General features: G+C 39.1%; 1 protein-coding gene across 1 annotated transcript; it reads left to right on the top strand.

Annotated features, from left to right (window-relative positions):
* The first annotated feature begins 33387 nt into the window (after positions 1-33387).
* Positions 33388-68108, top strand: klhdc8a (kelch domain containing 8A). Its single transcript, XM_020931024.2, has 10 exons — positions 33388-33447; positions 35873-35923; positions 40657-40752; positions 45971-46344; positions 47535-47745; positions 50769-50933; positions 52066-52284; positions 64953-65054; positions 65514-65662; positions 67647-68108. The coding sequence occupies exons 4-10, from the start codon at positions 46180-46182 to the stop codon at positions 67698-67700; spliced, it is 1065 nt and encodes a 354-aa protein (XP_020786683.2). The 5' UTR covers positions 33388-33447; positions 35873-35923; positions 40657-40752; positions 45971-46179; the 3' UTR covers positions 67701-68108.
* The last annotated feature ends 3981 nt before the right edge of the window (positions 68109-72089 follow it).

Raw genomic sequence — 72089 nt, 5'->3', positions numbered from 1 at the left:
GTCTAAAGCCATTGGGTACGGAGTGGGAGATCTGCACGCCGAGGATTGTAGCAGGATTAGATGAGTATAAGGGATGCAGACGAGGGATGAAAGCGCACCACTGGGATTTTTAATAGCATATATGTACACACACGCAGGAGCAGCTACAGCCTGGCGTATACCCCGAGGCGCTGTGGGTTTGTGCCAGGAGGCAGACTGGTGTGGAGCGCAGCTAATTGCCCCCACATGAGTCAGTCTCCATCCCAAAGAAACCCACGCGTAGGCAAACACACATCCACGCACCAGTACCCACGACACTTAATGTTGGCCCTCTGTTGTTGTCACCAGTTTTATACCCTGGCTTCCTCATTGGCACACACACACACATTTGCATGGAGTCCCCAGCCAGGCCTTCTGCTGCTGCTGCTGCTGCTACTGGGGCTGCTGACTCAGAATGGTATTTAATGAAGCTCTCACTTTCACCTCGTGGATCCTAATCTCAGGGCTCCGTGGCGATGGGCTGTACCAGCACGCTAACAAAAAGTGTTAACGCTTGGAGTTTATGAAGCCTCCAGACTTGTTTTAATCGTGTGCATGTGAGCAGCAGGCTCCAGTGTAGTTAACTAGCATCTCATTTCCAACTCCTACAATCAGAGATGAGGGCAATGCTGCTTTCAAGGGTAACAAACTATTAGTTACATCTTAGTTCATTGTTGCGAGAATAAAATTGTCCAAAAGCTCAGTCCTTGTTCCTGTCCCCATTTTCTTCATGATTGGTGCTTAGTGCTACTTAGTCTGCAGAGTTCTGAGAGTTCCAGAAGTGTCCCATTTTAGAGACAAACCATGGCTCAAATACCATTAGCATATCCAAGACATATTTTTAGAACTCAAGTGGGTAGTGCCGAATATGTTTTACTAACAAATAAATTATGAATCAGAGATTAGACTTGAATAACTGTAGGGAAGTTATTGACTTGTTTTCTCCATATTGGGAAAGAAAAACATGTGGCTAATGCTGGGTGAAAGTACCTTGTCACTTTGTTTTCTCAGTTGAGTGACAGCGCTCGATAGATGGCCGTCCCTACCGCAGCTAGCTTACGTGTGTGTATGGATTGACCTATTGACTGAACCACGCTAAGTTTCTCTGCATTTAGTTCTTTGCTCACAGCGATGCCAAACGTGACAGACAGGCTCACACAGACACACACAGCACCCCAAGGAGGATATCGACAGCTGCCTGCTACACATTGTACTGGACATCTCAAAAGCTGACACATTGAGATCTAAAGTTAATTGGCTCCGAGCTTTAAAATGTGTTTCAGACTGACTTGACAGTGACGGCAACAGTAATATTAGTCTTACTTTCTGGATATATTCCCAGAGTGTGAAGGCTGTAATCGACTAAAGGTATACTTGGTCAACTAAAGGCATGCCCAGTTTATCGATTATTCAAGTAGGGCTGTGACATGCAGTGGTGGAACAAAATGAAGTAAAAATACTGTATAAATTGTAGGTATCTATACTTTATTTAAATATATTTTCCAGTGGACACTACATTTGAGAGCAGATATTTGTACTTTCTACTCCACTACATTTTTTAATTGGACTGAAAAGTAAAATATATATTTTTTAAATTATTGTCTGATACCTGCAGAAAAGCCTGAGGGTTTATTTTTAACACGTTCATAATCTAAGCAAATGAAAAAAAAAAAAAAAAAAACAGCGGGGAAAAAAGATAAATTCAGTTGTTTATTTCAGCACAAATTAAAATCACTACATTTAATGTTTAATTAGATCTCAAAATCCTGTTAAGTACATTTTTAAACAGGTACTTTAATACTTTTACTTAAGTCATTTTTTTTATCTGATACTTTTATTTGAGTATTGTTTTGCTCTGGTATCTGTACTTTTACTTAAGTAACAAAATTGAGTACTTCTTCCACCGCTGGTTACATCTGACTGGCAAAAGCTGTCCATTATGTATACAGAGAAGTGCTAGTAAAGAGTGTCTTCATAAATAAAGATTACACTGTCTAGTCTCTCCCAAATGTCACTCCATGCTTTCTCCTTGGTGCTGTGCATATAAAATACTTAGCTGACCATTAAAAAGTTTGGTCGACTGTCCATCAACTGATCCATTGACTAAAGCCCTAATCTCCATACACAGGTACTTAAGATGATGTAAACATTATCCCAGTCTGTTGTGCACTAACTAACCAGCAGCTTGCAGAGTGGGTGTGGAGAGCTGACCAAAGAAAATGCCCACGTCTCTCATCTATTTATAGAAATAGCAAATCTTGTGTATTAATAGAATTTTGGAACGTGGATGTGGCACAGAGTGTGTTTCAGAAGTAACACCATTAGCTCGCTCAAATTGAAAAATGTGTTTGTTTTTTGGTGTTCATTAGTGTGATGACTCATTATAACAAAGTGAATAGGTCTGATTGGCTGGGCTGTTAGAAGAAAAGTGGGGGGTGTATAATAAAACTATTTCTTTTAATTAAGTAAAAAGGAAAGGTAATTTAAGGGAGAACCAACAAACATAAATTACATATAGGTATGTGATAAAAACTAAAAGCCTGTCACATTAAAAACAAATTATGAAAACTGCTGAGACGTTTACATTAAAACTAAATGAATGTTGTGCATACATATTCTTGTACAATACATTCAAGTAGCTAGAAGTTTATTTAACGTCAGCCTTTTAATCATGAACCCTCCAGACATTGTGATAGTCCATTCTAGTCTAGTGCAGTCTATTCTGGGTATGCTTCTGCTGTAGGGAGTATTATACCTCTGATGATGTAGACCAATATAAGAAAGTCTGAGCTGGCAGTGTGGGACTACCTATGGAATACTAACATTATTGTATTAATCTATGAAAGCAAAAAAAAGCCATACCAAAGGTTTTAAAATGTTGTAAAGTTTAGTGTCTCTAACTCTTCTCCTACAATCTTTTGTGTGTCCCTGCAGGTCTGCTGGATGGTCCACCTCCCATAAGGCATGCCCTTCACCTGTGCCTGTTTCTGTGGCCTCAATGGCTTCTGCCGCGGACGAAGGAAGAAGAGGAAGGAAGCACTGGAGGAGGAAGAGGAAGAGGGTGAGGAGCTGGGACGATATAGGGACCAGGAGACCCAAGTGTGAAGATGTCCATGTGCCTTTGGGCAAGCCTTAAAGCTTTAAATTCTCATGTACTTTAATGTGTGACTTACAGACTGACAGTTAGAAAAATCCTAGCCATACATGTTAATAATATAGTAATATAATGAATGGTGCTATGTAAGTTAATTGTTAAAGCTCCCATATTATGCTAAATCAACTTTTATAAGCTTTTAAGCATGCCATGTCATTTTTAAATGGATTGAATACCGCCATGATAACACCTTCTAAACTAATTGCTTTTTCACCATTCGAAAGATAGAATATTTTATTGTTAATTACTATGGAAAGGTGCTAGCTGTTCATCCCTCTGAAACCCATCGATAAGGCATTTCTTCTTTTTCGCATTACATTGCTAATAGTTATGCTGCTAATTATTTTAAATGTATTTCTAAAAGTATACAGGCCTGTAGTCCAAAAGAACATGGATCAAAAAAAGATAGACCAAAGCCAAATTATTTAGAAGCAATGCATAATATGGGGACTTTAAACCAAACTTCCAATGTTGATTTGTTTTCAAAGTATTATTTTATATCTGATGTCTGCAGTGTGAGAGCTATTCCTACAGTAGTACCAGAGCGTCAAAGTCATACCATGTGAACCTTTAGCTCAGCTCAGAGCCATTCCTTCTCCATATAAACTGTCTCTTTCTTGTCAACTGCAAACTTTGCCATTACTGATGAGAAATATAGTTGATGTCTACTAAATTAATTCTGGCCACAGCTCGTGCACTGTACGATAGAAATCCAGAAATCCATTATTCCAACCAGTCACACCTCGAAGCCCTGTTTAGCCCCAACCCCATTTGCAGCTCTATGGACACTGAAATGGAACTAACGCGGCCCCTCTTCGCCCTATACCTACCTGCCTGCCGGTGTCAGATCAACTTAGAGCTAACTTCAGCCGAGTGGGAAAGTGTGTTGTAATTTCCAAAGTCACCCATGGAGTGCCGAAGCCCATCTCAGCTTTCACGCTGCGCTGGGCTCCATCTAAAGGCTGAGCAGCTGTCCAATCGGCGACTGAGCTGGAGTGTGAAGATAGGAGTCAGGGGTCAGGATGAGCAACAGGCCGGGGAAGAGCGGCCCCTCCCAAGGCGTCGCAGCATCTTTGTCTCATTTATGCGCAGACAAGTAATTAGAGGCACAGACCGTCAGCTAATGTCCCAGTCAGTCTAAGTGTTGCATAGTTAAGCAGAGGTCTCGTCATATACCCACAGCTCTGAGGAAACTTAATGATGTAAGAGATTTGTAACAGATCTGGGGATTGCATGGCGTTTCGTAAATACAAAAATGTATCAGGGACAAGATTACAAACTGAAGAAATAATGAAAAATAAAGCAATGATCTCACCATATGGAAACTAATTGTTGCTTATTGGTGATTTTGCAATGAATTATCCCAAAGTTAATTCACAATTGTTAAACCCAATCATATCTATTAGTGATTAGACCCAAGAATTGACGGTTATTTCAACAAAAATCTGCATTTGAATGATATGAATTTTAACTACCCCCTATCTGTATTAAATATTCTTGGCCAAGGATGTTGTAATGTCATCTGAAACCGAGCAATATCCAATATGAGCATGAGCAGATTCCAGGAGTGTCCACAAATGCCGTGCACTTCCAGCTGTCACCTGTTTGAGTGTCCACCTTTGCTAGCACACTCATTTCCTCTTTCAGTAACAATAGACCCTGAAAGCTAAAACAAGTGGTTGATATCCTTCAAGCAGTTATCGAGCAGTGTCTTCAGAATGCACATGTAGAAGACAAAGCCCCTCCCCCTCACACACACGCACACACACGCAGGTCTCATTAGTGTGTGTGATTATGCATGGCACGTCCAGTCAGCCAGTGGAGATGTAATTAACCTTTTCCAGCAGGAAACAGATGCCTGCGTGTCACACACTCTGTCTTTCTGCGCAGCACACACAAACAGCGCCACACACACGTCTGCTGTCAGGGAGACAAAGACGACGTCACGGTGTCACAGAAACAAAGGCCTGAATGCGACGCCTGCTCCTCTCTGATAATCCTCTCACGCATATTTACATTCCGAGCTCATGATAAGGGTGGGTGCACGTCGATGCGCTCCCCAACGCGCATATCCATCTCACCCTCTGCCGCTGTCTCCACCGCCTTCTCCGGAATCCTGCACCAAACTTCTTCTAACAAGTTACAGCCTACAATACCTCAAATTTAACAAACTTGCAACTTTTTGAGAAATGCAAACATGATGGAAAAGTTTGTGGTTGTAATATTATGGATGTGTAACACAACCAGGTGGATGAAAATTCAACATCACTAAAAATAGGGTTGTTTCAATATCCAAACCATTAAGTGATGAACCTACTGCCAAAATATATATTCTCCAATTTGATCTCAATCTTAATGCTCCAATACAAATGAATAAGAAATGATAATTTAATAATGCCCAAGCAGTATGGTATAACTTCTAATAACCAACACATCAATTTCAGACATAATTCAATGTGTTATCTGGGAATACTGGCAGCATAAAGCAGTAATGCAATTTTTCCCATTGTACTGGATATCAGTGCATTGTATAGTATCCGCATGGCAGCACAGATTAGCTCCACTCTCTCTGATTCTGAATACGGAGGATTTCTTGAGGCGTTCAAAAAGCTGCTTTTTGACAGATCCAAGAGTGTGCGTGCATGCGTGTGACTGTGTGTGCATATCGCGGTGTGTGCACTCCATAGATTGTCTGTTTACTCATTAATCCGCTACAAGCAGCGAAATGAGACAAAGCTAAAGCCATTTCACAGTATAGAGCACCTATTATGATTCAGGGTGTTACGGCTAGGCTCTAATGAGGAGAGGAGAATGAGGGGAGGGAGGATGCGAGGAAGAGAGGAAAGACGGTAATGAGAGCTGCAGCTAATGCTAGACGGCGTGCTAATTGGCTACAGTGGATAACTTTCTGAGCCGGAGCGGAGAAGAGAACAGCCTGATCTGTTGCCGTTACAGTCGTTTAGCACTCCCTCCATTTCACCTCTTTAATGAGAGGAATATTCGCTCCAGTAATGGCCAAAGACTTTAAATTGCTAACAATTTGTTGCTCGCTCAAACTCTGCTCAGAGATGATCGAATTTGGGGGGGCTGATGGGATGATGGTGTTGGCAGGAGGTAGGCGGTGTGTTTTCCCTCAAGCGCCACGAGCCAGTACTTTATGGATCACGGCAATTTTCAGGGAATAGTAACTCAAGGACAAACAGCTAAAAATAGAAGGGGTGTGTTCGCGACTGGTGGTAGCGAGGAGGTGGAGGAAGGCGGGGACGTGCGGGGGACTACAGAAAACGAGTCCTGTCGCATTAGATTTGGGTCAGAAAACGAGAGAAAGAGTCAGCCAAGCAGAGAGTGTGAGAGCGTTGAGGAGATTCATCAGTGGTTCTCCGTCGCTTTCATCTGCTCCACGCTGCCCCCCTCCCTCACTCCCCGAGCCCTGTCCTCCCCTCACTCATCCGCACACACCTGCAGGAGGCAAAGGTCCAGAGAGCCAGGGGAGGAAACTAACCACTGGAAAAGTCGAAAAATACATGGAGCAAAATACTATATTATTGTATTATTCATATGCTATTTCGTCTGAAGGCTCTGTGCAGCGTAATGAGAGCATACACATCCCAGCGGGGAGCCCACTGTAACAAAGCTCGAGTTTGACTTGTAGATTTACTCAAAAGGGGTCGGCTTCAGTTCAAAAAGCAGAAAAGTTGCGCATTTTACAAAAAATTGCCGCCATTAATTTGTCTTCTGTTTTAAGCTAAACCATGTGCAACTCTTTAATGTTTGTGTGCTAATTATGAAGCTAAAGGTGGGTAGCCATTAGCAAAGCTTAACGTAGAGGGGAAGGAAAGAGCAGACGTGGCTGTGTTCGCAGTTCAGACAAACGCCCACTAGCCTCTCTGATGCTCGCTAATTAGCACATCCTATCATATCAGGCTAATCCTTAAAAGTTTGGAATAAGCCAGGCTAGCATTTTTCATCTACTAATTGCTTTGTGCATTTATACCATCAGGTTAAAAGATTTTAAGGAACAAACAATATAATTTACGTGGCTATAGGTAATTGAAATACGCTCCCATTTAAGCAACACCAAACTCTATACTGCATCAAAATGAAGCCTCTAAATCACTATTTGAATAACATTTTGAGGGAGATCCTTCACAGCCTATCCATCTAATCTACCTTGTGTGCAAATGTTTCTACTCTGCTCCGTAATATATTGAAGGTGGAATAGTTGAAGGAAGCCTGCAGGTGTTGACGCCATCTCACTTGGCTGTCTTATTTCTTGTCAGTCCTCATGCATCAACTCACCATTCCTCCATTCCTCTCTCCTGCCTCCCCCACATCTGCTCACTTGCCTTAATGACGGCTAAAGTGATGGTCCCACCCAGGCTAATTAAGAAAACCAAGATGGAGAACGCTGATAGACTGGCAATGGGAGATCTGGAGGAGCGGGCCAATGCCAAACGCACCATTTAGTCTCCAAGCATCTGAATGGGGGAAAAAGATACAAACAAGATATATAGTGTAATTGAGATGCTAATGGTTGTTGTCAGGAGCACCTGACGGGGTCAAGTTAAATCAGTCTGGGTGAAAGAAGGATGGTGAAAAAAACCAATTGGAGTCAGGATCTTAGATAGTAAAAAGCAGCGTCCATGCCAACCGCACCTGATTGCCAATTTGTGCCAGTCTCCAGACGTCACCTGTCAATGCTAGCGACACTTGGACTCACAAACAGGTCTGATTGTGCTAAGCTGTTGAAAACACCCATCCGCATTCAATCACGGACTGCTGTCAAGCCTCCTACACCTCCTGATTGTGTACATCTTGGCTCCTAACAAGGTGTCCGCCGAGCAGGCCTGAAACCGTGTGATTGGAAGATAAAAACTGCCCATGTTAAATATCTAATTCTTCCACACATCTCTGGGAAAATAAGCTGCAGCGCTGATTAGATTGCCGACTGCTGTGCCAACCTCGGGCTGACGCCATGCTCATTACGCACACCCACCCGCAAAACTCCCAACCCCAACCGATCCCATCTTGCCTCATGTTCACCTGCCAAGCCCCCTCCGCTCTATTTGTGATTGAAAAGCAATTCTGACACCCTCGAGACTTAGGGTCGATGCCTGAGGAGTGATGAAATTAAGTCGTGTAAAATTTATTTATAAATCGCTGGTAAAGCCGCACCTGGCAATTTAGCATGCTGACAGCTCTGAACAGCACTGCGGCATAACTGATTGGAATTTAAGAGCCCCAGTATGAAATTCTGTAAATGGGGGAGGTGACGCGACGGAGAGGTCTGGGGACAGGGAGCAAGCAAGGACAATGATTTCTTCTCATCTGCTTCAAGAGTGTGTCTTGTTAAAGTTTAATTGATTGTACCATTGTAATTTACTTATCTTTAATGAAAGTATTAAGATAGCATTTCAACCTGGAGTGGTTTAAACAGATGAGCAAATGTTGGTCAGACCCTGGCAGATAGTTGCCAACAGATATGCTGATAGGAGAAGAAAATTATCTAATGTAATTGTGAATAAGAAAAGGAAGATGATGAAGTTGAAGTGGCTGAATGTTTTGCTGCAGAGGTAGAAATAAAAAAGGCTGGAAAAGGTTGCTGGAGTAATGATTTTGACCGTGACAATGCCAGTAGGCTGGAATTGACCTGCTATAGGATTTTCAAGGATAATTTATAGTACTCATTAATAAAACATCGTCCCAAATAATTTTCCATAAACTTAATAAATATGCTGCTGACTAGACAGTAACTATTTTAACATCAGCCAACAATCTGTTTTGTAGTTTACAAACCTCAGATGCCAGCCAACTCTTTTCCTCTTTTTTCATGCAAGCAGCTTCCCCTGAGTTTTAAAACAGAATTTCTAACAGGCTGAAGGTTTTCTAAATGCTTTGCAAGTCCAAAAAGGAACGTTGGAAGGCCCACATGAACTCTGATTTGAAAACATACTTCGTCCTTCATATCTGGCTGGAAAATAGTGAGATTTCTTCAAGAACACAACAAATAAGTTTCCGGCTCATTACAAACAAGAAACATGTCTGAATCTTTGCAGGGTAGACGTATTGTGATCGATTTCATAAATATAGGGGCTTTATAACAATTTATTGTTGAAAAGAGACATTTAAAAATATTACCAGACAGCAGCAGTAATAAAAAACGTGTATCTTGGACATCTGGAGCTTGTCCAGCATTCGTAGGCTGAGGTGAAGCGTGTGTGGACACTGTATTTTCTCTTTGGCTTCTCCAGTATTCTCCATAACTTTATTGAAAGCGCCCCAGGCCATCTTCCACTTTGAGATGCTCGGGTAATTGTGTTTTGTATGTACTGTGAGAAACAATAGCTGTATATTGAGTTGCATTGTGCACAGAAACTTTTATAATAGAAGCTGGTAAACAGGTCAGATGTCCACATATCTCATGCCATATAAGCGTCATCAATAACAGATAAATCAATGGGAGCAGTTTTCCTGGAGTCGTTCTTCTTCATTGTGGCCCACCCTTTGCTCTTTCACACTGGCAGACACAGTGTTTTAGTGTGCCCGGTCGATACGGAGCAGTAGTATTGAGCCGTGGCCGTGGCCTAAATGAGAGTTTGATTTCTCGGGGGTATCGGCCGCTGTAACCATGGCGCTGTCGCCATTGGAGGCCTCTTGGACCAACGCACATTGATGAAGTGCAGGCGTGCATGGTGGGAGCACATGCTTTAAACACCTTTTGATTTAGTTGTGCTCAAGAACAATCATTTTCATTAGGGGCTGATAGCATTCATTAAGAAGAGTTCAGGCAGGCCACTAATGAGCAGATCTGCTCTCCAACACTCTCCTTGAAAAACAACCCGCCGTGACATGGATAAGACCAAACAACACAGCTCTGGTCCTCGTCAGGCCCCAGAGCCCTGTGCAGATAAAAAATACACTTCTACTCTAGATTGAAAATGACATCCAGACAGTTGAAATGTCTATATTTCAAAAACTTACTACTTACGACTACCTCTGAAAATGTTTAATCTTATAATCTTTAAGCTGATCTTGGTTCACCTAGGGTTGCCAGTACATTTAAACATGTATTATTGTTATTGTTAATACAAATTAATTAATTAATTAATTTGTTATTTTTATTTTTTTATCATTTCTTTTACATTAGATTCCTTTCATGTCACATCCACGTATTGTGACTTGTGAGTGAACATTACTATGAGAGTATATGATGTCGGTCGGGGTAAAATGGCTCTGACCATCCTGATTGACAAATGCTACAATGGTGCTCCCTTCAAATTTAAATAAGAGGTTTTTTCTTCCTGTGTCTGCAAATCATTGCTAGTAAAAAGTCCAACAGTGTCTTGATGATATCGACATTACACTGACGTCTTAAGACAAAAGCACTAGTACCGCTGTCTCAAAAGACAATAAGATTACAGCCATTAACTGAGAACAGCTTTTGTTTGCACTTAGGGCTGAGTAATTGGTCCCTTGAGACCAATGTGGACTAGGTTAACACAGGTGTGCATAAAATATATTTTGTTCTTAATGATACAAGGATATTTTGGGAGGTGATATCTCCTGCATTTGAAAGGCATGTCAGACAATTAGCTTCTATGATTGCCATAATTGTCTGTGACATTCTTTATGGTTATGGTTCCAGACCCCTCTGCAACAGAAAAGGGAGCCACTTGTAATTTACTAAATATTTTAACTTAGTTCTCTCAGTTATACCAACTTTTATTCTTTTTTCAATGGCCCAAAACCACCTCTGTAACAGGCCTTTTGGCTGTCATAACTGCAAATAGACACTTGAGTTCTGAGGCGATCATAGCTTTTATGGAGCTTTTGAGATTGTGCAAAGCAACAGTGTTCGATCCATTGCACCAACAAAGCCCCAGAGAGGATGACAGACCACTCAGCACTTTCCACATGAGCATTAATGCACCGTCACCGCCAGAGCCGTCAGGTCCGGTTAACTTGACAGGTAGCATTTAGCAATTTCTTTCCCCCTCTGCGTATTCTGCTCGTACTACAGCACACAAACAGCCACTTTAGAGCGCCGTATCAGGTCCTTACCAATGTTTTCATTATTCATAGCATTTGTGGGAGCGCGGGTAAAGAGGAGAATGAAGGACCTCTGACAGCAGCGCGTTGACGAACAGCCAGACTTAGTGGGATCCATAAACATGAGGTTAGGGAGCATCGCAGCGGGGCTCAGAGAGGTGTGTGAAAAACAGCTGGAGAAGCACAGATATACGGCTTCAGAAAGGTTGTCTCCCATTGACAAGCTCTCACTCCGTTCAGGAAACCCAGCAATCAATGGTGGGGCACAGCAGGACCTGGCAACATGTGCACGACCCGTAGAGTTGTGTGTGTGCATGTGTGTATGTGTGTATGTGTGTGTGAGAGAGAGCGAGAGAGAGAAGAGCCTGTTTGAGATGCAGAGCACGTCCAGAATCCTAGGGAGCTCCTTTCGCTGCAAAGCCTCATTAAAGAGACACTCGCCTTAAAGCAAGGATATAGTGCCGACCACACACACATACATACACACGCACACACACACACGCGCACGCACACACGCACGGGCTGACTGTAGCACGTGCACAGGCAAATAGGAATGTGAGACTAAATGAACACAGAAAATAAAAACACAGCCAACACTTCAATTTCTTTTTCCATTCTCTCTCATTCTACTGCAGATGAATACAGTCTAATTCACCCTCCGTCTGCCCCACCCCCTTTATCACACTAATATTATATTCATGTATATTTGATTGTGTCAACTCTGTAGAGATCGGCGCTGCTGCTGTATCTCGTGTGCCTTTTAAAAATGCATCTATGAATAAATAATGCCTGTATCTGCTGATTGAAAAAGCCATATTGCCAGAAAGCCATGATGAAATGATAATGTAATATCTGCCCCTGTGTTGAATAAAGCAGAACTGCCTCTATCTTTCCTGTCTTGATGGAGCTGGGCACCTCCACCTGGCATTGCCTGATGACATTCCCATGTACGCTGTGCACTATTGTGAGAGTGGTTTAATAAACACGCCTCTTTCTATACCTCTGTGTGTGTGTGTGTGCTTGTTTGGACATATTAATAAAGAGAAACAGGCCTCTTCCCAAAGCGCCTCCTCCGCTAATTGACAGTGATAGCAGCGGCTCGTCTCCTGGGCTGCTGCTCGGAGCTTAATAAAGATGCATTACTCCGAGTCTGGGAAAGTGATGCAGAACGTGTGTCCCCCCTCTCCTCACCCCCATCCCCCCACACCGCTGATTAAACTGATAAACTACACCAAACCGGCTCCGAGGGGGAACACAGGAGAAGAGGAGGAGGACGAGGGGAGACACAGAGTGGCAGAGGAATCCCATTAGAGCGGCTTCACGCCTAATGAATAAAATGCTAATTTGGATATTGCCTGCTTAATTTCACAAATTCTTAATTGGCGTGACATTTGGAGTTAAAAGCTCTGGCCCCGCTCTGACCTGCAGTGTCACTCTGTAAATACGAGCCACACACCATTAACGGCATTCACACACTCCTTATTAGCATAGCAACAGTGAGCTGACCATCGGCAAGGGAGACCGTCACCCTGGCAACCACACCTGACCGGTCCAACTGTGGAGAGCAGAGGACCAGAAGGAGCTCACCTCTGTCGCCCTCCTGGAGCTACAGCACCAAGTAAACTCAAACAAACTTAGCAAATCCATATGCTGACTTATATAGTATGAAACCTGACCTTCCCGTATGAGCAAATAAGACAAACACTACTAGTTTATTAGCTCTGTTCCAATACACTCTTAACTTCTCATTACACTTAACCCTAGTAGGGAGCAGCTACAGGGTTCACAGCACCCCTCTCGACATGGCAGCTGGATGACACTATGCATGCTGTGTTTGGTTCAGGCTTCACCCAGTACCTACACTTTGATCTTGTGCTAGGCTAACAAATCCTCCTGACATCCCACCTGTGCCTCAGGTTCAGTGAGCTAGCCCATTATAGACCCTAGCCTCTCACACCCTAGTGAACCATGCTACAGATTGTTTATGGTTCAGTTGTTTAATTACACAACCAAAACTGTTGATTAGTATTTTTAAGAATTATATGTGAAGCAAAATGTTTAATATAATCCAAATACCTCCAATTTAAAGGTCGTATATTACACAAAATACATTTTGAGAGCTTTAGCCATGTTATATTGCTGTTACCTCATACACATATTATACATACGTGAGTTTTGTTTCATTTACATTTACTTGAATAATCCTGGTTTATTTGTCTGTCTACATCCCAAAAGCTCAAAATGCTCTGTTCCACCTTTTGATGTGATGAAGCTGTGCTGTACTTTTTACCTTTAGTTCAATAAACATTGGCAATTCCAGAGCTGAAATTATCCAAATGACTCCAGTGAAGGTGTATGGGCTTTAAAAACACAGTGGAGCACTTACTTATTATCACATGACATCACAAGGTGGGTCTTTTCTCTTTGAGAGAAGAACTTAACCTAAATTTGCAGCATTTGTGTGTTATATGTGTGAATGAAACAAAACTCCAAGTATGTTTTTAATGAGGAAACCACATCATAACACGGATCAAAAAATAGCATAATATAGGCTCAAGATGTTTGTGAAATCCCTCAATTGTCTAGGTAGGATCCATTGCAAAGGAGAAATTCACTTTTGTCCAGCTGACAGAATTGAATTTCTCCTTAGCTAAGTAATATAGGCTCTTTAAACAAATCAATCAGGCACTGGTGAGAAACAGTCAAACTGAACAATTTCTTCTACAGGCATTTACTAAAGTTAAAATAATAATATAATTAGACAATTCAGGTGCATTTGATCTTACATTTTAAGAGCAAGTGGTTCTAAAAAAGCTAGATTTGGTGCATCAGCTCATTCACTCGCTTACTCATGTCTCCAAATATTGATTCTAACAGCCAAGACACTGTGTTAGTCACAATGGCAGCAGGAGGTTCAGACTGTAGTGGCCAGCTGGTCCACCATAGGCATCTTTTAAATAGATTTCACCCCAGCACACACACATCACCCATACTGGTTTGGGAGAGGACTATATATAATCCAAACAGCCATGCTCAATAGCACAATGCCAAAAATAGAGCCTTTAGTGAAGCAGATGGAGAAGTGTCAACATCTCTCCATCATTTGGACTGGAGAGCTCACACTTTCTCAAATGCATATGTCTGACTCTGCACAGATGGATAGCTCGTACTGGCATTTATAGCACCTGCCAGTGTCTATCTATTCACACACACACAATTGCACACTTGGATGTATGGGAACAGTGGAGGCGGTAATGCTCAACTTAATTAGAAAGTAATGTATCAAACTGCCTTTTCTGTGCACCTCCACTAGCAGGGGGGTTAATTGTGTGGGCCGAGTGGTGAAGTCCATGGCTGTTTGTGTTAACTCAATACAGAAGCTCAGGCAATGTATGGGAGAGTCTAATAATAGCTGAATACACAGATTGGAAAAGCCTCTGCGCCTGTGTTATCTCCCTCATATTTACAGCAGAAAATGAATAATATTTTCCAATATTGTAATACTGAAATATTAGAAGTCCAAATTGCGGTTCATTGCCCACTGATGTGGCCGCCTTCTGGTGGCACTGGGGCTCCTCTGCAATTAATCTTTCTTTAATCAAGAGAAAGTGAATCACTTTTTGACCCCATCATGACCAGTTCTTAAAAGGTGAGTATGTAGTGTTTTTATATCTAAACCTGCATATTTATTTATTATTGATATTATTATTATTTTAGATTTTTTGTTGGGGACACATAGTTTTGTTCATTCTCTGTAAATATGGACCATGTTTTATGAGATTCAGATCAAAAAAAGTTCTTTGGTCATAGAATCTGGCAGCCCAAATGCAAAATGACAACGTAACCAAAAATAAGTTGAGGGCATTCGATTTTGATAAACAATTTAAAGCATTTCTCAAGGTTACATTCTACTGAACAAATCAAATAAATGTATTGTTTTGCAGAAGCTGCACACTAAAAGGTTGTTAAGATACTATAAATCACCATAATTATCTCATAAAAGTCTGTAGATTTTAAAGAATTATATTTTGTCATTGAAAGAGCCACCATGGCGCTCACCCCAGCCTCCCAACATGCTGTTAAAGTGCAGAGTTACTAGAATAAAGTTTGGAGGAGGGAGACAGAGTGAGTACAATGTGCAAAAGTGAAAAGTGAGTTTGCTGTAACCATGCAGTGTACTTTTTCTTCTCTTTTGTGTGCAACGCTGTGCCAAGCCTCTGCTGGCCGCACAAAGACACAAGTGTTTAATGAGCATATCGATCAGTGTTTCTCACACCTTCATTTCCCCCACAGAGAGAGGGGGCAGCGGAGGGACGGGGGGCGCGAAGAAAAGCACGAAAAGAAAAGCAATGAAGAGACGAGAAAGCTTTAGAAGAGCTTTAGACTCAACGTGGAGCTTTTTTCAGCAAAGACCGCAGGGGAGTGGGCTTTGTGCCTGTAAAATTCAATTTACCTTTTCACAGATGGTCTATACTGCGGCTGGTATTGAGGTGAGCTCTAAGCCTTTTGGGTGTGTGTACTGTATTTACACAGTGAATATGCATGTGTGCGCAGAGGGCCTCCCTGGTGTGAAGCACTGGATTCTGGGAGAGTTTTGTCTCGCTCCACTCACTTCTGCATCACATTACCTCTGCACTTGCGCCCAGCTCCAGGAAGGTGAACAGAGCAAGAGAAACACCAAAGACTATAATGAGATGGTGTAGCTACTTCTCCAACTAATAAGTGTTCGCTTGTAGCAATGTATTGATACAGTGGAGAGGCAAATTCACATTAGTGGTAGGCAAAGTAAGAGTCGCCATGTAACTGGGAGATCAGTCATGCCTTGTACTCTTTTACACCTGCTATCATTACAGTCTCGGTTGTAAAGGATTGTTTTGAATAACACAAGTTCAGTTATTATTGGTTTATTTTGTTAGGACAGCATATGCTAATGAACACACATATCCAAAACTGGATGACCAAGCATAGCCCAGTATCTGGAGGTAGTTCCCCGGGGCTGCACTGTGAAGCTCGTTGCTCCTGACAGGTTGCCATGGCGGCATTGAAGGATGGGTCAAATGCAAAGGACAAACAGGAACAGGAACAGTGTAATTTAACTTTAGCTTCACACGCTGTAAACATGCCAGATTGTAGCCTGGGCTTTATTTCTATTCGGTTTCACTTTGTAGAAACCGTCTGACCTCGCAGTGTTAGAATTCGTTCGCTCGACGGTAGGCGGGTACTTTTTTCATTTAACCAATCGCGGCTATTTGGTCATGACGTATGTAATGTGCCACTAACGGGGCTAACTGGTATATTAAGCTTTTCCCAAATCCCGTAGGAAGAAAGGCAATAGCATCTTTCAACTTGATAAAATTCAACTAGCATTCTCTTTATTCCGGCTTTAAATCCTCAATCTCGGGAATCGTTGACAACACAGAATATATGGCTCTTTGCTGATTGGCTGGTGCCTGAACTCACACTTCTGGCATTTTTGCGAACTGTATTCTGATTCCTGACCTAGTCACTGGAGATAAATGAAATTGAGTGGAGGCACTAGGTGGCGCCAGCCTGACTAAGCATGATCTGGGAGTATAACCCTTATTTTGTTTTATTTGTCTTTCTTCGTCAAGTGTCCATCAGTTTTTTATATATTTTTTTCTGTTTTTTGTTGTATCACTATCTTGTGTAATCAGACACATTTGCTATCGGATAAGTGACACTTAGACTTGAGTGTTTTTGCCCAGAGACGACACTTCATAACTAAATCCACCAATGATAGGCACTGAAGCAGTTTATTCAAGGTTGAGAATAGTTAAATTGCTTTGGATAAAAAAGAAACAATGACATAAATCCATATCCACAAAGCATTTGCCACCATCTTCCCAATCAATGTTTGTCCAGTCTCCAGTTCTGGGGTTCCAACACTGTCAATTATTATAACAACACATGAAAGCAGTTTACTTCCTTCAAAACCCCTTTCTTTTTAATATGGATATTGAAGGCCCAATTACTATTAACGTCAATCTTCATAGACAGAAAGTGGCCATATGGCTGTTTTCGCAGTGCATCACCATCTTGCAAATAGAAATTGATCAGTCCAGGTGCTCTTTTAATAGCCGCAGTTTGTGTTTATTTCGCACAGGGATAATAAAAACAGACTATATCTCTGAGAAAAAGAGGGAAAGGTTGAGGTAAAACAGGTCTACCAGGCTAGCGTGACATCTGAAATGTAGGTAGTGCTAGCCTGGGACACGTGTGGAGAAAACAAGCATGTATGTAGCTGTGATAGCGCTGTCAGCTTCGGTTAGCATCACCACACCTCCAATCTGACTTTGTTTGTGTATATTTATGCTGCACCTGACACGCTGCACTATTCTTACAGGCTTTTTAATGAGCGGGAAAATTCTGGGCATGGAACGCTGGAGTCTTTGCAAACTCCAATCTGAAGTCTTCAAGCTACAATTTACAGTGACACTCCTCCTCGTATTGCTGAACGTAAAAAACACTGCAGCTCCACACACAGCAATGCTTGGTGTGACATTTCAGAGGGAGAAAATGGGAGTTAGCGGCATTGGTAGGTTGAAAGTGTGTAACAAGCTCAGTGGGGGTGTGCTGGGGCTGTCATGGCTCTACCTATCTGCTGTTCCTCACTCATCTGTCACAACATGCAACTGTTACTACTGAGAGCTCACGCCTCTTTAAAAGACAAGTAAACAGGCTGGAATGATGAATTTTAGTCATTTCTTTGGAGAGAACATGAACTTCATTTGAACATACTTTGCTTCTCTCTAGTTGATCATTTATTAAAGGCCTGTTGCATTATTGTTTTTACTCAGTTAGGCTGGATTGAAGGTCTTATATTATGCAAAATTGACAATAACGTTATTACCTCCTCAAAAACATAGCAAGAATCGCATTTTGTTTCATTCACACATGTTGGAGTAACCCTTTATTATTAGTCTGTCTACATCTCCGTAGCTGAAAATGCTCTCTTCCACCTTGTGATGTCATTTAGTTTTCAAATCAACAGCTACCTTTTAACTTAAAAAAAGATAAAGATTGGCAATTCCAGGGATGAAATTATCCAAATGATTCTGGTCAAGGTATATGGAGGTTAAAAACATAGTGCAGTGCTTCCTGTATTACCAAATGACATCACCAGGTGAAACAGAGTGTTTTCTGTTTGAGAGAAGAACGACGCAGCCTAAATATGTAGGGGTTTGTGTGTTCAGTGTGTGAAACAAAACACAACTCTGGGTATGTTTTTGAAACAACATTAAAACATAGATTAGAAAATTGCATAATATAGGCCTCTTAAGCCTTTATTGCCCATGTACTGGTTCTCTGCATTTGACTTTCGGAGCAGCATGTCAGGAGAAGTAGGCACCACTACACACACGCACACAGGCATACACACACGCACACACACACAGACACACACAGACACACACACAGGGAGAAACATGCACCACTTTGGACCTGCCAAACCAAATACATGTTCTCTGTGTATTCTTGGTATTGGGGCTTTGCCCTATATCACCTTTCAGTCAACTTTCTGCTCTCACTTCTCAACCCTTGCAGAAAAAAATCAGCTATACAAGGTGAGTCTTAAATAGCAGAGCACATTCAAGATTTTATCATCACAAATAGACTTAGACAAACGTTATTGATCCACAAGGGAAATTATTTGGACACAGTAGCTCAGACATCAGAATATATTAGAATAACAAAGAGCAGCAATGTAAATGGTAATAATACGTTCATAATAAGTAGCAAAAATAGAAAGAGGCTGGTGTCAAATAAAGCATAATTATACAGATGTATACAAGTAAAAATAAAATATAGAAATATAGTAGTACAAAGTGTATTGCATCTGTTTACAAGAGGTGGGTAAGGAGAAACAGTGCAAAGATGAAATAGTGATCGAAATTCTATATACACTTAAAACTGTCATGGAATAAAAAATATACAATAATATCCAGTGTTGCAACACAGAAAGAACAGTGGAGGTGTAAACTCTGGACAAAAGTAAAATGGATATCATCCCAGACACTGCTGAGAGAAAAAAAAAAAAACAGCTTCTCCTCTATTTTTAGCGTCTGATGGTTTTAGACAAACATGTGAAAACACAGACAGATAGAGCTAAAACTACTCAGGCTTGTTTTTATTCATATAAATGATGGAAAATTTTGATAGATGAACCCTCATGCCATGTCACCTTTGGCCCATGCTCTGGTTAATTTTTTATAAAATAACTACACGCTGTGTGGGCAGAGCACTGCATAGCTCAGCAAGAAACTGTCAAATACACCAGTGTTATACATTTGTTATTAGCTGTAGTTGAAAATTGACAACCACTGATGCAGTTATAAAGGGAGATTAAGTCCCATGATGGCGCTAAGGTAGGTCAGACAAATTAATGATCTGTTCTCAGACAACAGGGAGTGGATTGGGTTAAATCCCAGACGACAGGTGAAACACAGGGTTTCCCCAAATTCACCAAGAGGCTATTTTTGACTGCATAAAATAGGCTCCACAGTCTGGGATACTGAGAAGAACTATTACTGTTCTGGTTACACAATACCCAGGGAACCAGGTCGTGTCTGGTTATGCTTGCACGAAGTGATGAAAGGGAGGCAGTCAGGACCATATGCACATTTACATCTCAAACAGGCGAGGAAGATAGATCCCTGGAGTTAAGCGGTGTATAATCTATTTACATTATGTCTGCAAACAACATGGCATCATTTCAGAGTATATTTTTAAACCAACAATACTTCTAATTTAACCTCTGAAATGTGACTCTTGTTTGCAATAAGTCTCTTATCATTGTCTTACAAAGGTAAGGAGACTGCTCGGTAGCAGAGTGCAGCTTTGTTGTACATAAACAGTGAGGCATGTTATTAATGCTATTTCAACAAACTGCAACATCTAAAACCACAGTGCACTGATACATTGCTATTTATATTTCTTATGTATTTATTTATTTATTTTTGATACATGGATGAGTGCAGACAAAGTGAGTGTTTCCTGTTTCTCCTAAAACACAAGACTCATTTGTACTTAAATAATCTAAATAGACTAAATATTCCTTAGAGAAAAATGCATGAATTAAATGTCAGTCCGTCAAACATAAGTATGCCATAATTATTATTTATACATTCTAAACTGAGAGCTGAAATATGCAAGGCACAGATTAACTCAGTGGGGTCCCTCAGTAAACGGAGGTAAGGAGAGTGCAAATGAGTTGCTCAGAAGAAAGTGCATTAAATAGTGAATATGTTTCAGTGTTCTCATTCAGCCATTCACACCATGTACAAAATCATATGTATGGTTACTGTTAGAAATGAAACACATTGTCCTACTGCATCTGTGAACACTAGAAAAACTGGGAAAGTTGCAGAAAAATAGCAGGGCTTCAGTGAGAGGAGCACAGCATGCACTATGGAGGATGTTATTAGTGGAGCAGGGACCCCTGCTGGCACACTGCAGTACTACAGTGTTTCTTATATTAAGTCTCAGAGGCTGATGCCGCCAAACTGATTAAAATTCTTCAATAAGACAATGAAAAGCATGGATTTGATGAGATAAACCTGCCATTATCTGAGTCTCCATCAGAGTTGTGTGTGTATGTGTGAGTGTGAATAGTCTGAGCTTCCTCTTATCAGGAGTCTGCTGCAGCCTGGCCTGTCTGCTCTCCAGGCTGACAGCCGCTGGGGATCTCCACAGACAGACAGTGTTTTCTCACAGATATCCCACATCAGGGCTGAGGGAGGCTCCCCTGGGACACACCAGAGCACCATGGGTGACTGCGTCACAGCAGCAGCACAGCCGGAAGCCTTCTCATCTGTAAAGTTGAAGGTCAAGGAACTTAAGTCTTGTCAAGTAGTCTGGACCTACACAGATTGTTGTGATGTGACTAACATGACAACTGTTAAACTTGAGAAAGACAAACACAAGTAAATCAATACGCAGCAATATCCTTCTGCAGCATCAAAGTCTGTTTAAAAAATTAAATGTCAAATCAGTTGTGACATTCAGTTATCTTACAATGGGAATTTCACCTGCAGCACACAAAAGAGCATATTATTAGAATGAAGTATCCCCTGACAACAGGTAGACACAGCAGACTCCACTTGTCTTTCAAGTTACACTTAGAGTATATTATTAATTTGTTTATGTTATGCATATTATTATTGCTTACTGCTTGAGGATACTTTAAATGTCATTTTAAAGAATGTTTTTTTTGTGGTGTGTAGAAGATTCTACAACTGGGTTAGGTCATTTTTTCACATCACACTACAGCCACATGAAAGACATGTGATAATGATGCTGCGCTCTCACCAGAGGCTGACAGAGGGAGGCTTCTATGTCTTTCCAGTTCTGATGCAATGTCTCATTCATTACCAGCCTATTGCATCTATTGGATATCTTTTTTTCCCCCCTATTTTTAGACCCTGAGGGAAATACATCAGAAATGGTTGAAATTGAAATTATTTTTGACTTCAAAGGCAGTGTGCATTGTGTGCTATACAACCACGTGACTTTAATGTGATAAAATGTTGCTACTCCCAGTGGAAGTAGGTGTGCAGTGATAGGAATATTCCCAGATGCTTGATTTCCCTTTTTCTTTTTATCGTCTGTCTGGAGTACGGTGTGTAGCCCATTCTTGCACCCTCATCTCTGTTTGCTCTGATAACAAGCACAGAGGCACACAGGGGCTGCCCACAGAGACATCCAGAGAGACACAAGCAGCAAAACAGAAGGAGGAGAAGAGAGGAGGAATGCTGTGTTTCCATTGAGACTTGTTGTGTTCCACTTTGTCATAATGGCCTATTTGTGCAGCACTACAATCTCTCTCCAACACGCAGTCGTCTCTGATGCCGAGTTTATTTTAAACAATGCAGCGTATGCTTCCCCAGACATAATGATGCACACTCGTGCCTTTGTTTCAGCGTGCGCGCATGGATGTGCATGTGAGCCCATTTTTCCTACTATGTAGGAGGCCAGCTCCCGCGCCTCTCATCTGTCAGCTCAGTGGGGTTGCTATGGGAACGACAGAGGGCCAACGCGAGTAATGAAGATGCTCCCAATTGTTGAGGGGTGACCTTGGAAAAATCAGAACTACCTTGTTTCTGGGTGAGACGACAGCAACAGAGGCTAGAGACTTATTTGGAAATGGTACAGGTTGTTGCCAAACATTCTTCATGAAAAGAGTCCATTTGGTCATTTTCAAAATGAAACAATTCTTTGTGGTTTAAATATGACAAAAATCATGTAACACAAACAAACAGAACCAGTATTTTTTGGTTCTTACATTCTTTAACCAGTGCTTCTGGGACAACATGTAAAGAGCCTTTCCAATAATCAGACGTGAATCTTGGACAGGAGGACGCAGTTTGTGTCACTGTAATCCAACATTCATCCCTTAGTGTCCCAAAGTAAAAAAGGTTTCAGATGTAGTCCTCTGATTAGGGCTTCTAATCAGAGTCTTTGTCAATTCTAACGCAAACACAGAACTTGAGCTGGATGTATGAATATTGATGTAGGAAATCGGATTCATGGGAGAAAATCCCATGCAAAATAAGCTAACTTGACACATAAAGACCCCACATTGTGCAGGAATCGAACCTGAAACCATTTTGAGACTTTTGTGTACTTTCGATAAGGCTGTACTGTGAAATGTAAATCTGTTTACTTAACTCACTTCTAAGAGGAGGTTGCTCAGAGAAACCCTGTGTTAATCACTGATGGAAAGAGGATGGATGATCCAAGTGGTGTCTGGCAATTTACTGCCATTAACTGAACAAGTAAAGCCGGAGACAACAGCTGTATTTCTCAGTGCCAAACCATCTCTAATAACTCTAAGTGCTACATGCTAATTCAAGTGAGAGTGAAAGGAAGTGAGGTCAGAGAGGGCACTTGTTTGTCTGTAAATGTCAGATAACCTGTATTTAGCTCTGCTCCTTTCTCTTCATAGCCTCATTCTGGTTGACCCCACGCTTGACCCCGGCTCGTGTCAGCGCACATGGGTCTGTTACTTCGGCACCAATCAATTTGGGCACGTGTATTGATTGCTTTGCTCTTGGCTCACCTACCCACTTTGTTTACGTGTTTGTAGTGATTAGGCTGGCCCCAGTGCGACACAGCTCATCATCAGAGCTACTCAATGGAAATAAGGCACATGGGAGCCAAATGTAAAGCTCAGGTAAACACTTTTTTGTTCAGGGCTGGGGGGCTGAAGAAAATGTGTTTAAATACATAAATGTAATGAGTGGTATGCTAGTAAAATATTAATAACAAAGAATCAGTATTGTGACATTTTAAACAGTGGCTACGTTAAAGTCATAGACATAGAGTATATAAATGGATGTAGCAAAACCGCTAGCTGCCGCGTTCCCAATTGGAAGTGAATATGGAGGCGTTTCCGGCTCCATTGATTCTGACTCCATTTGACTTTATAATGAAACATGCCACCCTTCTTTTTGTAACTGCTGCAATGAGCCTAGTCATTTTGATCTTAAAATGTTTGTATTAACCCACTCTACATGATCCTGGGGTTTTTATTTCACTTTTTTGTCATTAGATGAATTTTTATTCTTAATGTGGAACATTGCTCCAAATTCTCTCCTACAACTGGAGCCGAACACTGTGGGTGACATTACACTCTCTTAGTCCATTTCTTTATACAGTCTATGGTTAACATGCACACAAATAATGACTTCTTTATTGATCAGATTGTTGAAATGCCATCAGTTATTTTATTTATTTATTTAATTTGTATTTTTTTGTATTATTATTTTAATATTGACAGTGCATATCAATGATCAGTGATCTGTTACATTGTAAATATGCCATGTACAACCAAGAGTATAACAAATATCCATCTGTTGTCCCACAGAAGACAGAAGAATTACATTTACAGTTACATCTCATGTGAGTAATCTGATTCCTTTCTGACTGTTTACACCTGAGCAAGTTTTGACAAGGGAAATTATGCAACAAATGCTAAACTCATGTGGCAAAGACAAGAGTTTACCTCATTGTACTTTGTCTTCCAAATACAACATTTTAAAATTTGTTTCTTAACAGAAACACATAAGCAGGTGTTTCTGGTGATTTTGGAGATTGTTTTGGATTTCAGTACTCAGGTTTGGACAGCTAATTCTCTAGGCACACAAAATATTAAACCAGAACCAATCAGTCCATAATTACCTTACCTGGCCAGCCAGAACTGCACGCTTTGACTAAACTCTACAAAGACTAGTGATCTGAGGCTATATCCTAACCCACTGTTTTCACAGAGCATGATTGGCACATGCTCTGTTCATGTCAAAAACAATCATGGCTGCTTACATATAAAAAAGGGGGGAGAAACAGCATTAATTTTCCCAGAGTCAACAACTGAAGCACCAAAATGTTACTTATCTCAGATAAAATAAGTTATATATTTTATATTTCTGAATGTTAGGAGAATATCCTAGAGGAGATGTTTTCCACATTTGAGTTACATGTGATACAAATTAATAGCTGTGGTTGAAGGCTCAAGGTAGGACAGAGGTTTTTCACGCTTTATGGGTTCTATGGCTTTCCTGGATTCAAACAGAATATATAGATGGGACTGGCTGGTCAGGCAAACAATTACCACTATCAGACAGAGGCAAGAGTGAATGTAAAGTGTCTTGTCTAAGGACACAACGTCAGTATTGCTAACCTTTTTACAAAAAGCAGCAGTCAAAATCCCCATACTTGCCAAATACAACTATGCTTTACAAATAAACAACTATTTATACCACAACAGAAGCGACAATAAGAGTGGAGTCTACGGGAGGATGCGAGGGGATGTGGGTATGAGGAAATGAAAGTCAGAGCCGTGAAATCACATGACGCCTTGTGCTCGGCATGGGGAGGATTACAGCACATCCATGTCCAGCGGTGCGGCAGAGAGGAGGCTCCCCCAGGAACAGCCCAGCGCTCCTCCAAATGAAATATCCAGTCGGGGGGAGAGAGGAGATAGTGCAGGGCTGATATGGGGGATAGAGGGAAAGGTGGTAAAATGTTTCAGTCAAAACTGTGTGAAATAAAATTCTAACTTCAAAAAACTGACTATTAAAGATCCTTTAATACACAAAATTGACTCTTGTGTGCTTTTTGCCATGTTATAATGTTGTTCTCATCAAAAACATGCCTGGAGTTGTGTTTTGTTTCATTCACACATTTTAGCAATCCCTTCTTTTTAGTCAGTCGACATAACCAAATCTTAAAATACTCTTTATGATGTCACATAGTGGTAGTTTTCAAGTTAACAGCTACCTTTTACCTTTAGGTCAGCAGAGAATGGCAATACCAGGGCTAAAATGATCAAAATTATTCTAGTAAAGGTTTATGGAATTTAAAAACACAGAGGAGCACTTTGTATTACCAGATAGCAGTAGTGTTTAACATGTGTGAATGAAACAAAACACAACTCCAGGTATGTTTTTGATGAAGAAACGACATTATAACATAGATCAGAAAATAGTGTAACATGGGCCCTTTAAATATGGACATTATTACATCTCTAATTTTCCAACTTTTATGAGTATCTAAATGGATAGCAGTTTCTATGACTTTTAGACAGCCAAAGTCATATTATAATTATGCACTCCGGGGAATGATTTAAGTCACTCTTCTCTAGTCCAAAAGGCCAACTACTCAGCTCAAACTGTTGATGATAAAGAATAGTCCTCTTTAGTGTTTTGGTCTAATATTTTTCTTGTTTGTTGGCAAAGAATATGAATGACAAAGCCAGACATGATGGGTTTAAAATATGGTAAACACTACGGGTGAATGGAGATCAGTGAAGGCAATAAGAGAGAAGATTGCTCCCAGGGGCCCAGTACAAGAATCTTTCAGCTTTCATTAGTCACCCCTCTGCCCTTTAATCATGAACCCCTTTTTAATAATCTGCGACTAGTGTGGAAACTTACCCAACATTAGAATCTACTCAAGAAGAACCAATATATTAGCACCCATTTAGAGAGGATGACACCTATTTTCTTTGCTGCAGTGCACTTCTTAAATGGACCCTATAGGGACACCTGCAATTCAGAAAAAGTCTATTCCAAAATACAATTCCAAAATACAATACTACCAAAGAATTATACCATGGTCAGTGAGAAATCCAGTGGCTTACTGCCGTGTGTTAATACTGCATAACACACAAATAGTCCATCACCATCCAAATCACTGTTCGACATCACTGCCCTGTGGCCATCATCATGATATCACAATCGCAATGGGTAAACAAATGCTCAGCTGCTAGGAGACAAGCTCCATTTCTAGGGCCTAACTTCATTTTAAAAACTGAAATCATGGATATTTGAGACATTTACAGACAGTAGACCAGCTTTTCAGATTCACAGGTTGAGTTTGTAGCCGGAGGAACACCTATTCAGAAATTCAGTGATCTTTATTTGGTCAGTGGTCACATTTTTATATAACATTTTTCCACTTTCAAGGCACTCAGAGCACTTTAGGTCAAAAAACCACTCATCCATTCACACACACATTCACACACATTCATACTGCTTGCAAACAATGGGGACAAGGTAGGTTAAGTGTCTTGCACAAAGACACAATTGCACTGCCAACCTGTGGGTCAGTGGATCTGACTGCGCATCCAATGATGTTTATATAGAGAATGGAATTTGAACGCCAGTCTTCAAATTAGTGAACGCTCTACTAAATGTGTTACTGTCGTTTTTGTTTGTGAATCATATGTTTGGGTCTTTTTATGCACAACTCAATCATCTGTCAGAAAATAAAATAAATTCAAACAAAAATACATACATTTTTAAGTTTACCTCACAAGCACAATTTAGGTGTTCACTTTGCTTGTAGCATTCATTCCTTTGTCCCAAGCCTATTTTTTTCAGTTCATTACTTTATATTTGTAGATTTGTGCACGCTAAATACCCTTTCATCTTGGTAGCCCCATTGCACATCATCTTGGTCCACACAGTGAGAGAGACTGTCAGTGTGACTAGTAGACAACAGATGTGTCTCACTGAGCAGCAGGACTCCAGTGCTCCTCTACATGTCTGATTAGGAAGTGTGATCAGCCATGTTTGACGTTTACATGATGATTCTGCACGCTGTGAACATGAGCCTGTAATGGGACTCTCTGATTGACTCCGGTCCACACAGTCTTCGCAATCGCCGCATGCACAGTTTGGAGATGATCAGATTCTTACTCAATACAATGCTTTCTTCTCCAGCAGAATGAACAGCAAGGCACCGTGCAATGGAAGCATACCAAGGTACAGCTTAACAATTACAGTTTCTCAAAAGAGCTACTGAATCTCTCAGCCATGGCCCTGGAAAAAAAGAAATGCATTTGGACTTTGGTCACAGCTGGAGCCCTTGTGAAGAATTGGCAATCTTTTCTCACAAGTAAAACTCAAATTACTTTTTATAACAGCCAATGCATTGAACTTGTTTACGGCTTTCTACTCAGCAGGGCCACCACGGCACCGAGACTCCTGTATAAAACCGTAATGTAATAACATGCTTGTGTGTGCGTGTGATTGCTAGTTTACATGCTTATCTCTTCCTGACCTGATGTCTTTTGTTTTACAATAGATATATTATATTATAGAGTTTTGCAAAACAATAGGGTTAGAAATAAACCTCTGTTTAAGCATAATGTGAATGTTTTGGCTGCACTCGCTCACTACACTCATTTCTATGGCCACATGAAGTGAGATGCCTGGACATTTAAACTGGAGGCGTTTCCAGACCTGTATGGATTCTCTGATCCAGCATGGGTATTTGTTGCTCCCTGTGCCTATGATCTTAGCAATGCCCCAATCCATGAGATGATTACCCTTCTTGCAGTGGTCTGAGATTTTGTATTACCCATAGTTCCTAGTGGGCTTGTTGTTTAGATCTGAAGATGGAAGACTGACCGTTATACTGTTGTTCCCACTGCTCCTTGACCATTTGTCCCAGTGGCATTAAAGGATGGGTCAAATGCAGTGGATAAATTTACCTACGGGGGACAATAACCTTAAATATATATATATATATATAAAAAAAAAAACAGCTTGTCTGACCATATATACCATTAATCCTCTGTACACTTATAGACTAAGGCCCATGGGTCCTTGGAGCTTCAGCTATTACTTGGTGGAGTAAGATGAATCACAGAATGAAACCAGGATTGTCTGTTGAAAAAAATGATGCAATATGCCGTGGTCGATGTGGAGACAAAATTACCCACATATCATCAATGCCTCAAATTAACTTAGTGAAAAGGTTCAAAATCTCAAGGCAGCAGGGGACTACCAGGCATCTGAAGACAATAACAGATCCAAGCCAATTGGTCGCTGCTTGAAGGTCAAAAATGCAAGAATTTCCTCGTTATTTCATCTGAGACAGGGACAGAACAATTACCACTGCATTTCTAATCTCACGATGCATCTATGGACCCTTCCAACCAACTTCAAAGCCTCTCCTCTGCAAAAACAACCCTTGCGACGCCCCTCCACCTCCATAACAAATTACCATACAAAAGTCCCAGAGCACAGGACGCTTCACCGCACTGGATCTCTTCACAGACAGCATGATTGAAGTGTCTGCTCTCGGTATTTCCGGCGTGATCAAAGCGGATGAAGGCAGGCAGTTAGCAAGACGAGGGCCCCCAGAAATGAAAGCTCCTACCTGGGGCGTCCTGGCTGTGTGCCCGTATACTATGAGAAGGCACCTATTTCTATACACCGTGCCTTCGACTGGGTGTACGGTATACGTGTTAATTAGCGTTTTATGATTACATCTTTTTTATGGAGAAGGCTGTGACGATAAGGAGAATAAGGGAATTCGTTATCAGATTCATTTGGAATTCAGAGGCATGAAAAGGCTTCCTCCTGTCTCATCTCAGCTCATCCAGCGTTTGAAATGTGTCAGGGGTGTTCTATAGCAGCTCCATCCTTACAAATGTTAGCGGTGCATGGGTAGAGAGGTAGAGTAGATATATTTAGGATAAGCATGTTAAGTAGAAAGGATGCAAATAGCGACTCAAGGAAAAGGGCTGGAAAATCATCACCAGTCAGTCAGTAACCATATTATGAGGTTATATTGATGTAATAAAAAAGCAGAATGAATGAATGGATAAATAAACAGATAAATAAATAAACAAAGCATTAGTCATACATAGTGCTTTTCCAGCTGCTCAAAGGTGCATTATTCATTCACTCAATACTCTGTAGTGGTAAGATACTATTGTAGCCAGCTGCCCTGAGGTATTAACAAAAGCAAGGCTGCCAATCTGCACCATCAGCTCCTCCAACCACCACGAACACTCACGCACACACCACCTTACTGAGAAATTTGGGTGAAGTATCTTGCCCACGAACAGTTTTGCCACTGGCGCCCCACTGTGGCACCTGATATTCCCAGCGGTCTTGCAGTCCTAACCGAGCCCAGCCCTGCTTAGGTTCTGAGATCTGGCTTTAACAAGAAGCTAAATAAATAAATAAAGAGACAGAAGTTTAGGAAATAGTAGTAGTATGTATGTAGTAGTAATAGTAGTAGTAGTAGTATGTTATTTCTTACTTTATAGTCTAAATGTGCTTATCCATGGGTTTCAGCTTCCTGGTGACATACAGAGGACTTTCCACCATTCAAAAGACTTAATATTTTGTTTAAATTGTTAATTGCTATGGACAGTCCTAGTTTTCCATCATTCTGAAGCACATGGATTTCAGCACTGTAAGCTGAGGCCTGTAACTAATATGGATGCATGACTTTGCCTATTTTCAAAGGAAATGAGTTGGCACTTACAAGAAGTAAAGTGGGTCAGTCCCAAGAGCCAGCAGCCCACACTATTATTCAGCCAGGCCAGCAGCAGATGCAGGGACCTGTCCGCACAGATCTGAGTACATTAGCACCAGCTCGCTCTCACACATGCCCTCTTTGAGAAGCAGTTAAGTGGCTGCTGCAAACCACTACACAAACCAAGGCAGCTTTTCAATGGGAAAGACAGGACAAGCTGTTTTCCCCCACTGGTTTAAATTACAAATTCTTCTTCAGTAAGGGTTGGTTCAAAGAAAATCACTGTGCTGTCTTTTGTGAATATTTGCAGAAAAATACAAGTAAGTTCGGCTGCAGACCTCCACCCAAAAGTCTTAGTGTTGCTTTTTTTTTAATTTAATTTGCTGTTACTAAAGGTGTTTAAACTGACATTAAATGTTACATTTTTTGCATTTATTTTCCCTTCAAAGACTATACATCTCCAATACATTTTTAAGTTTCCTAATTTGAAATTAACCGTTGACCGTAGTCTTTTCTGCTTGTGTAGGGAAATTAGTAGTTTGTCCATGTGTATGTGTAAGCCCTGTGTCTGGTTAAGATTAGGCACAAATGTGTAATGGATAAAGATAGGAAAAGTATTTGGGCTTGTCTTTGGTGTAAAACAATGTCAACTTTTGTAATGTTACGTTGAAAACAGTGCCCAGGAAATATTGCAGTTTGGCAGAAGAGCAGGAGCAGTTTGTTTACTTTGAAAGACCTGTGGATGGAGCTAAGTCATGTGAGGGTCCTGTGGGTCTGCAGCCAGATCCCTCTCAAAAAATAAACTTTTATGTGATGAATAAACAAATAAACAAACAAACAAACAAACAAACAAAAAACTCAGTGTACTAGTACTTCTAAGCAACATGAAAAATGGATACAGTTATCATAGCAATTAAGTATTCAAAACAAAACATTAGATATTTTAAATGATCAAATGTCCTCAAAAAACACATCAGTAGGTGTTTGAAGGTCTAAGCAGTATGAGAGTTTTTCCTGTTTAGTAAAATATGAATCATTAAAGGTGCATTGTGTAACCTTTCTGCTCGAGGCTCTGCCATCTGCTTGTCTCTTTAGATGTTGTTGTTTGACTGTTCAACAGTATGGCTTCAGACTAATACATTTTGCCTTTTTTGAATAACAGATATTTTTGTTGCTCATTAAAAAGTCACTTAGCCTGGTGTTGCCACCTGCTTGTGTTAATGAAGATTAATTTAACGCCATACTTTGGGACATTCCAATTCTCCAAGGAGACAAGCAGGTGACAAACTATCCAAAAATATTAGTCTGTACACCTTTAAAATACTGGCACAATTTCAGGATAACATCCTAAACTTGAGGATGTATTATGAGTCTGTTAGAGTACACTAACCAAAACATCTTTTATTGTGCTTGTAAAATGTTCAATTATGGTGTAAAATCTCTTGCAGATATCACCCTTGAATTACACTGATTGTGCTCCAAACTGAAAAACATGAAAGAAAAAGCAATCGAAAATTGCAAACATTTTGGAAACATTGTTATAAATTGCCACTTTACAAGCAGAATTTTGTCAGACATGATCTTGTAAGCTGCATCTTTTAAGCTTTTCATTGTGATGTTCAGTGTGTAATATTATATCTTCTGTGTAAAGCTTTTAGTTTGTCTAGTTAAACCAAAAATACTGTGTCTCATTTAGTGTAGCTGTTGTCAAACCAGGCTGCCGCAGGTCCTTGCTCCTTGTACAAATAGTGAGTTTTGCCAAGTAAAAAGTGCTGGCATACACATCTTGAGTTTCAGTTGAATTATAGATGGAGCACTGGATTCCATTCCCAAACCAGTTCTGCTCCAATGGAAACATCAGTGATAGAGAATGACAAGTCTGCAATCCAATTATATGAACGGCCAGCTGTCAGCCCCAGACTCTGCCTACTCCGAAAGAGCACTGACAGAGGAGCACATGGAGGCTTTCTCTCACAATATCCATATAGTTGAAAAGGCATATTCAATGAGCTGAAGAACAGATGTGAGGGGTGCAGTGGGACAGTGTGTGTGTCCAGTGAATGAGAGAGAATCATGGTGCTGTAATCAGCCATCTCCCACAGGGCACACACTGCTGAGTGAGGTCCATGTTTCTGTCCAAAGACTAGGCTATACTCTGAGGGGACGTGGGTGCGTGGTGGGTTGTTTTTGATGGCTAATAACTACCACCCCAGCAGAAGTGTCTATCAGTCTAAAAATAAGTGCTGAGATAAAGATACAGTCAGTGGTGTTGCAAATCTGCAGTGAAAAGAAATCATCAAATATTATGAAACATTGAGTGGTCAGGGTCAGGGACTTATGTCACGTGAGACCTTTTGTCTCATAAGGACCAGTAATAAACATAACTTTTTTTTATGAACTGGTAGAGGGTTTGTGATTATTAAGAGTTATAAGCATTTCTAACTCTTAATAAGCACAAACCCTCTACCGGTTTGGCTGTTTAGGTTAATTTGCACTATATTTTACTTCTTATTATTTTCTTAACATATAGCCTATAATATTTTTTCTCTGGAGCCCAGTAGCAGGAGCAAGTAGCAAGCAGTAGCAAGATAGGATAGCATTTTTGATTTAAGATTTTGATTTAAGTCAATATGTAGGTCTACCACTTCTGCATAGAAAACACTGCCTATTTGAACAAACAAATATATAATATATATATATATATATATATATATATATATATATATATATATATATATATATATATATATATATATATATATATATATATATATATATATATATATATATATATATATATATAGGCTAACTGCTAACTGTTGAAACATTATAGTGTTTATAAGAACCTGAAGTATTATTGTTGAATTAATTCCAATTATGTGAGAAATTAAAACCAAAGAATGTTTCCTATAAAGGCAGAAGGTTACTCAGGTGTTGACTGAGGGGTTGTGGCCAAAAGTTTTGGGGGCAGGCAAAAAAGTGACCCAAAAAGTAACTTTTACGAGGAAGACAAATTACTGATATTGGAAACAGCAGTTAGGTCCAGAGCACTGTGAATATGGCTTATTTATAAATGAGCTCCTGAATGTAGGTTATTACACACGGTAAGGCTCCAGCATTCTCCCTCTCCACGCTGCTTGTACCTCGGACCATGAGCGATGGTTTGGGAAAAAAGCGGGGAAAGTTGGAGATGAATACTTCATCTGTGACCCACATAATGGCGTTATATGGGGCTCGCGAGGGCAGCTGTGCCGTGTAGCGCTGGCGGGAAGAGAGAGCTCTGAGCCGCGCGCACTTGCCTCGCTTCTTCGCATCTATCCACCCATCTCCTCATCCTCGGCTCCGTCCGCTCGCATCTAAAAGGAGGACAGGCGAAGGACACGGAACGGTCCTTACAGAGGACAGAGGAACCTAAAACGCGAACAATTCAAGTAAGTAGCCTCTGAATAGACCTCGCTTTGTGCATCCAAAAGGCGAAGCACTTGTTCAGGTTTACGCGGATCAGGATCAGATGAAAAGTGTTTGAACCAGCAGAAGCGTGTCCTGTTCTTTTACTGGGCTACATGAGCAGAGCTTCAGCAAAAGTTAATCATTTATTTATGACTTGCATGTTCATTCTGCACTTAATGTTTGGCGATGTGCCTTAACAGTAAAAAAGCAACAAGAGAATTATCCACGAGAGCAGAGCACGCTTGCTCACTAGTTGATGATCAAACCATAGCATTGTACACAAGCCTATTGGCTCATGTTGCTACAGTCTGTAGGCTGTTTACTTTGAGACAATGCTAATATCTGGTCAGACTATGGTAGTTCATTACATGTTTTTAGGGAAAACATAAGCTAACTAACCTATAAAGACCTTAAATATAGTTTGGCTCTTCTGTACTAATTTAACATAAAGTTATTGTCTAGTAAACCCTGTACTTTATTTGTGTACTATAGTGGTGCAGCTGCAGTAGGTTGTGGTAAGGCCATCGCATGATTGATGATGATAGATCTATTGTACCATTTCTTATGACAATGGTTTGACTGTAAAGACGGTCCAGTCTTGATTTGAAAGGTCATTTATTCAATATTCAGTGCGCCTGTCTGTCTGGGCTGTCTACAGTCAGCCTCTGCAGACATGTTCAGAGAGAAGAGTGACATTTCTTCCTCCTCTCAGGTCCCCAAGGGGCCCTCACTCTTCACACCACTCCAGAATGATAAAACCTTGAGGGATATTGCAAAAATAAAACTTACTGAAAGTTACTTACTTTAAAGTCACTGCACTCATATCAGTTCTATAGGCTATGCTTGGGCTGACCAAGTAATAATGCCGAGCTTTTATTTGCAGCTTTGATGTGACTGTGTCTCACTTAAGAAAATAATGTGTACATATTAATTGATTTGTTTTAGATTGAAAAAATATTTGCAAATGAACCTATTCTTGAATTTGAAACTGCCCTGTCCACTTTAATCACAGTATGTTGGGTGTAAGAAGATCATCCAGCATAAAACCAGGTAAATCATCATGCCAAAAAAAGAAGAAAAATGAAGGAAAATGAAAGCATACTATATAAACAACACACAATATGTAAAAGCAGGATGTTAAAGAAAGTGGCACAGATGGGAAATGCAAAAATAACTGTTACAAAACCATGCACTTGCTGCTTTGGTCCTTTGTGGTTCTGTAAACAACACTTCAAAGTTTAACATCAAATTAAAAGAAAATACATTTTCAGACGCGTACATTTATTTATTAACAACCTGCAGATTCCTTTGATATAAAGTAGGTCAGGGATATTTGATAGCCAACCAGTGCGTTTTTGCCAAATACTGTGTCTACACTACACATTAACACTCCTACGGTGGAACCATGAGGGAGTTCATTAGAATTTTGCTGACAGTAGATAGGTTGCCCATTCTCTCTCTATCACATAGTAATTACTTATAAGGCCACAGGGATTATAATGTCCCCAAGTCCCCTCAGTAATAGAGCCAGTGCTTCTTCTAGGGCTTTAGCTGTGCAAGCCATACGCTATCAGCTGCTCATTAGACAGTGCCCCTCGTAATATACCCTACTTTAATATCACAAGCCTCACTTCTACTTCTCTTCTTGCACTTACTTCCACACTGGTCTAACTTGATGCCTACACAGCAAGCCATAAAAGAGACAACAGGACTCAAGTGTATATGAGGGCTGCACAATATCCTGCAAGTATTGATATTGCATTATTGGCTGAAGCAATAATCAATATCGCACCAAGGTTAATGAAAAATAAATGTGTATTTTTAAAAGTGCACTCTGTAACTTTCCTGGTGGGGGGAGGGCGTTCATCAGGCCAGTCGAGGTCATGCTAATGCTTTGGAGGCTTGGAATGCTCTAAAGTATGAAATTAAATTAAACGGACCCTCGTTGCATTTACTCAGTAGAGTTTTTATTGTTCTACAAACATAAAAACACCTTGCAAAATATATTCTTACTGTGAGCTCTCCACACGCTTGTCCAGGTGTTGTCAAATACAAAGATAAGTTTAATGCCATACTGTGGAACATTTCAGGCAAAGCAGTAACATCATTATGGAGACAAGCAGGTGATGTGCCTCAAGAAGAGAAGTTACACAGTGCGTTTTTTAAATAAAAAAATGTAGATTGTTTATTATGACAGACTAGCTTGCAAAATAAGGCATGCACTGAAATTACTATTGTGTATACATTAAAATACTGCAATACTGTGAATAATACTGCTAATCACAATACTGAAACTGAACAGCAATATTGCAGTCTGTTCCAATATTGCGCAGCCCTGGAGTATATATAGTACTGTGTAAATGAAATATGTATGCCGTTATGTAACATGCATCTTCTTTGTTGCAGGCATATCAAGTCTTCACACACAGCTCCAGTGATGTTTGCATCTTCCTAAAGGTCTGTGACTATTTCCGTCCTGGTTTCTTACCTCCTCAGTGATTAATTCCACTTGAGCACCAACCTGTTTCCAACTCTCACATGGAGGCTCATTTGTGCATCTGTGATATAGTGTGAATGTGCAATTACTATGGTGTAAATAAGCAAACATAATGTGGCCATGGTCTGTCCTCATTGGCCTGGACTGTCCAAAGCTGAATCCATCAAATGCAGAGGGATTCTCCACAGACGCTTTAAACCCTTTATGCACATAAATCAGCATTTGAGAGCGGCTTCCTTGAGGGACTTGTGCAGAGTTCGCACAGGTGTGACGTCAAGCCTCTGTTTACTGAGAAATGGCCTGGAGCATTGAAAAAAATGTAGCAAGCACAGAATAATACTGGCTAAACTTTCAGAGAAAAAAATAACCTTGTTGGCATACGATTTCAGATTCATAAGGTCCTACTTATCAAGTTTAGTTTTTATTTTCAATCTAACATTTTGGCATAGTTAATTTTTTATTTATTTATTTATTTTTTTGCATTATTAGTTTTCCAGAGACTTCAGTTATTCAGTCAGACCATAAAGTGTATCAAACAATCGTCCTTACTTGGGACAGTCCAATCACAGCCACAAATTTACAGCATATATCCTGAAATTAGAATGGACTTCTTATCTTATGTATTTTTCACACTTATAAGTTGTACTAAATGAAAAACATCAAGAGTGGGGGAACTCCATATGCTTTCTGTTGTACGTGCCACACACTGACGACACAATTCAGTTGCCACGGTTACGATGTATTCACTTCCACAGCATCTGTCACTTCCACACACACATACACAAATGAACGTTTAAATAAGAGCCAGCAAAACATCCAGGGACGGCTGCGTGAAGCTCCGATCTGAAATGCCAACTGCTCCGCAACAACCGCAGCCAACAACCAGCCACAACTGATTAGCCCGTAGCTCTATCATTAAAGTAGCTGGAAGCCGCCATGGCACAATTAGCAGCTAATTCAGTTTGCAGGCACCACATAGACACAGGAACAGCTGGCCGTGAGCATTTTGTCACTGTAATCTGTGGAATACTATTTCAGTATACACAGTGAGATTTCAGCACCCAGTAAGCTCCAAAACTCAAGGTACTTTTTTAGTAAATGGAAAGACTAACAAAATAGTTGCAGTACACGATCCTAAAGGTGCATTGTGTAACTTTTCCACTGGAGACTCCATCAAATGCTTTAATCCACGGAGAATGCTTTGTCTGGAATGTTTGACAGTATGGTATTAAATCTTTCCATCTTCATGAATATCAAACCAGACCAAGTTCGCTCAGATGTGTGTTGAGGTATCCCTGCTCACAGTCAGAATGCCTGTTTTTCTAGGTATTTTTGAGCTATAAAAAACCCTATAATTTTATAAATGCAAGGTAGATCTGTTTAATGTCTTACTGTGGAACATTCCAGGCAGCACAACAAAGCCATAGAAAGAAGCAGATGATGGACCCCCAGCCAAATGTTACAGGGATATAAGCTGCAGTCACTCAAAAGACTAAGGTGGAATCTTACGTTCTTATCCAACCTGCACTACTTCCCACCTTTCTTCTGCCCAGTTAATGATTAATGATTAATTTCTTCTTTATTACTGATTTTACATTCTTATATTTTTCCTGTCTTCCAATGCAGTTATGTGAAAATGCTTTTGCCTTCTTTTTCAGTTGCCAGGTTTCTGAGCCATAGCCTATAGAATTGAGGGGGACTGACTTTAGTTTTAATTTAGTCGGCTTGTTTTAATTTCTTTCTTTAGTTCACCAGACGTAACACCAGCTTTGCTCTCCTTAAGCTAACCTTGGTTTCTTTTCATGAGAGCCAAATTGTCTTCAAAGTCAAAATGGAAAATTTGCAGCAGACTCCTAAATAAGTTGTATCGCATTCTGGCAATGACAAGGCTTAATAGAAAAGGGGATAATATACAGCCTCGGAGGACTCCTGTATGAGTATAAAAACGGTCACTGATTACTAGTCAACATAGAACACAACATTTTGAGTCTCTCTTAACATATTTGTAAACATTTTTACTGACACTGTGTGTCTGTGGATGAAGGACGGCGTATCATGTTGCGCATATACCATCATGTGCTATAACTTCTACCCGACCCTGTTAATTATTGTGAGCAAACTATAAAGTCCTATCTGATGGCATTCATAATTGTATTAGTCACCCCAGATGTCACCTCACAATTATACATCAAAGCTGGAATAAACATAAAAAATACATCTTAAAACAAAGTGTTTAAGTAAGTATGGTACACAGTGCGGTAACAACTGTGGGTAATTTGGATAGTTCACATTTGAGGATATGTTATTCTTCTGTTATTCTTCTGTATTGTGCACTATGGTCTTTTTGTCTTTGGGGGTGATTTATTAGCAGTGGCACACGGTCTGTTCAGGTCGGCACAGCGGAGATAAGATTAGAGGGAGGAGGTGCCATTGGCTGTGAGCTCCCTTGAGGCTGAGGCAGGCCCAAATGTATTGATCCGGGAGGCAGCTTAGACACTCCAAAGGGAGAAGTGGTTGAGTGAATTTGTCGTAGCAAAACCATCAGATTTTAGCTTTGTGTGCAGTGCTCTGTTTAGCTAGCATATCCACATAATCCTGTCTGGACCCAGTCAGCTGGAGCTCAGGGCTTCATGCAGACTTCAGGCAAAAGGGAAGCTGCCAAAGAACAGACCCAATCGGAGTGGACACATGGCAGGAGCACAGGGGCATGTGGAGACCTGGAGGTTAAGCTCAACACTATTGAGAGAAAGGAGCAAGAGAACATGTTGTACACAACAGCAGATTATGTTAGCAACTAGAGATGCACCAATCCAATACTGGTATCAATACTGGCGCTGGTGCTGAAAAATGTGCTCGATTGGCCAGCATAAAAGGACGCCAATATGCACCTATAGTAGTAGGCAGAAAAGAATGTCTTGAGAAGTGACATAACTGAAGGTTGATGGATTTGATAACTGATATGATAACATACTGTTATCATGTCCTTGGCCAGGTACGTAAAGGCAGAGATTGGCAGCGGCACCACTATTAGTCTGCCCCGGGACAACTGTGGTTACAATGAATGACAGTCATATCCAGAGCTTATACTGTGCCTCCTAACAGTGCTAGCAGTATTTTTTTCAGGAGGGAATATCCTGTTGATAATATTCAGACAATGTTATGGCAATCACTCATCCAAAATGTTCTCATAGGCTAAATGCTTAGGCCAAGGTTCAGACATTGCAGAAAATGGAGAGTCAAATCAACCTTTATAATAAAACAAGCTTTCAGTGTGATCTTTCACTTAGGGGTAATATTCTCGTGCTTTACACTTAGACCAGGGCTACAAACTGAAATGTCTATGTGAATGTGAATCTTAAAAGCCTGTCTGTAAATATCTCAGATATTAGTTATTTCAGTGTTTTAAATGAAGCTAGTCCCTACAATCCACTCACATTTGTTTACTTTTGCTATGGCGATGTCATGGTGATGGGCACAGAGCAGTGATATACAATATGATTTTACAGTTGCTGGACTACTTGTGCGTGCTGCAGTATTATTAATGTACCGCACTTGGCCATTGGAATTCTCACTAACTGAGGTCTAAACTAAATTTATCTGGGTTACACGCAGGGCTGGCTCCTGCTAAATAAAAGTACACATATACCTCTATATTTGCACACCTACATTTTAGTCTGCCCCACCCAAATTCTGCAGGGTGAAACTGGCCTATATTATTTCAAAATTACCAGAACCAGATTACTATTACTAATTAAAACTATATAAATGATTGTGTTTACCCATCTTATTTACCAAATAATTCTGCAAATAATGACTGTATTAGAACACCAACACTCTCTAAAGCTATGCCAAATAAAAATACCAGTTTTCTGCCAAACTATTTTCTCTCTTTATTCACTTGCTGCCAGTGGTAAATTGGTGCACATTATCAATAGAAAAGGGCTGCCACAAAGAGGCTGCCTGTACTGAACTAAGCCAGATAAGACGTGTGCAAGCCAAAACAGAATAGACTGTATCACACTGAAGGAATTGAACATGCAATGGGTTACTTTGAGTATTGTTAGGCCAGACCCCTGGGAACAGTGATAAAACCTTTTTCTGTTTTTGTATTTACAAGAAAATATGCTCAATACATATCGACCAAATAAGTAATTTTGCAATGTTTGTAATAGCTTGAGCAGTGTTTGACTGCCTCTGGTGGTAATCAGAGTATTTGTCTAATGCATAAATAAATCTATTATACATTTTTGAATATTTTCACTATGCATTTCTTTTCTGTTTTATTCTGAATTCACACATGACCACAATATGTGAAACCTAATGCAAGGCAAGTTTATTTGTATATCACAATTCATACACAAAGTAATTCGAAGTGCTTTATAGAATAAAAAAATACATTAAAATCACAAAACAAACAAAAACATAAATAATCGTCATCGTCGTCAACACTAAAAGAAAAGAGAGCAGAATAAGAACCTTTACTTTTATTTGGTCTGTTATGAAAAAAAGAAAAAGTCATGTATGTACTGACAGACGAAGACTTTGCTTCTCATATGGGCCTGAATCATCCACAGATTGCAGTATTGGTATAACATTAAATGTGTTTGCACAGGCATCAAGATACTCACTGCCTCGGTTGCTGTAGTAACGGCCTAGATTTCTGTATGTTGAAATAACTGGTGTGATTTTTCAGGAGCCGACATTCACAGCTGCTACCTGCTAAAGACAGCGCTAACAGTGAGAGTAACCTGGGTCATTCTGTGTCCAGCATCAGAGCCCTCATAACCAGGTATTATGTAAGTCCACAATCTTCTTTTAAAGTTGGTGAACCAGATTTTCATACTATGAACAGAGTAAGCTAATACTGACACTATTATCCGTACGCCAGTGAAAATAACAAATTTAAAATCATAATTTCAATTATTATGTGTGCTTGTTTTGTCCATCAAAAGTAGAGCAAATTTACTTTTCTAATTAAGATAGAGTTTCAAAACAAAGGTATCACAAAACATCACTAACAGAATATATTAGGTCCATATGTTCGCTACAGGTAAATTTTGACAGTGAAAGTAATGGTTTGAAATAACTGTGATTTCAATTACGTGCCAACAAATCATGACAATTTTTGCCTTAACCTATAAGATGTGTAATTTGTTGCAGGGTCCCACAAATCTTTGCATTCACTTGCGTTTTTCAGGTTTTAGAACAGCCTTTTTAGGTGGCCAAACTAAGCAGGGCAGCAGTACCTCACCCAGTCCACTCTCATCCCAAAGTATCGCACTTATATGTCTGAGTTTGCGATCAATAAAATGTGTTCTAATTAGATGCAGAGAGTGGACAGCAGTCTGAGTTTTGATGCAAAATGCTGCTTTTCCGACATACTCTTGAGGGAAAACTACATTTACAAGTCGGGTACCCAAGCTTAACCCTATTGACTTCCTCCTCCAGTCTCGAGTCAGTCTTCTCTTCGTCCTCTCCACAGCCATAGATTTCTTCTTCAATATTTTATCTTTCATCTGTCTGAAAAAATCCTTAGCAGTAATAAAATATGCCAATTACTATGAAACCATATTGATGTTAGATCAGATATAGAAAAAATGCTAAACAGAATTTCACATTAGTTAAGGGGTAGGCCTACAGAGGAATGTATTGAAGGACTTACTTTACTGGGCACTGTTGATGCTTCTCTTAAAGGGTGTATTACTCAGTCTTTGATTTATGTTATAATGTTGTTTCTCTCAAAAAAAGAAAATAAAAAAACAACACTGTTCCACCTTGTGATGTCATGTGGTAATACAGGAAGTACTCCACTGTGCTTATAAACTCCATACACCTTCACTAGAATCATTTGGATAATTTCAGACCTGGAATTCCCAGTCGCTACTGAACTAAATGTAAAAGGTTGCTTTCAAGTATCACTTCATTACATCACAAAGTGGAACAGAGCATTTTGAGCTTTTGAGATGGAGACAGACTAATAATTCAGAATTACTCAAACATATGTGAATGAAACAAAACACAACTCCAGGTAAGTTTTTGAGGAGGCAGCAACATTATAACATGACTTAAAGCTCACAAGAATCAGTTTTGTGCAATATAGGACCTTTAATGTTAACATGTTTCCTGTATCATTTTGATTATTTGTCCATCACAAAACCTCTCTCAGATAATGATTATTTGATAGCAGAATGAATTCAATAATAATTCAATAAACCTGTAGTTCTTTCAGTTCTTATGTGCAGTCTATAGTGAGAATTGCTTGGTCTGTACCGTGGGTATAGCTCCACAACAGCAGATCTGAAGTGAACTGAACAAGTGCTGTACAGATTCCACTTGATGAATGGCGATTGCATTTCAACTGGTTATGTTGATTCTGAGTCCCTGAACTCCGCTGCACAACTTAATTAAAAGTTTCTAGTTGGAGACCTGCTGATTGTAAATGACTACAGATGATGCTGGTGGGCCTAATGCTGATCTCAAGCTGTTCAAGCAGTTAATTACAAAAAATGATGTCGCAAACCAAATAGGTACAGATTGCAATTAATGCTTTATCAGTCTGGTTGCTACAGTGGTAAGGCCTCACATTGGTAATTACTTCCTGTTGAGGTCAGCCTATAATGGCAAAGGTATTTTTTTTAAAGGAAGACAATGCAACTTTTCTGATGGAGGAATTCTGAGTACGGATCTGATCCGGCACTGTGTGGATGCCTGAAAACCGCACTGCGAAGTAGCTAATTCACTGCCAAAATGCTTTAGGCTAGCATATATTCATATACACGGTCTATGCGTATGACCTGCAGACGTATAATCTCTGAAAAGTTTCACATGAACCATCTCCAACGCAATAGAAGCACAGAACTGACTCACTATCAGCAGAACACCCCTCTGTCACAGAAAGAACACATATAATCCACTGAGTCGTGTCCTTTAGTCCGACAGAAGCTGAACTGCATCAATAGCGAGCTGTTTTGAGCGCTCAGTGTATGCAAATTAGCCATGCGGTTTTAAGTTTCGTTTCTGTAAAATGCAAACACATATGCTCAAAGCTGTGTGGATAAGGAAGGACTGGGGACACAGAAACGACGTGTGTGAATGCAGATCGTTTCCAATACGGTTATACAGTGATACGCGGATTCGTTGCAGTGTAAACAATCAGGAGGTGCTTGTTGTACACAGAGTATGGCAAAAAAAATACATTAAAAATCTATTACCATGCAGACAAGCAAGGGACCATGTTTATTCAAGGTATTTTTGAGCAATAAAACTGATTGTAAAATAGATGCTGATGAATAGAAGATAATGCTACACTATGGAACATTCCCTGCAGAGCAAAAACATCTCCATGGAGACAAGCAGCTAGCGAACCCTTCACCAAAAACTTACATAGCGCCCCTTTAAACAAGTCATTATTAACAGCAAAGCGAGCAATAAGCCACCGTGTGCAAACGAACCACGCTGCGCCTCATGGGAAAGCCCAGCTGTTGCCATGGCGACTGCTCCGGGAGTTTTTCTTCTGAAGGACGTTCCTCTCTTTATCTCCCGGTCCTTTATTCCTCTGTGTGGGGGACAATCAAAGGTGTGACAGGTAGATAAAACCCAGCGCTAACGGGGGAGCGTGTGGAGGAGGAGACTGGGGCATGTTCTGTACACATGGGAAAGTGCCACGAGAAGGGCTTAAAGTGTTACTGTGGGATTTTGAGGCGTGTGTTTTATTCATTTGTGTGTGTGTGTGTTGTAGTTGGCTAAAAGAACAAAGTATTTTTTTTGTTTTGAAATGGCACGTTGAGCTTTGAATACTTTCCGGTGGGAGGTTAATATTGTGCGGTCCGCAGGGGGATCATTTTGTAGCAGTTGTGTAGTCTTTGTGCAGTTTGCTTGAGAAGGAAAAACTTCAAAAGTGGATTTTCTTTTATTATGAACTATCACTTCTTTTCATTCTGCTTGTCTCCATGGAGATGTTACTTTGTTTGGAATGTTTCACAGTATGGCATTAAACCTTTCTATCTTCATGGCAACCAAACCAGACCGTGTTACAAATTAAATCTGGGGAGAGACAACACTCACAGTCAGAATACTTGTTTTTCTAACTATAAAACCACCTATAATTGAATAAATGTAAGGTAGAGCTGTTCAATGGCACATCCATGGAAACAAGCAGATGATGGACCCTGATCCAAAAAGTTACTTAGTGCACCTTTAAGTCTCAATCCTTCTGTTGTGTTATGGGAGGTTAAAGGTTGTTCTCAGATTGAGTCAAGATCTAGTCGAGTGCCCAGAGCATCTTGTTGTAGATTTCCACTGCATGTTAGTGTTGTCACAATCCTAAAATTCGGTTTTAATATTCAGGGAATGACTCAATACTTGATAAAAAATTACGATTTCACAATGAAGATAAAACATGCTCCTTTTTTAGTAATACATTACAATTTCAGTGCACATCCTTAAATGTGATTTTTTTGCAGTCTCGATACCTCCTCAAATGAAGATCTAGTTTCAGTATTAGTTTTAGTATCAATCGGTATCACCTTTCAACTTTTTGCTTTTTTGTGGCAGAAAATTACATTCACTCTCTGTTAATTATGTCTTATTATAGCTTTAGTTTTTAGTCCATTTGTGTCACTAAAGATGGTGAAGAAATCAGATGAAGAAACTAGCAAGGTGGATGAAGTGTCTTGCTGAAGGACACAGCAGCAGTACGGTATATTTAACATTCCCTATTCCCTAACACTCTCTTACTCTTTTCCACTGGTACCTGGCTTTTGCTTTGCTTCATTTTAACACAAAGACCCACACTAATAAATGATCAAAATCCCCGTTTGACAACTTAAGGAGGAGATAGTGGGAGCATATAAGGTGATGGTGTCAGCACTGGATTAGTGCAGCGAGCGCCTGGTGGGTTTATTCTAGAAACTGCCTCCCACACCAGTGACAGACTTCCTCCTCCGCCTCTGAAAGGAACATGGGCACAAGAAGTGGGTTACATTCAGGAAGCGTCATCTCCACAGGGACAGCACAGGAAAAGGCAGAATCACAACAAGACAGGAAAACCAAACATTACAGCTGGCTTGTCACTGCTCGTCCGGCCAATAAGAGGCGAGTAGAGGAGAGGGGGATCACTTTAGACTGGTAATGGTGGAGGTAGGTGAAAGCTTATACTTCGTAAAGGTTGTAATGAGATCGGAGATGGTTGATTTGCATTGCGTTTTGTGCTATTATTACTCAAGCTTGGAATACAGAGATGGTTGCATCACAGAGAGACTTTCGCACCTAGAATTTTCACATTTCTTTTTGGATTAAGATGGTTTGTTCTTTGCATGTGACCTTTCTTCTAGTCAGTGAAACTTGTCAGGGGCAGTGGATGACCTGGTGACTCCATTCTCAGATCTTTAGCTGGTCAGGAATATTTAATCTACTGAGTATTTTAGTGTTTTAGTTTTCTGAACAGCTTTTGGAGCAAAACCCTGGCAAAATTCCACACATAAAAACTTGTTATACCTGGTTGTTCTATTTCTAATTAGGCCTGCAAGATTAATCACAATCGAACTGAACTACAAGTACTACTATTCCACAAAAAAATATATAAAAAAAATAAAAACTGCATAAAAACTGCTAACCTTGTACTTTAGTCAGTTCATTATTCAGTCTTTTTTGTGGATGCGTTTAAACTTTCAACTTTAAGCAGAATCCTTTTTTAAAATCGCAATACTTTTAGATATTACAATAGAATACAATTAGATATTTTTCACAAATCCTTTAAACCTCACTGTTTTCTAATATTTTCTAAAGATCCATGCTGAAGTATTCAATATCACATTACTGTATGTATTCACTAACAATGCCTTCTTGCTAAGATTATATCATTTATCATTATTTTGGTGAGCCTTCTCCATATAATAGTTTTAATTTATCCTGTATCTACACATTACATGCACTCATCTTGACATGTTTACACAAAGCTGTCATTTTGCTGTGTATTAGATTAAATTTTTTTCACCTCTAACCTGCAGGGCCCTGTGAGCAGTCGTGCCCTCTCCAGAGACCAGGCTGATGTAAACTAATCCTGGACCTGTCCTGCTCCCCTCCTCCTGGGTTGCCCTCTGGGTCCACACTCACCACTTCTGTTTTTCTGTGGGCCTTAATCAAAAAATACCCAACTGGAGCTTTTCCCCTGCCTGCTCGTGGTTTGCCTCATTGACTCCCTTGGGTGCTAAGGGCCATGGCGGTGCCCTCAGCGCAGGAGTTCCACTGGCAGAGTCTGGCCCGTCTGTCCAGTGGGCGAGTCTACCACACCCTGACCGAGGTGGGGGGGCAGATGTACGTGCTGGGGGGGTGTGACGCTGGAGGACGGCCATGTGGGGCACTAGAGCTCTACTCCCCAGAGGTAATAACAACAAATCACTATGCATGATAATTACTGTATTGACTTATCATTTAATATATGAAAGCTGGAGCAATATTTTTGGGGTCAGTATTTATCATGTGCACATTTTCTTTTTTTGGCTATATGATAAGATTTAAGATGTGAAAGGTTGAATTAATAACTTCTATGACTCATTAAATTTCTTTCTGCTGTTTATTTATTGCAGCTCATGTTTTTTTTCTACAATACTGTAGATGTAGCATAGTTTTAGTGGTTTAAATATGTTCTTGGGTTACTGCTTCATTGTTGTTTATTGCCTATATTTACTTTAATGTAAATTTACACATCTTTAGATTACACAGCTACAGATTAGTCTATATTACATTTATTTTACATTGTCGATATAGAAAACAAACAATTCACATTATTTGAACTAGTGAAATCAATAATCTACCAATTCTTTTATCAATTCCTGATCAAATCATTTGCATATTTCTTGGGTTATGTACCTTTTCAGTACATAGACAATACCTTTACCATACCAGTAACTGAACACTATATTTTAGACTATTTTTAAGTAAATAACAAAACTGAATCATAATGCTCATAAATCAATTAAACACAGTGTCTATGAATAAAAACTGCACTTTTTAATTGTTAGTTTATAGTGATGGTGTCGGCTATAAACAGTAAATCTTGCTCTCCCAGGAACCATAACACATCAAAACTTATTAGCTTTTTATTTTTGATACCCAAATGTTTTCTGAACAATACTGCAACAACTTTTAATGGTACCTGGCCCTACAGATTGTAATGGTCAGCTTGGGGCTCTTTAAATAGCATGATCTAACAGCCAATGAAGTATAGTTTGGACAGGAGTTTGCAGCAATTATGGTATTTTGTGGTCAATTGCACTGACTAACACACAAATATTTGTAGCAGAAAGCAAAATGAAAATCAAGTTGGCAACAAAAAATACAAAGAAAAACTAAACTGTGATCCCAGCCCGAATGTGAGCAGTTTCTAAGGCTGAACAACTTTCAAAAATGTCATATTATTTTGTTTTGTTATTAGATTTCTATTAAAACAAGGATTAAGCTCATAGTGCACCTTTTGAACTTGCCTTGGAGCATCAACATTTCAAACTGAAATATGATTTTCTACCAGCCACCCTGTCCACCTAACTGACATACTTTGGTCTTTTTTACCAGGGAGACAAGTGGATCTCTCTCCCCCAGATGCCTACACCACGGGCGGGGGCGGCGGTGGCTGTTCTTGGGAAGCAAATCCTGGTGGTGGGGGGAGTAGGGGAGGACCAGAGACCCATGAAGGTGGTAGAGATGTACCACACGGATGAAGGCAGGTGGAGGAAGCGGAGCGCCCTCCGGGAGCCTCTCATGGGCCTCTCCATCGTAGTCAAAGGTACATGTATTTGCACTTTACCCACTTGTGAAAAACTTAAGTACTTTTGAAAATTTTGCTTCAACCTCCCCTGACCCATGTGGTTTGTTTTGTAACCGCAAAACTGCAGTCCAGTTTATCAGGACTCAACAAAACACCACAAACTTTCTTTTTTTTAATTTCTTTTGCTTTTGGTCTAGTATGATCTTAAACTGGAATTCCTGGTAGAGTGTTTGTCCACTGATATGAAGGTTGCCGGTTTGAATTCTGCTCTCAACATAAACCACTGGCCGTGCGGACTGAGTGCCTTGAAGGTGGAAAAGCGCTATATAAAAATATGACCATTTACTAAATTCTTAATATGTTTTAATGTTTTTAATGTTTTGTGGGCATATATTTTGGCTGCACTTTCTATTGAGTTTGCCTCCATAAATCATATTGTAATGTTCAATTCTATGTATTTTTCTGTAGGCTAAAATCACAATAGCACTCGCCTCTCAGGACTTAAGCAAAATATAAGTTAGAAAATTAGAGAGTTCAATACTCATTGGTTTATAACTAACGAGCAGATTAACCAACATTATCTGGAAACAAGGAAATGGATGACAGTCCCAGAGTGTCCCCTGTTCTTAGGCTCTTCTTCTCATCAAGGAAAAACTCCAAAATACCAGTGGGGAAAAAATAAACCCCAAGGAAATCCACAATGAAGGAGAGACCCACTCCCTGGACTGACACGCTCCCATTTGCAGATACTATATAGTTAGAATCCCTGACACCTGTGGATCATAATGTTATATTTTGAAAATTTTAGATCACAATATTGATTTAAAATAATTTATAATATAAAAGAAACAATTCCACTGATTTCCAGGTTGGAAAAATGCTGAGTTATTGGGAGCTGATTCCCACCTGCCCCTATGGTACGCCTCTGTAAATGTCATCACAACAAAATGTTGCATGCTGTCAGACCCTCCTTTGGATAGGATCATGGATCATGCTGGCAAGATAAAGCAGATAAAAAAAATGTACATGCTTCACCAATTTTTTAAATAAAACTGGAGATCAAAGTAAGTATAGCGCAGTGGGTGTTAACAGGTAGGGGGGAAACTGGGGGTCGATCAGAGCAATGGCATCTTGAATGCAGGAGAATAAATGTTAGTCAAACATGCACAAATCACTCAAAATACATGTTTGTGTGAGTTAAAGAGAGGGGAAAACAAGTATTATATGGTTAAAACCTCTTAAAAATCTTTTGTGTTGAGCATGTGGAGAGAGGGATGGGGGATTTTTATTATTTTTTTCGTTATTGTGTTTTGTTATTGGTGCTTTGTGTAATTTTCGGTGGAAAATGCTTTTCTCCATGGAAATGTTATTGCTTTGTCTGGAATGTTTAACAGTATGGTATTAAACCTTTCTCTCTGCATGAAGGCCAGACCAGACCAAGTTACAGGTCAGATCTGTGGAGAGGCAACCTCACTCACAGTCAGAATGCCTGTTTTTCTAGCTATAAAACCACCAGTAATTTAATAAATGTAGGGTAGAGCTGCTTAATGTCATACTGTGGAACATTCCAGACATCTCCACAGATAGGAGTTACACAATGCACCTAAACAAAATTTAAAAGCTCTTAAAAATAGATTTTGCACAATAACATTTCTCATTTCTTCTTTAAACATTTATTCACCAACGGTAAGAGGGTTATGTAATGCCACTGGAAGTATGTTAACAATAACTAGGCCAGTCAAATGTTGCATGCATTATTTGGTTCTTAGTTTGTGCCCAGTGAAGTGGCACATCTGTCACACTGTGCTACAACTCAGATAGATGTTGTAAACACAGTTATTGGATGTGAGATACGTTTTATCGTGCTGCTCTCTCAATCTCCCTGACTCATCTTCAATACTTGGTCCTTGGTGAGCTCACCCCTCCCCCTGCCCATCCCCACCAGCCAAAACTGAGACAAATAGTCTGACAGAATGATCGATCACGCCAAATTAAACGAATATGATATTTTGAAATGGATAGTCAGCCATGCACCCAGCTAAATGATGCAATTTGTATTGACATTTGTAGGATCATTGTTTTGGATATAAAATAATGAACAACAGGTAATGAGATATTTCTTTCCTATAGCGGTCACGAGCAGGGCCACAAATGAAATAGCGTTATATAATAGAATCTTGTGTGTGGAGCTTGCTAGCATCCAGACTTCTTACTGGAGTGTTTTTTGGAGTTTTGACACTCTCACCCACATCCATTCTTATGCGGGAGGTGTCAAAGCAAAGTGCCAGACATGGACTTGTGCATTCTGCAGGAGCACTGTGTGTCCTGTTCATGTCTGTCACAGTCTCATGCCTCATCACCAGCTTTCCTCACATCCTGCTCCTGCCCTGCACCTCTCCAGCACTTTAAATACACCGCACTAAATATAGAATTCAAGTGAGAATCTGTGGTGTAAGAGAATTTTGCTCAGGTTTAGTTAAAAGGTATTATGGAAAATTGACTTGTGAGCTTTAATATATGTTATAATGTTGTTACCTCCTCAAAAACATACCTGGAGTTGTGTTTTTGTTTCATTCACACATGTTTGAGTAATCCTACTTTATTAGTCTGTCTAAATCTCTAAAGCTCAAAATTCTCAGTTCACGTCGTGTCATGAAGCAGTAGTTATCAAGTTAACAGATGCCTTTTACATTTTGTTCAGCAGAGAATGCACAGATTGGCAATTCCAAGACTGAAATTGTCCAAATGATTCTAGTGAAGGTGTATTGAGTTTACTAAACACAGTGTAGCACTTTCTGTATTACCATGTGACATCACAAGGTGGAACATAGTGTTTTGTCAATGAAACACAACTCCAGATATATTTTTTATGAGGAAACAACATTATAACATAGACCAGAAAATAGCGTAAAATGTGCCCTTTAAAATTGTTTGTCACTCCCAAATATTTTCTTCAGTGTAATTTTAAAGTCAGCATTAAGATCAGATTTACTAATATTTGAAAGTAAAAAGCTAACTGTTGACTTGATGATTTTGTGTAGAAAACCGAGCTTTGGCGGTGGGGGGAATGGGTGCAGACTTGCTGCCTCGTAGCATCCTTCAGCAGTATGACCTTCGGAAAGATGTGTGGGCTCTGCTCCCTCCCATGCCCACGCCACGTTACGACGCCAACACTAACCTGCTGGGAAACAAGCTCTATGTGGCAGGTACGTGCACCACACCATAAGTAACTATGGAACCTATACTACAAAAAATACCTTAGTGATAAAGTTAGATTAGGCCAACTGTATCAGAATCAACAGTATTTCATTTCTGAGCAAAAAGTTCCTAAAAGGTTCCAATACTGCTAGGCAAGAGCTGCAGTATTTAAAGATGCATTGTGTAATTTTTTTGGTGGAGGGTCTGCCATCTGCTTTTCTCCATGGAGATGTTATTGCTTTGTCTGAAATGTTTTACATTATGGCCTTAAACCATTCTGTCATCATGGAGACATGAAGTTACTGGTCAGATCTCTGGAGAGGTGACCCTGCTTACAGTCAGAATGCCTATTTTTAAGTGATAAAACCAAGTGTAATTGAATACATGTAAGGTAGCTCTGTTCAGTTACTTACAATATATAAACATTGTTGGAAAAAAATGGACAACAAGAGCTTCAGTTTAATGTTTGCAAATGAAAATGTTTGATTATTATTATTAAGTTCAAAGTGAACACCTTTTAATACAAAATGCTATTAAACTGATATATCATAAAGATAAAGAAGACATTTCATTCTTGAATATGTAGAATATATTCTGATGCGTGTAATCATAAAAACATTTAAAAATCTGCCAGTTAATGTCATATTGTGGAACATTCAAAGCAGAGCAATGACATATCCAACTGAAACAAGACTGACCCCTATCCGAAAAGTTACATAGTGCACCTTTAACATAGTTTGATCAACTTGATACAGTTTGGCTATTTTACTTTCCTAAATAATGTTAATAAAATGTTCTTTTGCAATTAAAATAAAATTCTTGTCAAGACTTCTTTCAGCAGATACCATATTATACCTCATCAAGGACCTTGCAAGGAAACAAAGCACAAGTAACTTTGCTGTAGTGATCTGAAAAGTGAAGTGTTAAAAAGGTTAGTTGCAATAAGACAGAATACATGTGGGAATGAGACAGATGGTGCAGAGTAATTGAGTATGCAGTGAAGAGGCATAACAGAGGACAGCACATATTAGATATTTGGAGATAAAGTCATAGAGGTCACACTGAGATAGTTCAGGCATTTAATTTAGAAGTAGATTCTAAATGTGACCTTATATTATGACTTGATTTTATCTTATCCAGGTGGGCGTCAGTGTAAAAGGCCAGTGAAGAGCTTGGAGGTGTACGACACAGAGGCACGTAGCTGGAGCACCCTGCCTGCACAGCCCTGTAAACGCTCCTATGCTGGGGTGATATGGGACCCCATGGGGAGGCTCTGTCTGCTGGGTGGACTGAGGCAGGGGGGAGGACACCAGAACTCTAAATTCACCAAGAACGTCAACATTTTCGACACCAATCAAGGTACATGGAAGATTTTCTCTTAACAGGATCATATTTGTGCAATTTTATGTTATGTCTATAGCTGCATAATCTGTAAAACATACCTGGAGTTTTGTTTTGTTTCATTCACACATGTTTAACACACAAACCCTACATATTTAGGCTTTAGAGTTCTTCTCTTTAACAGAAGACACTCCATGGCATCACACCTTGTGATGCCATGTGGTAATGCAGAAAGTGCCCCATTGTTGTTGTTGTTGTTTCTTATTGTTGTTGTTTTTTTCACTAGAATGATTTGGATAATTTCAGCCCTGGACTTGCCCATCTCCACTGAACTAAAATTAAAGGATAGCTGCTAACTTGAAAGCTGCCACTACCTGACATCACAAGTTGGAACAGAGCAGTTTGAGCTTCGGAGATGTATTCACACTAATAATAAAAGATTCCTCAAACGTGTGAATGAAACAAAACACAACTCGGGATATGTTTTTAGGAGGTAACAACATTATAACATGGCTAAAAGCTGAGAATCATAAAATAGGACCTTCAATTTATAGAAAGATTTCTGTTTTCATCAAGCTATTTTCTGTTTATCAGGGTTGTTGGTTTCAAGTTCAGGCAGGCCTACTGTAAAATGTGAATTCACGCTTTCCCATGTGAATTTTTTTCTCCATACATAGACTTCAGAATGATGAAAAATGTGGATTTGTCACAGCAATTAACAATGTAAAACAAAACATACCTTTTAAATGGGAAAAATCCTCAAAACCTGTTGCAAATAACAGGGAGCTAAAACCTGTGAATAGAATAAATGGTGAGAACTAGTGCCTGTCATTCCTGTAAACTGTAAAAAAAAAAGTGCAGATTAGAGGGAGTGACATGACCTCAAAATCTGAATCTTAATTTGAGCAGTTTTGACTAGTTTTGATTTATTTACTTGATGAACCTAGGTGATGACATCATTTCATAATGTTTCTGACTTGTTTCAACATATTGCCTCTCATTTCAAGCTTATTAAAATCTGCCAATGGGTGAGAAAATTACACTTTATAAAAGATACATTGTAATACCCTCTGGCAGATTTAGTTTTTTCAGACCATCTTGGAATCAATTAGAAATATGAACAAGATAAATAACCTCAGTTTGATATGAAGAGATAGTTGTCATGTTGATACTACTATAGATTGTTGACACTGCTACACTATACTATACAACTTATCCAATCTTTTAACAATACTTCAATCTACTTTTTTTTTTTTTTTTTTTTAACAGAAGAATGTTATGGCTAGAGATTCTTCCCTTCATGTTTCATTTTCAGTTTACATTTCTCAAATCAAGACCATATGGCGTTCTGTGTTTGCAATACTCTGAATTCATGTAATCTTTACCGAACATAGATTAATTTTGTGCAGTGGAGAATGGAGATGGGAGAATGAACTTGGAATAGCATTTGCACCCAGATATCAGGCTCTATCCACTCAATGTTACACAAAATAAGATGCATGTTCCTACCATGTTGTTTTCTAGGCAGACTTTGCAATATGGACCAATAATGCACAACAGAATGAAACAAAGTACATTCCAGTATTAATACCATGCAGCACAGAGGACAGACCTGTATGCTATTTTCCATTGTCAGTTTTTACAACAAATGCATGCTTCTTCATTTAAAAAAAGAGAAACCTGCATGACAGAAAGTAGCATTGACTTGACTGTGAAAAATGGCTTTCTGCTCAGACAGCCTCATTCCTGTCTTAATTCTGTTCAGGAGCTCGCGCCCCGCTCCACAATAGAATGACTTATCCTTCGCCGCCAAAGGCACCCCCGAGTAACAGGTGAACAAATTGAGGAGGGACCGGAAGGAGATATGGGGAGGAGAGAAATCGATAAGTCATTTTCGACAGGCTCCTCTTCGCATTCACACATTGGGCGCGCTTGGATGGAAGACAAATAAAGCAGAACATGAGGGCGATAATGTTAATGTATGATAATGGAGAGAAAGTTTGCCTATCCCGACGATAGCATACCCGCCACAGATCCACGTGCGCGCACATCCGGGGGTGGGTGGGGGAGGGGGAGAGCGCAAACCCATTCCTCCGATCTAATTTGGCGGAGATGAGATGGGAGATGGGCTGCGGAGGGAGGGCCAGGGAACGAGCAGCGCTTTAAATTACAAGATCCAGAGACAGATTGCTTTATTATCCATCTCCAGCAATATCTTGGCACACGCTCGCGCAATCAGCTGTCACACGCACACACAACACTTTTCTATTACAGTTCTATTCCATATCACAGTATTAGGACGCATTGCCTGTTAAGAGTTTTGTATGTTGGACACTGGGCAAGCGAAATGGACAACAGGCATATTGGAAAAAGTTTTACTCATATCTGTTACTATCTGATTCCTAGGTTTAGCAATATCTTTCTATTGTTGTCATTGCAGTTGTAAATGTCTGGTATTGAAAAGTTACAAAATGGTGTTTCAGATATAGATTAGATTGTACTTACTTAGAGTTAAATTGTTATAATCATTTTTTCCCTAACTGTTTTGGGCTTAGATATCAAGCAATATAAAGACTTAGACTTAAAACCACAGACACACTGATGGAATATGAGATTCAAGAGGAAGAGGACATTTCAGATTTTCACCTGCATATTATAGTATTTCACTTCTTCTTCTTCTTTGGACAGCTTGAATCCTAAAGGTGCTTTATGTAACTTTTTCTGGTACTGGGTAATCCACCTGCTTGCCTCCATGGAGATGTTTTTACTTTGCCTGAAATGTCCAACAGTATGGCATTGCACTTGTCTGTCTTCCACATATTCTGTTTTGAGTGTTTTGAGCAAGGTCGCTTCTCCACAGATTTGACCTGTAAATTGACCTGGGGGTGTCTCCAAGTTTGTTTCCACAGAGCTAATTAAGTTTAATTTCATAGTGTGAAACATTCCATGCAGAACAATATAACTGAGACAAAATGGTGGCAGATGCTCTAGAAGAGTTGTGCAGGGGAACTTTAAAACAGACTAACATGCTTACCACAGTGACCAGCACTGTTGGGCAAGTTACAAGTTACTGTCATTTTTTTACATTACAATATTACTGCATTTAAAATGTAAGGCATTACACAACTATTGCAGCACTTTTAAGTTACTCTTACCAAAATAACATGTTGAGTGAAGTTGCCGAACTTTTGTGCCATATATGGAGTGTACCAGCACTAAACCAGGTCTGAACTGAGGACTGAACCAGGACTGAACCAGGACTGAACCAGGACTGAACCAGGACTAAACCAGGTCTAAACCAGGTCTAAACCAGGACTAAATCAGGTCTAAACCAGGACTAAATCAGGTCTAAACCAGGACTGAACCAGGACTAAACCAGGACTAAACCAGAACTGAACCAGAACTGAATCAGAACTGAGTCAGGACTAAACCAGGACCAAATCTGGACTAATCTTGGACTAGGATTTGGAATTCAGGACACCCCTGAGAGACCCCATAAATCCCATAAAAAAAATGGAGCAGGGTGTCAGCAAAGCGTGATTGGGCGTCGGCTGAGATTAGCCCTGTTGACCACAGATCTTTGTGCCTGTCCTTTCGCCTGCAGTCACCCGACGGTCTACGCGGGCACACCTCCATGCACCTCCCAACATTCGAAACTGTAACGATGGCGTTTCACCACTGCTGATATCATGGTGATTTTGCAAATTTGTATGAAGAAAAACAAAACACCCACCACTTCATTCCAGGTTAAAAATGCACTGTAACGCGCGTAACTGACATTCCCCTGTAATGCCTTACATTACTGCATTACAGCAAAAAGCAATGCATTACTGTAATTTGTTACTTTTATAATGCGTAACTCCCAACACTAGTGACCAGCAATAAGACTATTTGCTACTATATTATGCATATGTATTGCAGACTTTTGGCTCTCTTTGTAGTGTTTTTTGTGATATTTGTACTATGGAAGAGTTGTAAGTTTGAATAGGCTGCTCTGTTTTAACTAAAGCCTGGTTTATCTGTCAGCATATTGAGTAGGAAAAACTTTCTTCCTCTGTATACCTTTGCAGCTCTCTTCTTTACGCTGTCTGCTCCCCATCTGCCACTGTATCTGTTTTAAAACCAAACAAGCCCTCCATGTTTCTCCAGATGTATTTACTCATGTTAGTTGTACTGTCTCGCTGTTTACCTTATTTGTACTGTAATAGTGGCAGTGTGACAAATCCACACGAGTTTATAGAGACCACCAAAGACACACGCTAATTAGAAGCTTCTGAGACTGAGGATGAGTGCAGGCGGGAGAAACCACAAACCATCTGTCCCCTGTGGCTGGACACTAGCTAAAGCTCACATCTTTTTGTTTTGATTTAGTTTTTACCAAACAAGCCCTAAAAGCAACAAATATAAGAAACAAAACAAAAATGTAGTCAGAACACAGGGCTATGTTGTAGCAGTTGCTCAATTAGTAAAATCACGCATCCAAAGTTGACGGCTAGATCTCTACTGCATACAGTCATGTCCTTGGGCAAGACTCTTTACCCATCTAGTCTTTGTGTTGGTGATTGGGGGATTTGTTGGAGCAGTAGAACCTATTTATGTTGTTGAGGATATACAACAGTAAATGAGATACAGACTGATGCACTCATAATACAAATGCACTGATAAAAATATTACTGCTTATTGTATCAGTTCTATCAACTATTTACTGGAACTGGTCAATAGAGCGTGAAAAACCTCTGTCCAAACTTGAGCCGATCCAACCACAGCTGCTAATTTGTAGCATGTGTCTCTCAAGAAGACATCTCCGCTTCAAAATTCTCATTTCCATTCTCATCCCTCCCTTTTTTTTTTTTTTTTTTTTTTTTTTTTACATGTAAGCAGCCATGTAAGTTTTTGACGTGAACGGACCATCCTTCTCTGATTACCTTGAGCAAGGTCCAAACAAACAAAATCACATTTCCTTACGAGTTTTTCCTCAGAGTCTAGTGCTTCACTTATTGATTCAGTAGAAATGTGCAATGTTTTTCAGTCGATTTATTTTTTGTTCCCATTTTCCTCATAAGAAAGAATATTAGTTTTGATACAAAGGGAGAATGCTTGCCCTGACTGGCTAGTCCACCTGTCAATCACACCCATCTGAACTCGTGGAGATTCACTGGATACTAAACTCACATCCTCACAAAGTAAAGTGTATATTCTGGATCCCAGGCAAAAAAAAGAACAAATACCCCTAACTACCCCTAATCTTACCTTGCAGATCTAATACCACCATGTTTTTACCAATGTCTAGAGTGAGTATTTTTGGTACTATGCCATCCTTTTGTATAGCACAAAAAGTATGAAGGACTAACCTTTCTCACTTTTCTAAAGTGTTATGTAACAGTCTTGACATATCAAGAATGCTTCAATAGCCAAAGGCCTCCGAGGTTCTAGCACATATTGTATAAGTTTACTTAATGAGATAACTTCAGCTCATAATGCGTTCTTATGTGGGTGTACTTACTGTCACATGACCGCTGTGAGAGCCTCAGACAAAAGAGGAATCCTTGTTCTTTTGATAGTTTTAATCACAGAGCGGCTTCACAGAGGAGCTGGCTGGAATTACCCCCACACACTACAAAGACTGCCATCTCTCTCATCCCATTGTCAGGCCTTCTCTCACTCCACTCTCTCTCTGTCTCATTATCCTCTTCCCTCTGCACTAACAACCACAATTTTTTTTTTATTCTCGGACCAAAGGAAATCTTGGCGTTGGTACTTAAATGAGGAAATCCTTTTAGAGCAACTGAGACTGCGGATTAAGACTGTAGTGTTTTTGGAGTAATTGAAATTATACAGATCGTTTATGTATGACTGCAAAAACAAATGAGAAAGTTACACTGCCCCCCCCACCTTCAAAAAATATCTCAAGTCCCATCTGTTTAGAATAGCTTTTATTGTTTAACTTTTTTCTCTGTATGATTCACTGTTTTTATCTTTTACTGCATTATTTGTTTATTGCTCTTTTAACTGTTTTAATAGTTGTTTTGTAATGTGAGAAGCGCTATATAAATAAAATGTATTATTGTTAGTTATCAGGGAATTAAATGACAATATGTTCACTAAAGACAGTCGGTTTTATTTTTTTTATTTTAAGATACATGCTATTGTAGGGTTCTAGTTTTTCCTTATGTTTAATTTAATTAACGTTAATTTAATTAACGTAAATACGTTTAATTTGTGTTTGCACCATCCTTATTACTGTTCAAATGCGGAGAGAGAGAGACAATTGTCCTATTTTCGGACATTAAAAACATAGCTGCTTACTTGTAGCTCGTGGCTCTTAATGTAGAAATAACTATTTTCAAATATTCACGTATCCACGCTTATTGATTCCACAGAAATCTGTGCTGTTTCTCTGTCTTTTTACTGGTTAATCTCATTTGACTTGACCAGAATGGACCTTTTTTTTTCTCCAGTTAGTTAAACTGCCTGCCTATTACAACCATCAATATTCATGAATACCAGATACATTCCAAACTACACATTTTTGTAAAGTATTGTAAAACCCTGTAGCCTGAATTTGCTGGCTTTCATCAAAAGTAACCCTGATCAAGACTGAGATCTGGAGGTAGGTCTCATCCTCACCGATTTCCCCTGGAGCAATGAAGAATGGCTCAAATACAGAGAACAAACCTTCTCATCAGTAAAGCATATGTTTACTTATGCCAACTTACTTTTAATACTGAGTTGTTAAATAAAACGTGCAGCACAGATGGAAGAAAAAGTCACAATGGTGAGAAAAGCTGGAGTAGAGGATGGCACAGACTAATGTGGGCGGCTGTCATAATCTGACAGTGGCAGATATGTGATGAGATGTGAAATTGGTATAAATAATAGACAAAACAGAGTTCTTGTCAACTTAGGCTACTAATATTCATACTGTTGTGACATTTTGGTTGCCCTAGGTCTCAACAAGTTATTAAACACCAATGAAAAATCATCCAGACACAGTGCCATAATTTCCTCTTGTCTTTTAAAGGTGCACTGTGCAACTTTTCTGGTGGAGGTCCTCTACCTATTGTCTATATGGAGATGTCTTTGCTTTGCCTTGAATGTCCCATTGTATGGCATTAAACATATTTGTCTAGCATTTATTCATTACAGGTGTTTCTTTTGCTCAAAAATACAATAATTACTTCTGTGAATTGGGGCAACTCTCCATAGATCTAAATTGTAATATAGCGCAGTAATTTAACCTGCTTGTCTCCTTTGTGACAGATAGGTTTAATCTATACTGTGAAACATTCTAGATAAAGCAATAACATTTCCATGGAGACAACCAGGTGTTGGACGCTCCACTGGAAATGTTATGCAGTACACCTTTAAACTTAGCAATTTGAGTTGGCCTCCCAAAAGTTTGTAAAAGTCTAAGCCCAGTGCTGAGACAAAGCACACTCTCAGAGGAAATGTGCTGTGTTAATTTGTGCTGCAGAATCCAGTGTAGATCTCAGTGCAGCAGTGGTGAGTTAAAGCAGCACTCCACAGTGTCTCCTCCTGGAACAGTGCATGCAACATTCATGAGTCTCACACAGACACTCAGGTAATAAATGATGGACTCTTTCAAGAATGACTTCAGGGATCTTTTAAGCATTAAAATGAATATTATTGCATTTGACACAGAAAACTATTTGAGTATTGACTTATTTGACTCCCATTGTTCTGTTTTTGTCAGTGACAAAACACCAGTTGTAAAAAAAAAATAAATAAAAATGTTGGTAGTAGTTAAATGTGCACTGTATAAGTTTTCTGGTGGAGGGTCCACTTGTCTTCATGAAGATTTTATTGGTTTGCCCAGAAGGTTCCACAGTATGGCATTAAACTTATCTATCATACATTTATTCAATTACAGATATTTTATTGCTCAGAAATACCTTGAAAAACATTCTCCATAGATCTCACTCATAACATGGCCGGGTGGTATCCCTTAATTCTATGGAGATAAGTTTAATGCCATACTATGGAACATTCCAATCAAATGGTAAGACAATCAGGTGGTGAACTCTCCACCAGAAAAGTTACAATGTTTCATACTTTTTACCTAGTATGTCCCTTTAGAGACATAGGTGGAAATTAGCACTGATGCTACAACCTGATGTACAATGCATCTCTCCTGTTAAGGTAAAATGCAAAAATTGTGTGCTGTCCCTGTCTCAAATAAATAAATATATAAATAAATAAATAAATAAATATGTCTAATATGGATTTTACTCATAACAATACTGTTAAATGTGAAACTAACAACTTTAACATGATTTTTTTTTCTAGTTGATGATTATACAATTACAAAGTAGAATGAGTTCCTTACTTTAGGTTGCCAGATCTTGCTGGACCTAAAACAATATTTTGTTCAGGTCCTCAGTTATCATTCAGGTTGCGATTGTAGTATTTTTTTCATTTGTAGCAAATTCTACATATCTTTAGTCACATTTTTTACTAAAAACTTCCATCTAATTTCATGATGTACAAAATAATTTTTCTCTTTCCTTTACTTCTTTCCCCCAAAATGTGCACTTTTGTGTCTTTGCCCTTGAAATTAAACCTACTTAAACCACACTTTGTAAAGCATCCAACCAAGAAAGTCACCTTGGTGCCTGTTAAGACTTTACAAAGATATGCATATATAAGGAACTCTCAGTGTGTTTGTGCATTGTGCGTATAAGCCTCAGATGGCTCAGATATAGCTCTGTAATACATGTGACAGGATGGGTTTCCCTGAGGAGAGGAGGCCAGCTGTGATCTGTGCTTTGTTTGCCTGTGTACTAAGGAAAACATAGCTCTACATTAGGCATTGATGCAACATGCAGCCAGTGCTTCCAATCTGGCTACTTATCACCTTTTCTATCTCTCTTTCTCCCTCTCGCTCTCTCTCTCTCTTTCTCTCCTCCTCTGTTTGTTCCGCTCCTCTTCCCAGCCTCTGCCTATTATTTAAGACCAAAACAATAAATAAGTAAGATTGAGTGGGAGGAACAGCCAGGGGAATACAACACAAGGGCGAGAGAATGGGGTAGAAAACAAAGATGAATATATGGTAGTAGCGGAATGAATGGATTGAGAGGAATTTGGTTTGAAAAGAAACACATAGTCACAGAAGCTTGGAAAGAACAAGATGTTATGGTGTACTTTTTTCTCTGAGAGGATTTCTGCCTGTTCCTCTCAGTCTAATGAAGTTATTGCTCATCCTTTGTCACGATTCTCACTGTTGCTTTCTTCAAATAAACCTTGGAAAAAGAGATTAGGAAAACTTCTGCACATAAACAAAACAATTTTTTTCTCCAAAACTCCAATTTTTGCCATTTTGAGTTCTTCTGAAACCATTGTTAAACTATTGTTCTGTCATACCATAGCGGTTTTTGAACAGTATGTCTTGTTACTGACTAATGATTTGTATTATTTGTAATGATTTATATGTATAATCTGGATTAGATGACTGCCAGTTCTGATGCTAATAATAGAAACAGCAGAGAGCATAAAATGGCTGTTTTTAAACAACATGATTCTAACAGAGGCTCATCTGCAGTGATGTTAGGAAGAAAATGCACAAGACAGTCACACTTCCTACTTTCTGGTGAAGGGTCCACTACCTGCTTGTATTGATGGAAATGGGATTACACCAATTTATCTCCATGGTAACACCACTAGTCCAGGTTACAGGTGAGAATGCTTGTTTTAAAGTAATTTCAAAATATCTCATTCAATAAATGCAAGATATATTTAAGTGTAATATAATACTGTAGAATATTCCATGCAAAACAACAATCTCCATGGAGACAGGCAGGAGGTGTAAAATCCCCCACCATAAGTTACATAGTAGAACTTTAATTTGAAGAGGAATCTACTAGTTTAAGTATGTTTTGAAGTCACTTTAGCAGAATGTTCAGTAGAACATTTCAGTACTTCTTCTGATTTAGTACCAGCCATAGACTGTATATATAAATAGACAAAGCTAAGCCGCTAGACACCTTGTTACAAATAGGAAGTGAGCATGGGAACGCTTTTGACTCCGTTTCCATTTGACTTTACATTGAAAAACGTCGCCCCTCCCTCTGTAACCGCTGCAGTGAACCTTGCCATTATGGTCTTAAAATGTTCATATTAACCCGCTCTACATGGTGTTTTTATTTAGCTATTTTTCCCGTAAATAAATTTGTATGGAAATGGCTGCAAATTCTCCCTATAACTACCAGCCTCATGAGCTTCATTTGACTGGATTGGATCTCGTCGCACTCACTTAGTCCACTTTTTTACACGGTCTGTGGTACCAACAATCACTAAAATGTTTGTAGTTTAGAATAATATGTACAAGAAAAAGTGTTTGCAAAGAAGTGAAAATGACAATAGCCTGTGTAGCTCTATGGGCAGGTCTATACCGGGGCCCTAGAGGGGTGCTTGCTGGAGCATATTCCTCCTCCACAAGTATCTTTTGTGCTGACAAAGACAGAAACAAAGCATGTGCCCCCGTTCTGAGCCATTTTATGAAGATTAAAGCAGCAGTAGGTTGCCTTTTGCTGCTCCACTGCATCCAGCCACTTACTCCAAGGGTCTCTTAAAAAAGATATGGTATGGCTTTTTTTTGTCTTTACTGTTTAGTGAATCTTTTTTTTTTTGGTCATTCCTAACCCATTGCATGCTTTTAAATACAATATGATAAAAATAGTGTAAATAATTAGCTGTTGAATAGAAAGAACTAAATGATAAATGCATTTGTGATAATTTATACATAACAAGTGTTTTTTTTTAAATTTCATTAAGCAATTATAACAGAAGTTCTCAACAAAAAGGCCGACTTACTACAACTGATTACATGAAATGGACTCTAAAGAGCTTTTACCCATGTTATAATGTTGTTACCTGGACTTGTTGTATGACTTGTTGTATGTTGTTTCATTCACACATGTTTGAGTAATCCTGGTTTATTAGTCTGTATACATCTCCAAACCTCAAAATGCTCTGTTCTACCTTGTGATGTCATATAGTGTAGTAGTAATTTTCAAGTAACAACTACATTTTACCTTTCATTCAGTAGAGATTTCATGGCTGAAATTGTCCTAATGATTCCAGTGAAGGTAACTGTTTAATATAGGACCTTTAATTTTACCTGTGAAAATGGCCAAGCTTATTAATAGGTGTAATATGTAACTTTTAACTTGATGGATATTTTATTGCTTTTCCTGTTACATTCCACAGATATTAAACTTTAATCACCTCCATGCCTCTGCCTTTTAGTCAACACAAGTGCTATCATCAGACCAGGTTATAGGTTAAATCTGTGGAGAGGCAAGCCCCAGGCACATTTTAATGCATGTTTTTCAAGGCATTTTTTGCAGTAAAATACCTGTAATTGAATAAATACTATGTTTCATGACATATAGTGTAACATCTAAATCAAAACAATAGCATCTCCATGGAAATGAAAATAGCTATAGTGACCTTGATGTGTGAATGTTGCAGGGAAAACCAAATGTGTGTGTGTCTGCGTGTGCACCTGCTCCCGCTGCTGCCTGCTCATCACATGCAGGACCTGTGCACCAGCAGGTCCCATTTTAGTCAACTCTGTCAGTGACAACACTCACGGTGAAATACAGCAGGCCCTTGCATTGTCGTGTGGAGGTAGACATCTTCCAACACGACAGCCCTGACAGCAGCAAACCTATGTGTTGTGATTTGAGAAGAACAGATTTTCTCACTTTGATAGAGTGCGCCGCCGAGTCTAGAGTGATGCACAAAACACACTGGAGCTGACAGATGTGGTCGTGTGATGAATGGCGCCCAAGTTATGGAGCAGTTCTGAGTTTTGTGAAGTTTGAAATCAACCTGCTCTCTGTTTGTGTTTGAGCTATAAAAGTACCTCTTTTACTTCGCACAGAATATATTTGTGTACGATCAATATCAACGGAATATATTTTACCAAGTCATTTAGGTTAGTGTCTATCCTGAATCCCTGCGTCTTCTGTTCTGTACGTTGACAGATCAATCAATCAAAATGTTGTTGTTTATCCCTAAGGTAATTTAATTTAAACAGAAAAACACAGAGAAGAAAATACTGTTTTCTATGGCTCAGTGATAGAGCTGCAATGCATATGTTGAAAAACTTATATTTTCTGATTTAAAGGCACACTATGTAACTCTTCTGCTACCTGCTAGTCTCCATGACTTTGTCTAGAAGGCTCCACATTACAGTATTAAGCATATATATGTAGCATTTATTCCATTACATGAGTTTTTATTGCTCAAAAATATTTTCTAAAAGCATGTATTCATACTCATCTGACCTGTAACTTGGTCTGGTAGTGTCTCACCTGCTTGTCTCCATGGAGATAGATTTTTAATGCCATTCTGTGGAATATTTCAGGCAAAGCAATGGCATCTCTAAAGAACCTATATTACACTATTTTCTGAGCCATGTTATCATGTTGTTTAATCATCACAAACATACCTGGAGTTGTGTTTTGTTTCACATGTTTAACACACAAACCCTGCAAAACCTCACAAAAGTCAGTTTTGTGTAATGGAGGACATTTAACCTATTACACTTCACATGTTAGCTCAACAGTTTAGCCTATAATCTATAATATAAATGTGTTTTGATTATGAATTTACCAACATGCCTGTTCTCTGCTGCTCCTTCTTGTGGTTGTGGTGTGCAGGTGTGTGGCTGAAGTCAGAGGAGACCGTGGCCATGAAGACGAAGAGAGCTGATTTTGTCGCAGCTTATCTGCGCGGGCGGATGATAGTAGCTGGAGGCCTGGGTGAGTTATCTCCTACAGGGTGGCTGCAAGGACCGCAACAAAAATAGCACGGGAAAAGAAAATTTACCTCAAAGCAACTCGATTATACTATACACACTTGTTTGAACTACATCATAATAATATTGTGTAATGCAAGACGTAAAATTGTTATAAGAGCATAAAGTGGCCAACTCTCATAACTGGTTCTAGGTTTAAAGCTGATAGACAAAAACCAAGCAAGATCCAAGCATTAGATTACTATCCTCCCATAGAGCTTCTTTATATTGGTGGCCCGCTCACCACCTCCTTGTACTAGTAGTATATTTTATTAATGATATTGCTTTGTCAGCTCAGGAATATCCAGTTATTCAAGTATAACATTAAACTCTACTACATCCATGAAAACAAGCAGGTGACGCCACAAGACCACCAAAACATGTTTTTGAGTTTTTGTCACGTTTAACGTTACTGTGTGATTAGGTCATGAACCCTCAGCGCTGGACACAGTGGAGGCCTTCCACCCGGAGCGAAAGAAGTGGGAAAGATTGGCTCCTATGACCTTCCCACGGTGCTCAGCTTCCTCCATCGTCATCAAAGATCGCCTCCTTGTGGTGGGAGGGGTTAACCAGGTAATTAAAGGGCCCATTTGCAGTTTTCTGATTTATGTTATAATGTTGTTTCCTCAACAGAAACATTCATGGAGTTGGGTTTTCTTTGTTTAACACACAAACCCTCCATATTTAGGCTGAGTTCTTTTTTCAAACAAAAAACACTCTGTTGCATCTTGTGATGTCATACGGTAATTGCTCCACTGTATTTTTAAACTCCATACACTTTGGCTAGAATCATTTGGATGATTTCATCCTTGGAATTGCCAATCTCTACTGAACTAATATGTTTTTGATGAGGTAACAGCAACATTATAACATAGCTTGAAGCACACAAGAGTCCATTTTGTATAATACATGATCTTTAAATAACCTAATCACAACAGGGGCATCAGACTATTACTCTATAATATGTATTCATTAACGACATGTTGTTCAGGCCCATGATTTGTACCCAGGGCCCAAAATTTTGTGCTATACCCATGATCACAACAATAATTCACTGACAGGTATTATTTGGGATATATAAATGCAGACCACAAACAATTTACATGTTGAGAATTAGTGCTCATAATGTTATCATAATTGCACTCGTCTTTGTTATGAGGAAATGAGTAATTGTATTTTGTGAGTCAACATTACCTGACATGTGGTGCTCCTGTAATAGAAACTCGCTAATGTTGGGAGCTGTGACAGATTGAATTCCAGTTTATCAAAGCATAAAGGCAAAGTAATGCATTTGTTATGATATGTGCTCAGTATTAGATTGAATCCACTAATCATCCTCATCACTAATCAACATGAGGGGGAGATGAACAACAGAATTCATTTGCCACGTCTCCACTGCAGCAGAACTGATACAAGGGCGCGTGTGTGCACTGAGACACAGGCATAAACAATGTCTCATATGAAAGCTATGGGAGCATGTTAGGGCTGGGAGATATGTTAAAAAATGTAGTAACCTTTTTTTTCCTCATATCCAACCAATCACAATATTCTATTTTATTTTATTTTGTGGTATTAAAATAGCTTTCAATCTTATTTTCACAAACATAAACAACATAGACTTTTAATCTCTGTAATTTAAAACAAAAAAAGGTAAATTTCCTCTGAACTCTGCTCCAAACTTCATGCTTGTGCTGACAGGATTGGCTGTAGACTTCTCGATCAGAAGGCATAATGATGATTACGAATGTTAAATTGAAATCGCAATTTCAGTTGGATTAATCACACAGCCCTAAGACATATTCATATTACGAGTGGTTTAACAGTGATTATTTTGTTTATATTTTCAATTATTTGGGTGATCACAGATGATTTCCTTATTTATCACTACAATTTTCATGCTTGTCTAAGAATAACCAATACAAATTCATGAGGCAGTTGCACATTCATGCTGTTAATATATAATGTTTATTCAGAAGTATATTACTGAGAAAAACTGGAAAAATATGTTTTGAAGTGCTGACACTTCTTCAGACACTGACTATAGCATGTACTGCTTCAGATGTGGTAATGGCACAATCCACTGACATAGTACCATGTGACTTGAAAAAAAGGACTCTTCAACTCTTCATGGGTTTCAGAGTGAAGAAAAACCAGCACTGTTGCCATTAACAAATCAAAACATTTTCAAAAAATCTTTTGAATAGTGAAAAGTAGAGCTGCACAATATATTGCAATCAGATCAAAATCGCAATTTGAGTTGGTACATCTATCAAATCTCAAGACTGCAGTTCAGATATTAGAGTGTCCTCTGCAAAGACCAAAATACTAGGATTAATGGGATCAGTTTATGTTTTTTTTTTTTCCAGTTTATCTATTAATTCTTCTCTCAAATGTTCCTGCTCCTGGAGTTGTTTACAAGGCACTCTGAACAGAATCTTACTTTTTTTTCCTCTCCAAAAGCGTGCAGCCTTAATGAAAAGTCCTCAAAATAGTACCTATAAACAGGAAGTCGAAATCCATGATTATGAGTCCTAATCGTTTTTTGGTCTGTTTCTAGGTTCCCAGTGCTGCCCATGAAATTCTGTATGTCAAAGAAGAGGAGATCCTGTAATATGATGTGACTGACAGCCTGAATGCACCCAACCAGCGCCCCCCTCTGTATATGTCCCCTATACCTCTCCTGCAATATGAACATCCACGCAGCTCAGAGAGGAGGGAGGTGTGCCAATGCAATGCCATGTCACAGGTAACAGTGCCCCCTGCTGGGAAACTCACTGAAGCACACTCAAGCACAAAGGAGGAGCTGGCTCTTTCTATATAGTTGTAAAATGTAACACTCCTGAATTGTATGTTGTAGTGCATTCATGGAGACTATTTTGTAGCCTATAGCTCTCAGCGTATAGAGTTATTAGCACATATGCAGCCCTCCCCAATTTCTTCCATGTTTATTTGTGTCATCTGTGTGCTGATTTGGAGCCTAATTCACCGCCATATTAAGAAAAGGCTTCCTGATAGCTTCTCTCGCAAAAGGCACACTGCACAATCACAGGTTTACTGATGATTCTATATAAATCCTAGAGAGTACTAAGAAATCATATCTAAAATATTCTCAATACAAATACATTTATTATAGATTTTCGTTTCAAAGAGTTACATGTGACTTCGGTTTCTACACTTAATGCATTATGTTGATATTTCACCATTTTGCTGGAGTTGGAGTGTCAAACTGATATGTGATTTGTTGTTAATATATTTAATTATATATTATATTTATTGTGAATAAGAATGTAATTTAAAGATGCACTATGTAACTTTACTGGTGGAGGGTGCACAATCATTACCTGGAATGTTCCACAGTATGGCATAGATGTGATCTAGTTTACATTGATTTTATAAGCTGGTTTTATAGCTCCAAAATACCAGAAAAAAATGCATTCTTACAGAGCTGACTTGTAACTTGGTCTGGTGGCGTCACCTGTTTTCATTAAGTTTTTGTCCTGGACTGTGGAACATTCCAGGAACTTTGACATTGAGACAAAGTGTTAGACCCTCCACCAGGAAAGTTACATAATGCGTCTTTAAATGTGTGGCAGATTTATGAGACCACCACATACCATAACACCATATGTCTGAAGTTACAGGCAGTGAATTATTCTATTGATTTGTATGAAAAGATGAAAGTTAAAGTTTGCACAGTTAGGATTTATATAAGCTGTGTACATCTGATTACAATGGAAGATGTGTATTGATTGTAGTGACAAAAACAGTAAGAAGTAAGCACACTTTAAAGGTCCCATATTATGCTATTTTCTGATCTATTATAATGTTTCATCACAAAAATAAGCTGTCTTTTGTTTCATTCACACATGTTTAATATATAAACCATTTCTGTTTAAGTTAAGTTCTGCTCTCAAACGAAAACACTCCGTTCCACCTTGCGAAGTCATGTGGTAATACAGGAAGTGCTCCACTGTGTTTTTAAACTCCATACACCTTCACTAGAATAACTTGGATTATTTAAGACCTGGGCTTGCCATTCTCTTCTAAAGGTAAAAGGTACTTGTTAACTTAAAACTACCAATATAAACCAATAAAGGATTACTCAAACATCTGTAAATGAAACAAAACACAACTCTAGTTATGTTTTTGAGGAGGTAACAACATTATTACATGGCCAAAAGCTCAGAAAAGTGAATTTTATGTAATGTAGGACCTTTAAATACATGAGTTGCATTTTATGTAGTGCAAAAACTGTTATATATTTGTATCTGTGACAATCACTGTGCAATTAATGTCATCCGTAATTGTAAACAAAAAAAAAGACAACTTGTAGGAACAGGTTGTTTCGATATGATTCTGCAGCAATACACTTTTCTAGTGCTGTAAAATGTGCTGTGTAGTGCTAAAACCTCCAAGTTTCGTTCTCCTGGATAAGTGTGGGCCTGATATTGTGGCACAGGCAGTGTAAGGCTATCCATCTTCCGAATGTTCTTGTAGTAACTCATGTCATACATTTTCACAGATCTTGTACAACTCAGAATATAAACTGATATTCTGTCCAATAAATCCAATGTGTTTATATCTCTTGTGTCTTGTTTTGTGTCCAGTGTAGTATGGATCAGGAATAGCCCCTCTCCGGAGGTTTGAGCTGCTGTAGACTTGTGTAAGATCATTATAACCAGGAAGCACCTGCCCTAGCTCACCACTATTTTTACTCCTGCGCTAAAAACAAAGAAGACAGTTTCCTTTCAATATTTTTAGTCACTTGGATACAAAATTAAATCAGATTTTAACAGTGACACTCCAGTACATTAGATTTAAGTTTTTTATGGACTCTAAATTAATTTCCTTTGCTTTAAAGTTATCCCAAAGCATCAAGAACAAAATACACAAATATACACAAGTATATATAACCTCAATACTAATCAGAGTACATCTTTTAGTTCAAAGGTTAATTTAAAATCATTGATGTTTGATATAAGTGGTAGTTGAAAGATCAGTGACAACTAATGCATCAATTTTATATAGCACTTTTTGGACACTCAAAGGCGCTTTACAGAGCATTATTCATTCACTATTCCCTATTAATAGTTTCCTAGTGCAGTTGTCGTCATGCTTCTGCATGAAGTGGCAGAAACTTCATAACCTGGAAAATCTTACTCAGATATTAGTGCAGTAGTAGAAGATGTTGTTGAAGCATTACCATATTACATACTATAAACGATTAAAACAAACAAACAAAAAAAATAAATAAATAAAAAAGTTATTCTATCTCAAATAAAATGCCCATCTCAGTGAAAGATTTCTATTATTATGCCAGTCACAGCAGCCTTTAAACTTACTTGCGTTATCCTCTAGGTGGCAGTAATCACACAGAATACTCAAGGATATTCAACCATCTAGGGAAATTATAAATGAGGTTTTTGGCTATACATTCTTCACAGCATAAACCAATGAGGTAACTGCTTTATAACTATAAGTGTGAAATAACCTTAGCTTACTTCTTGCTGTAAGGTTAGGGTTAAGAATCCTTGAGCACAATTACAGTGTGCCCACATGTTACATAATCAACAGTAAGGCTCTTTGGATAATAGTTTTTATTCTGAATGAGCTCATTACTGTAATTCTGTCAAAGTGATTCAGGGTACAATATACGTAGGCCAAGGAAAGTACTCTAATAAGTCCATGTATAGGAATATGTTAAACAATACATTTTAATAAAAGTATTCAGTTTTCTGTAGTTAAATACTTTTTCAAAGTATTTTTTCCAACGCTGCATATGAGCAATAACACCATAACCTATATTTAGCCACTGCATGTCATTGTTCTTTTACACAATGACTTAAAATGACTTAGTACCACTTTTAATTTGCTAACTATATTTTAACTATTCATTGTAAATCAGTATAATACCATTTTGGAGTATCTGTTGCTCATTGTGTTCAAGTGAGTCACCCTCTACAATAATGATAATAGTACACATTTTGATAAAAGTATTCAATTTTTTGTAATTACATGCATTTCAAAGTATTCTTTCCAACACTGCATATGAGCAGCAGCATCATTGTATTTAGGCACTACATGTCATTGCTATATTACACCAAGACTTAGCCCTGAACTATTAATTATTAAGTATTCATTATACGTCAGTGTAATAGTATTTTAGTGTAACTTTTGCTCATTGTGTTTGAGTGAGTCCACCTCTACAACAACAACAATAATAATAATGATAATAGTAGTACTTTCTTACTCAGATGGTTGTGAGGTGTCAAGAACCAGAGGTGGGACTTGTGAGCCTTGACTTGGACTCGAGTCAGACTTGAGTCACTATTTTTACTTCTTGAGACTTGACTTGATAAAATGGACCAAGACTTGGAACTCGACTTGGACTTGACGCCTGTGACTTGAGAAGACTTGAGAAGCACTTTTAAATATGAATTCTTTCTATTCTGATCGTAATGATTCACACTAAGATCTTGTCAAGACATTTAAAAAGAAAAAAATAACTAAATTAATTTCTACAACTCTTATATACTCTATAAATACTCATATATAAATTTACTATGATTTTTTTAAGTACAATTTATCTTAAAATTCATATAAATTGCAAAAATCTAAGTTATATTTGGTTTAAAGACTTGAAATCTCAAAGCAGATGACTTGGACTTGACTTGGACTTATGGGCCAGTGACTTGAGACTCGACTTGGGCTTGCCTGTCTTTGACTTGGGACTTGACTCGGACTTGAGGTCAAAGACTTGAGACTTACTTGAGACTTGCAAAACAAAGACTTGCTTCCACCTCTGTCAAGGACTGCACCTTCCATACTCTTTTTTTCCCCAGTAACTGAGACTGTGTAATAGCTGGAGTTGAAACCAGAGTGTCAGTCAGTTAAGTCTGGTCTGAACCGCCCTGGTGCAGTGTGTTTGGAAATTGGAGTTTAACACATGTTTACTTTCTTATGATGTTTTATCTTAGCTCAGTGCATCTAATTACAAAAC

This window comes from Boleophthalmus pectinirostris, unplaced genomic scaffold, assembly GCF_026225935.1.
Source record: "Boleophthalmus pectinirostris isolate CB_2022bp ecotype Guang Dong unplaced genomic scaffold, ASM2622593v1 HiC_scaffold_3, whole genome shotgun sequence".
In the NCBI taxonomy this organism is placed as follows: Eukaryota; Metazoa; Chordata; class Actinopteri; order Gobiiformes; family Gobiidae; genus Boleophthalmus; species Boleophthalmus pectinirostris.
Note: the sequence above shows the minus strand (reverse complement) of the source record. Positions and strands in the feature narration are given on the sequence as shown.

What these genes read in the sequence shown, in the direction of transcription:
- klhdc8a (XM_020931024.2), top strand. Translation starts at nt 46,180, where the DNA reads ATGGCGGTGCCCTCAGCGCAGGAGTTCCACTGGCAGAGTCTGGCCCGT. An exon ending in CCTCTCCATCGTAGTCAAAG is followed by an intron (nt 47,746 to 50,768) that starts GTACATGTATTT and finishes GATTTTGTGTAG; the next exon opens with AAAACCGAGCTTTGGCGGTG. An exon ending in AAACAAGCTCTATGTGGCAG is followed by an intron (nt 50,934 to 52,065) that starts GTACGTGCACCA and finishes TATCTTATCCAG; the next exon opens with GTGGGCGTCAGTGTAAAAGG.